Source organism: Periplaneta americana, chromosome 8, assembly GCF_040183065.1.
Source record: "Periplaneta americana isolate PAMFEO1 chromosome 8, P.americana_PAMFEO1_priV1, whole genome shotgun sequence".
Lineage (NCBI taxonomy): Eukaryota > Metazoa > Arthropoda > Insecta > Blattodea > Blattidae > Periplaneta > Periplaneta americana.
Window position 1 is genome coordinate 61,216,949 of NC_091124.1, and position 72,089 is coordinate 61,289,037.

Genomic DNA, 72,089 nt, shown 5'->3' on the forward strand with positions numbered 1-72,089 from the left:
AGCGCTCTTAATGCAAGGGCATTTGCGATGTCTTCTGTCACATTTGAATCTTTTATTTTCATTGAAATACAACAAACCTGCCCCGACGTGAAACATTTCGAAAGGACTTTATCAACTTTCTTCCTAACATCATCTCGTTTTACCTTCAGCAGTGACGATTGTCTTTTTATAGACTCGACATACCGTGGACCCCTAATTTTTTTTAAGAGCTGCATTTTTTCTTTTGCTGCTGGCAAAGTAACTGCATTTTTATTTTGTAATACTTTAATTTGATTTTTTAGATTTTATTATTATTATTATTATTTTGTTATCTAGAATTGAATCCGTACTAGTTGACTGAAACAGTTTTCTTTTCTTGGGTGATAATCTAGTCAGAGTAGATACTGCTTATTTTCTCATGTTTCTGGCTGCATGTCTTAGGTACATCTAGTTCAGTAGAGACAATGAGCCAGAACGTTAATAGTTTTGTAATATATTCAAATACTTTTAGGTCCTACTTGAACTCTAGAGAATATTAAGTACTTAAAGCGTTATTTATAATTTATTGGAGAATTGATATGAAAGTAAGGGATGAATACATGTGGTGTGGTTTCACTTGTGCTTGTACTAGGACCCTCAGTAAACGTTTATCCATGCCAGTTCTTAATATCCTGCATAAGACACAGGATTTTGGTGCAGTGTTTTCTTGCTAGGCAAGCCTAAAAGTTAATTTTTCAAATCCCTTCCATAATCCCCAGAAAGGAAATGCTCGGAACATACGCGAAAATTGTCTGGATTAAACCTCTCAGTGCGCTTACAACGAGAAATTCTTCTGGAAACCTGTGATACATAACATTGGCACTTTTAAACCCATAATTACGGCACTGTGCTACAGCACAATAAATACGGCTTTTAACTCATTCTCAACCAGTAAGACATCTTAACATTTGAGAAAATCACAGAAAATTTAAGCTGTAATTCATCTGGAACCAAAATCTAATAATGTCCACTGTTTATATTCTAAAGGAATGGAGAAAGATGTCAACAGATGGGAGATAAGAAAACAGAGGATTAGGAAGAGAAAGGAAAGCTAAGCTAGCATAGGTAGATATTCATTCCGTGCTGCTCTTCATACCACATGACGTCATGCAGCAATCAGTCAGACAAAAAAACAAACGAGCGTGATGCGGGAAGAGACTCCTCTGAGTAAACTCAGCATGAAGTTCAACTGACAGGTTGTTAACCTTAGTTAGGACAATAGCATTTAAAAGCATAGAGATTAAGATCATAACACCACCTCCACTATGGACCTTACGACAAAAGTAACTTCCAACATAGTAATTACTCATATTGTACATTAATATATCTTTCTCACGTAACCAATGTTCACAAATAGAAAGCACTAGAAATTTATGTTAATCGAGGAAAAGTTCAATTTCATTTATTTTATTACGCACACTTTGCACATTTAAATGAAATAGTTCAAAGTTTTTACTTGCTTCAGCACCAGAATTTAGTCACACAGACTGTTCTGTCGTCTTATTGTCCATTTTAATAACCTTCTGTTCATTTCTTAGTTTACCATAAAACGGAGAAACAAAACAACTTTCTGGCCAATATTTGGCATTGAAAAATTCTTCAAATTTTTGTTCTTCAACTTCAATATGAAAAGAAACATATGAGTCGTATTTAGTTTTTAACTTAGTGATTTTAACTGGTTTCAAATTTTGTTTACCTAAGTAATTAATCCGTCATATGAGAAACTGTTACATCGGGAGCTAGCCTGCTTACAAAAATAGCCTTATTTCTAGGTTCTTTTTTAACTATTTTGATTATGCCAGTCGAATTAGTTTCACATTATACAGGCTATTCAGTCAACTTTTGTTTCCTTCTCTTAACTATTTCAACCCAATCTGATTTAGGCTTATCTATATGATTAGAAGTACAGGTGCCTCAAACTAGCAAGCTGCCTCGTTTGCACAGGCGCATAGAGCACTTCTCCCCTACCACTGTCCGCCTACTGCTGTGCACTGTGGACTAGAATGGTACAGCTCAGTTCTAATAACAGTTGAGAAGGCTGTATTCTGTATAAGAACGTGGCTATGTGTGACTGTCGTTTGTAATAAAATATTTCTTCTATTATGATGAGTAGTATATTATCGGGCAAAGTTCTACATAGTCAAACTCGCGAGATGATTTATAATGTGACGGAATTCAAGAAAAAAGAAAGCGAAGCCGGGATATTTCTCATGGATGTTAAGAAAATGCGGGAAAGAGTGGCAGCAGTAATAGGAATGTCTAAGATGACGTTAACTAGGATTGTTGCAAACAACACTACATTCAAAATGGATGACGTGACAGCACTGACAAGGAAAAAAAATAATGAAATCACGGAAGAGTCTTTGAAGAAGAAATGTGAAAAATTCATGAAATATGGAGAGGAATATGTGGAGCAGATTCCTCTAATAAAACAAGCCAAGGACAGTTGCATTAATCATTTTTGTGGGAAGTCTAGAGAAGAAGAAGAAGAAGAAGAAGAAGAAGAAGAAATTAAAAAAAATTGCATTGGATTTATAGTTGGGTTTAGATATTTAACACTTTTCAATCTAATTTATTCACTCTCAATTTTATTTTTATTTGTATTGGAATCCCCTCCTGAGCAGGAGTCTTACTCATTCAGGAGTGGGCTAGTTTATATTATATTGTATTAACTTGTATTCATTTGAAACTTACTAGCAATAAATAACTAAATAAGTAAATAAATAACTAAATAAATAAATAAATAAAAGAAGTGAGCAGCGATTCAGATGGAGATTTATCGGGAGTAAAGGAAATCCCTTTCGAATGGCTAAAGAGAAACTCAATTGTGTCTTCCTTTTGTTGATTTGTTCATATTGTGCAGATAAGTGATCTGTTTTCCTTGATTTAAAGTGAAAAATTGAAGTTTAATGACAACGCTATAATCTACAATTTGGGTACATATAACTAAAAGAATGATGGAACATTTAAGTCAATCATACAGGCCTACTGTATTATACTAATGAATATATCTTTGCAATTAGAAAATAAATCATAAACACCAATAACATTACACAAATTATTATGTATTAAAATACTGATCAATATATTATAGGGAGGATGCATCTTGAATACACTGTCAAGAGGTCAACTTTTCATGGGTATCAGAGCGTAGGTGGGCCCCCTTCGTTAGCTGTACTACTTCCCCTCTCCAGGCACCTTCCTAGTTTGAGGCATCTGTATTCACTCTGTCTAATGAAGAATTATTTACACTTTGTAACACTTTTACACTGCCTGTATCAAAGTTGGAATCAATAGAGTTTCGCACAACACAAGCACTTGATTTAACTGCAGTAGACTTATTTACACATTTCACAAGTCCAGCTGTTGATTCCGTTACACTATCACTATTTACCGGTATTTTCTTCTGTATATCAAGTTGTTTCGTGAGAAGTTTTATTCTCTCTTTCAGTTCTTCAATAACATGATCTTTCTGTTCAATTATAAGATCTTTTGTTTAATTATATACTTTGATATATGAACATCTATTTTACCAGTAGAATCTGCTAAATTACACATTGCATAAAGAACGTTTCGTCTTCATCTTTGTTACCATTTTCACACACATTGTCACAAAACTTTATATTACAGTCATCTATAAACTTTATATTATTTGTTAATTTTGCACAGCTACTCCAAAGACTTGCCATAAAGCTAGGTTATGTTGTGCACAGCAGTATACAGCAGAGTTGATCACGAAATATGTCCGCATCCAATGGCGTCACTAGCGAAGTACCATCAAGGCTATGCTAAAATTCCTAATTCTAACAACATATGTGCTCCTACCTGTGCAAACGGATGTTTCAAATGTATCTTTGGTCCAGGAAAAATACAGTACATCGTTGCAGAAAGTGGCAGGAGTGAGTCTTTCCATAAATGACGAGTATTTTCCATGGATCAAAAATACAGTATGGCTTTCCTAAGAAGTAGGGGTGATGTACTAAGCATTTACCAATTTGACGTTTTCGAAACATCAGCCAATGGAACCAATTTTACTTTCCTCAGACATACCTCTACCACCACTACTACAGGCTTGGTTTTAAGAACTGATGCATGTGAGGTGCAGGCCAGCACTGTATACCATTTTGCAATGACGTACGAGGCTTGTTTATTTATTTAAATTTAAATATACAGAATAAAGAATATAATTACAAACAAGAGAAACAGAAATAAAATAATACAATCAATATAAAAAGGTGATACAGTAATACGGTATTAACAAACTTTGAGACTGAATGAGCAGGGCTTGTGTTCGGTCGCAGTTCAGATATAATATTAATAGGCCTATAAGAGAACATAAAATAAAATAAAATAGGAAATAAAATTAAAATTACAGTTACAGAAATTATATAATACAATATTAATATAAGAGAAATATAGAAAAAAAATAAAATAAGAACTAAAATTTAAATTACAGTGGTTCCTCACACTGAGGATTTAGTGGATCAGTTGCTGAATGCATGTTGTGTCCAATGAATCTTTTTGCCTGTTTGCCACTTTAGGGAAAGGAAGTTAAGAATGAAGAGGAAATCATCCTACACACTTTCGTGGGAAAGAAAGTGATATCTTCAGTAGACTGTCAATACTCCAAGTATCTAATTGTTTTATTTTCCTATTTTATTATTAATTTTTATCACACATTTATTCCTTGGACCTGCATAATTATGAACTAACATCACTATCGATATAAAACATTAAGAAATCCTCCCACATAATTCATTTTTGACAGTTTGAGACAAAAATAGGTACAGTGATTCTAAAACAAGTTACAATGCCAGTTTTTTACACTATTTTCTACACATTTACAGTTCCCTGTCCAACAATATGAAAGAAGAACATAAGCATGGACTAGGGTGGTCCACGATACTATGGCAAAAACTGAAGTTGTTCTAATCTTAACTCTACATGCTTTGTTTTTGTCTCTTAATAGTCAAACTGCTGTTTTAAATTTTAAGTTAATGAAGTGATATCTAGAGGTCACCCCATTCTAATAATTTATGTCAGTTTTATCAGGTACAAGTAAATGAATATGTCTAATAGTTTGAGATCTCCTATGAACTGGCTCCTTGGGAAGCCAATCTCTAAATTATCGACAGCAAGATTACCACGTGGATTAGACGAGCTCCAATGTGTAGAGTTTCATCTCTTGGACAAAGACAAACCCCACCTACATAGTTACAGATTGGCCTAAGGGAGCATACAAGGATTCCAACCCTGTGAATAGATTTGTGTGTTAAACTTCCCAAACTACAGTATATGATAAATATTTGGATCTAAAAAAGAGCTAGACAGCGAGAAAGTGATATAATGAAACAAAACACATTAAAGAGATCTGAGAAAGTTGTCTGATGCTGCTACGACACATGCAGTGAAAGAGATTAGAAATGAGGAGGATCAAATATTTCTTAAAAAGCAAAGAGAAGAGATATTATGAAGAAGCATGAAAGGTGCTGATCTAAAAACAGCTGCAAAAGAAACCAAGAATGAATGAAGAGAGCTTGGTACGAAGAAGTGAATTGTGTGTATGTCTAATGCCTACCCACTTCACTTGCGTGATTCAAGTTCCGCATACTGCGGATAGATGGCAGGACTGTGACCCATTTTCAAGTTGCACATCACTTCAGCACACCACGTTATGCATGACATGTATCTGTGAAGAGTTATGTCGTGTATTAGGGTCAGTGTATGTGTAAGTGTTCGTGTAATGTAGTGTAGGAAATGGGTGAAGATTATGATGGTGAGGAAGAGAGAAGGGAAAAACCTGGTGTCAGCACTTAGCCTACTCCTGTCGAATAGTATCAAGGGGACTGCCAGCTTAATGTCCCCATCTGACGGATGAATCACTATCAACAGTGACATATGCCTTCTTTTATATGCACTGCAGAGAGATTTGGGATTTAACCCAGGCATATTGGTGCACAATTGAGTGATTAGAAGTTGTGCACCACCATCTCTCCTAGTCGTGAGGTAGAAATTTTACATGAAAATTTCTGAATTGAACCCGGGCCGGCTAGTCTGGAGGCAGACACTACCACAGGGCTATCTCGGTGGACACGAAGAAATGAATTTATATCCATGAAAGATACAGCAACTGATCTTCCTTCTACTTCATCATATTAATCACTTAGTGAATCTGATAGCAAGAATGAATATCGACTGTCCAAATCATTATCTACATCTTCAACATTATTACCTGCTTCAGATGTTCCCTCCTCACCATCTAGTGTCCCTAAAAACATATTCGATTCACCTAAAGTAGTCAGTGCCTTGGATAGAGTCAATCTTCCAGATTGTGCACCAGTATTTGTAGCTGGAGCCATTGCTGAGACACTAGATAACATTAGAGAGTGGAACAAAGCATCTATTGGTATTCAAAGTCCATATAATGATATCAAACTTCTTACTCTCCATAAGAATTATCCCAACCAAACTGTAGATAAGAAAGCACAATTATAGGCTATTACGGCATTTTGCCAACATCTTTGGTTTCTCTCTGAGCATCTGGTAGCTTTTTTGATGACCAAGTGACCACAGAGAAAAAGAAAAATCACCACGATCATCATCATCATCATCATCATCATCATCATCATCATCATTATTTACTAAACAAACTTTAGATAATGTCATCTGTTGTGGACTCAATTCATCGTTTAACAAGTGAAAAAAGGAAACTATAGTGACAAACTTAGAGCCTCCACAGAAATCTGATAGTCCTCGAAGACTACAGATTATGGATGAATCAGAAAACCTGAAATTGGAGAATCCTTTTACATTAAGAACCAGTTATTTATTTGAAGATTGAAAGAGGAAGAGTCAAACCGCAATCTTCCGCAATCTGCAGAGACCTCCTACAGAGTCATTTTCAAGGAACTTCGTGATTGCTCCTCTTAGACGAAGGTAGTAAATGACACGACAGAACGCACTATCAACCTGTTCCAAAAGTGCAATGAGACATTGACAAAGATGAATAGAAACAGTTTCTTCTACAACTATTACCCAAACACCGTTAGGAGTTCTTCACTCCTTCAAAAGATACTCTGACTTTTTTCTTTTACTATGTTACACATTATAAACCTCTCAGCTCTGGAGCGATTTGTAAATGGTAATATTTTAATGAAATTTTTTGTGCTTGCTTTATACTGTACATTAATGTAGGGGTTCACAACCTGTGTGTCGCGTAGCCCCACGAAGTGTGTCGCGAAATTTTGGAATTGAAAAATGAATTTTATGCCATACAGAAAGTTTCTTTACAACGCATTTTTTATTTATAACTAAGTCTTTGATATGGTAGATTTTATTTTGAGACAGACTTTACCAATGAAATGTGAACACCTACAACAATGCTGTTTAATTTTTCTGCCTGGCGATAATTTCAATGAAAGTGGAACACCTGCAACAATGCTTAGTAATTCCTTCCACTTACTAAGAAACAGAGTTTAGAATCGTCAGAACGTATTGGTCAGTTTCAGTATATAGCCTATGTATGAGCGGGTGATAGTGTGATTACTTTATCAAAAGTGCTTGATTTAGATTTTATCGTGGACAAATTTTTAATTCGAGAAAGACAATCTGAATCAAGTTCTGGGTTAGATTACAGCAATGCTAATTCAAATAATGTGAGCGAAAATTACCTTCAGGGTTTACAAAAATGTGCTGCATTTCGTAAATACAGTGATGAACACTTGCAATATAGTTTTACGTGGCGTGGAGATGAATATAAACAAAATCCCGAGTGTCTTATATGCGAAAATGTTTTGTCAAATCAGTCAATGGTGCCGAATAAACTAAAAATACATTTAGAACTGCCGTTCTCTATGTCATACTTTTGTGAATCAGCATTTTCTACCATGAAAATAGTGAAATCTAAACTAAAGAACAAACTGCTGCATCTTGAACATGATATACGTGTTGGCCTGTTAACCACAAGGCCATATATAGAGAAACTCTGTGCAACCCACCAAGCCCAGACTTCACATTAATTTAAATAGGTGAGTTTACAAAAACGACAATAAAAATCTTTTATCGGACATCCAGCATAGATAGGTTGGAATTTTTTACATATACTTTTGTTTTCTTTCTAATGCCACTCAAGTTGCTGCTTATTTTTTTTTCGATTGCGTGTTAACACCAACCCATCTACAACACTGAATATTCAACACTACATAGAAATTGTTACCAGTGCTTTTTTTTTTTCTGGGATGGCGATCCAGCATCCTTTTGTTGCATTTTTCATCACGGAACCGAAATATGTGTGAATAACTATGTTTTTAATACCTTAAAAGTCTATATAAAGGAGGTTAAAAACTACAAAATTCCCGTGCAGGAACATTAATTATCTCGCTGTCCTCTAGAAAATATTCTACACAGAGTTTCACCATCTTTTTCTCCAAAAGAAAAGTGCTGGTTATTATTATTATTATTATTATTATTATTATTATTATTATTATTATTATTATTATTATTATTATTATTATTATTGAAAATAAATAAGTGTGTCGTGATATCGTGGGCATTCAGTAAAGTGTGTCGTCAGTCAGAACACTGCATTAATGCATGATATTAGCCTTGTGCGAATTTGAATTTTTGAAAGTTCAGTGTTTTGGACCACACTACCATGTCAAGGCATTGGAAGAATCTTTTAGCTACCAGCAAACACATGTGATTTTTAAGTAAAGAGTTATCTTTTTTAGATCTTTTATGTCAGAGTCTAGGATCTTGACATAACTAAGTACTTGATTGAGGGTATCGAATGTATTTTGCATGTTTAATCTTACTGTTTCTAGTTGGACTGTGAGAGATTCGGTATCATGCATCTCTGGCAGACTCGGTGTTCTTTCAGGAGATAAAATTTTCTTGGTAGACGATCTGTTGCAGACTGCATCCTGTTGTTCTTTCACCAGTGATAGCGCAGTTGAAACATGATGTGAACTGTCACGAACTTTTGTACTGTCACCCCTTAACAGTCTTTCTGATGATAAACATTTCTTGCATGGAAAGATGAAGGATCCACCTGATGTAAAAGCCTCGTACTCAGGATTGGCGAATTTGAGACAATTAAGGTGGAAATGTGAGCCACAGGGGGCCAATGCACTTCAGACCGCGCACCTCTTAGCTTCACAAATCACTCACTATTGCTCGTGTAGTGTGGATTTGTACGAAACTGGTCTCTCATCTCGCATGTATCGGATCTTAAAAACAAGCCTTTTGAAGACTTGATTGCTATGTAGGATTTAGATTCAAACATGAGCGCAGCTTAAATGATATTGACTACTAACGACTCAGCAACCATAAAGCATTCTGAATTGATAGAGATTGGAATTTTTTGTTGAGTAAAGTGCAAAATGTGGGATTTTCAATGAGAAAATCAGTATTTTCAATTGAATTTTTCGGCATTTTCACATTGTTCTTTTCGAGCTTACAAATTGGTATGTTTGCTTTTATAAAGGTCTTTGCAACATGTTTTCCCAGTTATTCGCAAGTTTTCTTTTTGTTTTGCACATTGCAAAAACAAGTGGCAATAGATTTCAGCACAAGAGATTGTCTTCCTTGCGAAAATTAATTGCCAATACATGTTTACCGACTTCAAATCTTTCCCAACAGTATCTCTTCTTTCCCACGAGACCTAACAATTACAAAATTTACACATGACTGTACTTTTGTCTGTGCAATAAAACTCATGCTTTTTATACTGGAAAGCTCTGTCCCTTGCAGATATTTTATTATTAAGCATTCTGTAGCCTTACTTTTACAGGGACACAATAATGTTCTTTCACCTATGTGTGACACTATAAACAAGTAAAACACGCACACGCAATACGCTCCAAAATAATATGAACTAAGGATGCATTCAGCAAGCTAACAATGCTTACCACACTTATGATACGATTCTCACATGTCGCTACATCAATAACGTAGCGTCAATGTAAGCTTTTTAAGCTCAGCTTCCCCAGTTAATAATAATTTCATAATAAACCTGCAGTTTATGAACAAAATTATGTATTAATTTTAATACAATTTATATTTACACATGGCTGCAAAAGGGTATCTGTCGGATACAGGGGGGAGAGCCATTAATCCTTCCCATTGAAGACTTTAAGGAACCAACCTGGACAAATACCCAATGTCCCATCCCTACCTTCCTGTGGTGCAGCTGTTAGTAAGCATAATTTTACGAGCTGAACTAAAGGGAGGGGCTACTCATCCATTAGCACTGGTCAGCTTGATGAGTTAATGACTGAATTTGGTATAATTTTCCTCTATTCAATACCTAATTCCCTCTTTACCCTTTCCTATCCAGTCCTCTGACTGAACTCTTACTTTCTTCGACCGCAACGGCATTAGAGCATTCGAGGCCTAGGGGTTCATTTCCCTTTCCTTCCTCCTCTTTCTACTTTTCTGTTCCTAGTGCTGACCTGCTATGGCACTAAAATCGTCCTCCAGTGGCTTAAGGAGGGAAAGCTGGTGATCAACAAGATCTCCCAGCTAGGTCCAGTGGACCCGTCGACCAACAGCAGGTGTGGTCCTCCAGACATTCTGGGGGTTGTGTGTGAATGAAGTAGCCACCAAAATGTTAAAATATGGTGTTCACTTAAATCGGCTACAACTTGCCATTTGTATTGGAGTGCAAGAGGTCAAATGACTTTATTGTCAAATGCCTGGCATTAGAAAACAACATATTTACACATTAAATGTTGTGATGCAGCAGCTCAGGATGATTTGTGATGCAGCAGTAAACATATTATATTATCTAATATAATTAGTATATTTGACTTCCAATCAAAAAGTTTGTATAAACAAGATAAATAATTATATTAACAAGATATTCCATTATCATAATTATAACATTGTCAACAATTATTATAGTAATAGCGACAATGTTATCAAAAAAACAGATTGAAGACCTGCACACACCAGCTTCCAATCATCCCTCCATTGCACTACAAGCAGGCCAGTTTCTTTCACATAATAATAATAATAATAATAATAATAATAATAATAATAATAATAATAATAATAATAATAATAATAATAATAATAATAATAATAATAATAATGGTTTATTTTAACTGGCAGAGTTAAGGCCATTCGGCCTTCTCTTCCACTCAACCAGTGCGATACAAAAATACAAAATTACTATATTGCTAAGGAGCAAAACATAATTAATACAATACAATACAATACAATACAATACAATTCTTTTACCTTCCCAACACTCCAATGAAATAATTATGTACTAATAATAACATTAATAATAATAATCATACCTAAATATAATTAAATCATTAAACTCGATTATGATTATAATTACAACTTCAATTTGTCTGCGTCAGTAAGAAATTGTTTAGCTTTGTCTTGAAAGTAGTTATTGTCTGGCAGCCCCTTATCTTCTGAGGTAGAGAATTCCATTCACGAGGGACGAAGACAGTGAAAGAGGATGAATAATGGGATGTTCTATGGGGAGGAATTACTAGGATTTGGCTCTCTTGTGACCTGGTGTTTAGATTGTGATTGCAGGATAAGTAGTTAAACCGGGAACGAAGATAATTTGGAGTAGAAGTGTGGAGAACTCGAAACAGAAGAGAAAGCAAATGAAGTGATCTACGGTTATTGAGTCGCAGCCAGAATAAATATTTGAATGATGGTGTAATATGGTCAAATTTGCGAGCATTGCTGATGAATCAGACACATATATTGTGCATACACTGTAGCTTGTTCGAAAGTTCAGTTGTCAAATCTGTAAGTATTATGTCGCAATAGTCAAACAGTGGTAATACGAGGGTTTGCACTAAAGTCTGTTTTAATTTTGGCAGGAGGAAGTTTCTGAATGGGTTAAGAGAATGCATGATATAGCATACTCTCTTGGATATTTCCTTTATTTGGCATTCCCAATTTAAACTTTCGTCTAAGTAAACACCAAGGTTTCTGACGACAGAGTGGTACGGAATAGTGGCATTATTTACTGCAACGATTGGGATATGTCTGTTGTGCATTGTGTTCAGTAGTCACTTATGTCCAATTATTATAGCTTGTGACTTACTAGCATTTAACCTAAGTCCGAACTTATTCGTCCATGAAAAAATTTGATTCAAGGTCACGATTAAGTCTGCCAATAGTTGCATCAATTTCGTCTGGTCGGGAATGTATATAGAGTTGTAAGTCATCTGCGTAAATGTGATATTTGCAGTAGTGTAACTTTTTAGTCACGTCATTTATGTAAATGGAGAAAAGCAGTGGTCCAAGCACTGTACCTTGAGGTATTCCTACTTTCGTGTATCGCCAAGGGGAAAACCGATTTTGTACTGAGACACATTGTTGACTATCACGAAGATAAGAGTCCAGCCAATTAATGCAGCTGTCAGATAAATATAACGTTCTAAGTCTTGCAAGTAGTAGATCAAGATCAACTGAGTCAAATGCTTTACTGAAGTCAAGTAGAGTTAGTATGGTTGCCTCGCTTCTGTCCATTGCTTCTCGCATGTCTTCGGTCACTTTGAGTAGGGCAGTTGTTGTACTGTGTCCTGTTCTGAAACCAGATTGATGTTCGTTGATAAGTTTGTACATGTTTAAGTGGTCTGTCAGTTGTCGGTGTACGATGTGTTCCAGTGCTTTGGAGAGCACGGGGAGAATATTTATAGGCCTGTAGTCGTTTATAGGTGTTACTAGTGCCATTTTCCAAATTTTAGGAAAGGTATTAGTTATAAGAGATGCATTAAATATGTGGGTCACTGTCGGCACGATCACATCAATTATTTTATTTAACAGTGATATGCTGATACCATCTATGCCTTGTGCGTTAGATTTCAGTCGTCTTAGTGATTTTCTGACGTCAATTTCAGTAATGTATGTAAAGTAAAATAACGTGTCTATTGTAGTCTGAGCATTAGAGAGGATGTCTTCCTTTGTTTGGTCCTTTTGTAAAGGTGCGGGCGGGGGGGGTGGTGAAATGTTCATTCAGATCAGTAAGTAATATGTCAATGGTCTGCACCTGCTGCTTCTGTTCTCTTAATCCCATGGAGTTAATATTTTTCCAAAGCTCTTTCGTACCAACAGAAGGTTGGATGAGTGAGTAAGCATAATGAAGTCTTGCGTTTCTGATTGACTGCTTTGTCCAGTTGCGTAGGCGTCTATAGTTGTCGTAATCAAAAATACATTTTGTTCTTCGGTACTTTCGATATGCAAAGTCTCTTTCCACCATGAGTGTACGCAACGATTCGCACATCCAAGGAGCAGGTCTTCGAGTAGTGGTTCGTCTGGTTTTCAGTGGTGCGTGTTTGTCATATAGCTGGGTGACTAAATTATTAAATGTCTCAACTTTTTCGTCTACACTTCTTAGGGTCCAGATAGTCTGCCATGGTAGTTTAACTGCGTCATTAATTAGTTCGTCATGGTTAATGTGATTGAGGTCGCGATATGTTACAGTGTGAGCTTTACGTCTGTGGCATCGTGAAGAAAATTCAACATAGATAATATCATGTTTTGAGATTCCAGAAGCAGGCACTTGTCCATTTGTTATTACGTCATGAGGTTTGTTTGTTGCTATAATGTCTAGTAACATCTCTGAATAAGGAGTATGATGTGTAGGTTCGGAAGGGAGAATTGTCATATTGCAGGACTGGAACATGTTCTGTAATTGTATTGTTGTGTTGCTGGTAGCTGAAAGTAAATTTGTATTAAAGTAGCCGAGTACTACAGCATGTGAATAACTGGGAATCAGATTCAGCAGTGCCGCTTCAATATCACACAGGTGATTTAATTTCGGCGGTTTGTAAACCACCCCAAGGAGGCATTTTTGATATTTTATTTTCACCTCTACAAATAGAATTTCTGGCCATTCACTTTTTTTCATTTGAAGACTTATGAATGATTTTATATGGGATGTCTGATCTGACATATATAGCTATGCCACCACCTCTCTTGTTAATGCGGTCATTTCTAACGAGTGAGTAGTTGGGAATATTAATGACAGAAGAAGAGTGAAAAGATTTTAACCAGGATTCTGAAATTAGTACAGCATGCAGATCTAACGGTTCGAAAATAGTATGGAATTCGTTGAAATGTGACAACAGGCTCTGTGTATTGACATGGGCTACTTTAAAGGTCTCTGGATTTGGGCTGAAACAAGATTTTAATAATTTACAATTCATTTTATATATCAATATGCCTGGTAAATTATTAATAAGTATTTAATGAATTTCAATCTTAAGGCAACATTTGCAAGTTTATATGCCTTAAGATTGAAATTCATTAAATACTTATTAATAAGATTTTAATAAGTCGCAGGTAGAAGGTACAGTTACTCTGTCAGTTGGTAGACTGGGACTGGGAGAAAAAGTGTTTGCTGAGGATGTCGCAGAAAGTGAGTCATTGCCATGAGGGGCTACAGGCGATAGTACTTCCAAAGGGTCAATGTTGCCAACTTACTATTTATGTTACTATACTATTGTAGACTACTATAATTTGAAATGCTTTGTTAGGGATGCAAAAGAATTGCAGTTAAAACAAAAATAATACTAAATTAATTATATACTAATAAACAAATGTTAGGGGTGCAGAAAAATTGCAGTGAATATAATAATAACACTAAGTTAATTATGTACTAATAAACAAATTAATATGGCTGAAAAAGGGTATCTGTCGGATACAGGGGGGAGAGCCATTACTCCTTCCCATTGAAGGCTTTAAGGAACCAACCTGGACAAATACCCAATGTCCCATCCCTACCTTCCCGTGGTGCAGCTGTTAGTAAGCATAATTTTACAAGCTGAACTAAAGGGAGGGGCTACTCATCAATTAGCACTGGTCAGCTTGATGAGTTAATGACTGAATTTGATATAATTTTCCTCTAACCAATACCTAATACCCTCTTTACCCTTTCCCATCCAGTCCTCTGACTGAACTCTTACTTTCTTCGACCCTGACGGCATTAGAGCATTCGAGGCCTAGGGGTTCATTTCCCTTTCCTTCCTCCTCTTTCTACTTTTCTGTTCCTAGTGCTGACCTGCTATGGCACTAAAATCGTCCTCCAGTGGCTTAAGGAGGGAAAGCTGGTGATCAACAAGATCTCCCAGCTAGGTCCAGTGGACCCGTTGACCAACAGCAGGTGTGGACCTCCAGACATTCTGGGGGTTGTGTGTGAATGAAGTAGCCACCAAAACGTTAAAATATGGTGTTCACTTAAATCGGCTACAACTTGCCATTTTTCATTCCAATGTGAAATGAGTACCATTAAGGTAAAATTATCCGGAGGTAAAATAGTCCCCCAATCAGATCTCCGGGTGGGGACTACTTTGGTACAGAATCAACCAAACATCTTACAATGGAATGCTGGCGGTACAACATCAGCCAAGAAGACTGAACTAGCCAATATACTCTCAGATAATAATATAGATATCTTCTTACTTTATAGATCTCTTGGGTATGGAACAACAAGTTTTGATGGAGAAATCATTGCAATAAGTGAAAGTCTCAGGAATCTTCTATGCCACATCAGTAAATTTAAAAATGCAGTTATATTGTCAGACTCCAAAGCAGCTATTCTATCAATAGTCTCTAAACACACACCTTCATCTCAAACAGCAGAAATAACTCAAATGCTCTCTCAATTAATATCACTCAATAAAAGAATTGTATTCCAATGGATACCATCCCATTGTGGAATCCTGGGAAATGAGAATGCGGATGCTTTAGCAAAGAAGGGCAGCACTGCTACTTACAGACCTGTTACTAAATCTACGTATTACTCTGTAAAAATATTTATTAAATCTACATACTTAGACTTCAACAAACAAAATTTGATAACACAATCCCAAGGGAAAAAATGGAACTCTCTGCATCAAAATCCACAGTTAATTCCCGATTTACCACGAAAATCGTCTGTAGCTGCATTTAGATTGGCAACAGGCCATGATTGTTTGGCCAAACACCTGCATAGAATTGGAATATATCAGTCCCCTAACTGTCCATTGTGCAACTCAAACCAAGAAATGGATTCGGAACACCTCAAAATCTGTGCTTCAGTGGCTGGTCATGATAATATCTTTGAAAAATATTGGAGTGCAAGAGGTCAAATGACTTTATTGTCAAACGCCTGGCATTAGAAAACAACAACAACAACAACAAATTAATATGGAGAATAATCTGTGTAAACCCCCCCACCCCCAGATTTGCATCCCTTTTTAACTAAACAACCCTGGTCGCAAGGCTCACAAGAAGCTAGCTTTGACATTAAGAAGAATTTAGTTTCGGAGTTATCCATTTCGTGAGTTGTGTTCAGTTGATGTGTTAGTGTGCATTGTGGCTGATGTAATAAATTATGAGTGAAATAACAGTTCCTGACACTAATTTACTTCAATTTTTTAGGACAATTCCATTATAAAAACTGACTTACGAACAAAAGTGTGATTTAAAAAACAAACAACCGACTCCCTTGCTGTCAATAAAGGACACAACCAAAAGACAGATGTATACTTTTCAATCATTATGGTACCGGTACACAAGATACAAGTGGCTTACAGGGTGTGAAGTGAAGAACAAAATGTACTGTTATGTGTGTATTATGATGGGAAACATAATTATATTCTGCGGAGAATGGAGCTCATTTACAGAAAAGACATCTGATTTTGTGAAATTATATAGTTAAAAATAATCGTCTGATAAAGATTTTAACGTAAATTGACGTAATTATACTAATACTGTATCTATTGACCGTTAATATTGCAATTTCTCTAAATATGACAGGGAGTGAGCTAATGTTAAATTATATGTATAGGTGTCTATTTGTTTGAGAAATGTGTAAATCATGAAATCTTATTTTACTATTGCAGGGCCGCATTTAGTAGTGAACTGGACTCCATAGTATTGATTATGACGCAATCACGATAAGCGAGATGTATTCGCAACATTCTAAAATAGTTGGTACTAGACTAGATGGCAGTTCGGAAGGCGGTCAGCTGCTATATGCACCGTAGAATTTCTAGTATGTGACATCACAAGCTTGTATAGTAGAACCAATTAGAATCAGTCAATAACAAGTACTGCCCGAGTTCGTTTGTTTACGTATGAGTGTTTCAATACATTGAACAAGTAAAACTAACATTTACTGTGTGTATGTAAGATAAATAAATGGAAGAAGAAACTGTAAAAACACAAGTATTGCACAGGCAGGCGTGGAAAATATTGTTTAAGGTGTATAATTATTTTTAAAACGCTGACGAAGCAGAACGCTGCCGGCCAACTTGATGCTGGCTGCAACGTTGCCAACGTGCAAGAAACGACTGCAGAAGCATGTGGTGTAGGATTGAGAACTGTGCAAAGAATTTTGTTAGTGAAGGAAAGAGTTTATGTTTGATATCATGTTTGCAGTAATCAACGGCTAAGGTCATTATTGTCTTTGGATAATTTAAGTTTTCTCTTACACTATTTGTATTACACGTGCGCGTGAAGTACGATGTGGCAATGTTGTACGCTGTCTTTCTCTCTCTATCTGTCTCTCTCGACGCAAACGCTAGCAGACTACCGCCTTCCGAATTGCCGTCGACTCTAGCATACAAAAAGCATTTGCTCTATATCTGCAGCATAAGTATATTAGAATTCCGACAAGGAGAACAAGACTGCGCTTTATGGATATAGTGGCAAGTCTTTATTTATGATTATAAGCTCATTCCCAAGTGTTGTGCACACTTCCTTATGACGTTATTGAACTTTAAGCAATGTAAAATACAAATGTAGACATAGATTATCCAAGTTGAATATTGTGTGAATTAGCAGTTAAATACCATTTTTAAATTATATATATATTTCTGCTCAAGGTCAGGTCTTTCAATGCAAACCCACCAATCCCAAATCTTCACTACTTTCTGCCTTCCTCTTAGCCTCCGCATATGATCCATGTATCTTAATGTCGTCTATCATCTGATATCTTATTCTGCCTGGAATTTTTCTTCCGTTCACTATTCCTTCCAGTGCATCCTATAATACGCAGTTTCTTCTTAGTTTTTTTTTTATTTTAGTAGGTTATTTTACGACGCTTTATCAACATCTTAGGTTATTTAGCGTCTGAATGAGATGAAGGTGATAATGCCAGTGAAATGAGTCAAGGGTCCAGCACCGAAAGTTATACAGCATTTGCTAATATTGGGTTGAGGGAAAACCCCGGAAAAAACCTCAACCAGATAACTTGCCCCGACAGGGAATCGAACCCGGGCCACCTGGTTTCGCGGCCAGACGCGCTAACCGTTACTCCACAGGTGTGGACTTCTTCTTAGTCAGAGACCTAGCTAATTCCTTTTTCTTTTCCTGACCAGTTTCACCATTATTCTTTCTTCACCCAGTCTTTCCAGCACAGCTTCATTAATTTATTATTCTGTATGTCCAGTTCACACGCTCCATTGTTCTCCATATCCGTATTTCAAATGCTTCTAGTCTCTTCTCTTCACTTCGTCGCAATGTCCATGTTTCTGCCTCATACAATGCCACACTCCACACAAAGCACTTCAGTAGTCTCTTCTTTAGTACTTTTTCCAGAGATTCGCAGAAGATACTCATTTTTCTATTAAAAGCTTTTTTTTTTGCCATTGCTATCCTCCTCTTGACTTCCTGACAACAGGTCATATTACTTCTTATATTATTTCAAAAGTCAGTTCAAACATTAAACCGCTATAAATATTATAATATTTAAGATAGGGAAAAAACAAAAACATCACAGTGTTGGGCAAACAACGGGGTTTACAAAACATTGGGAAAATGTCCGCCGTTCTCTTGTTCAACGTACAGCATTCAGTCTGCAACACTATGCACAGTATTTTGTAGATAATGTCTTGGAATATTGGCAATTTCTTGCGAGATGGCATCTTTCAAATACAGTAGGGCTGTTGGATGTGTCAGGAAAACTCGTTCTTTAAGGTAACCCCACAACCAAAAGCCGGCCGCATTGAAATCTGGAGATCACAGAGGCCACATTGTTGGAAAGGCATAGCTAAGACAGAGTTACCACTAGCACTAGCACTTTCATTCCACTTTCACTAACACTTCCATCATCTCCACCTACTCGAATTATTTCGTCCATAGTAGAGTCGCACTGTTACAGAGGCACGTGGCAAGTTTGGAGTTACTCGCCCCCTCAACCATTTCTCGAAGCTGGTGGAGTTCATTTCTTGGTGGTAGTCACCAGTAGTTGACCCGCCTTTACAAATGAGAAGACCACCATCAATAAATTTAGTTTCGAAACCTATATCTACTATTATAAGCCTTTTGGACTTGTTTCCTTCTAACATCTTTTCTTTTCTGTTACCAATTTTGGAAAGTCAAATCAGTGTCTATCGAAGTCTCATAGAGATAATTTGTCTTTGTTCTGCTCTAAAGCGTTTAACTTTTATGATATTCCTGTAACGCCAATCTATAATGTTCGGTCGTTCTCGAATGAGTCTTCGATCCTGTAATATCTTCCATAGAAACCTCATGCTTTTTAGCATAATATTAAAAAACATTACAACATTTTGCTATTTCTCTTCCCTCTAAATGCAAACTGTGACATTGCACAGAGGCAGAGATTTAATAAAAGATCTATACAGACTATGGAGCGGTAATGTTTTTGAATGGATGATATGGAATGTTATCTCAGGTCGTCATATCGCACGCGTAAGTCGCGAAGTTAGCTTCCCCTAGCCCCACTTCTTTGCTCTCGGAAGTAGCTACTAAACATGGCCCTACAATACCATTTGAGGTGATGCCTTATTGGTGTTACTTATGAGGTTCTAACCAATCTTCGGACTGCTGACTTGACATTGACTACTATTTATTTTAAGACTATATTTTTGCAATACATTTCTTCAGACATGAAAGACAACTTGAGTTAGCGTCCCCTGTTTAAAATTTCATGCTATGCCACTGCGCTACATATGTCGGATATGACGTCACGAGTGTGCTTAGATCAGGTATTTGAACTAAAACTGATTCAGTACTACCGAATGTGCAATACTAGCGACCATAAATATCGACCTTATCTATGCTACAGTTATTGATTATCGATTGTAGTAAAAGAAAATTAAAAATTAAATATTCGCACACATAATTCACTGATTGCTTAAAAAATCGTATTCGCGACTTGATACGGATTTCACGATGTTTCACGAGTTCAAATCAGGCATAAATGAATTGAAGGATGTATATTTTCTGTCATTAGATGTTGAGAAATTTTTTTTCCAAAATTCGTGAAATTCGTGGTCGCAAAATATTCCATTCCCTGTGAACTGTCAATACTTTCAATGAAAAAAATAATATATTTCATTCAAATGGAATGACTAATTGTAGGAGCCATATTAAAAGAGGAAAATGAAATAGGGTAAAGGTTGTTAATACTGTGATAAGAGTAATATCGTGATAATGTGTTTGATAGATTATCACGGTTTTACAGAGCGAGAGAAGGACCAATTTTATGCAGCAACTTCTCCACGAACTTGTCCTTAATACGTTGTCACAAAAAACAGATTTTTGTCTCGATAAGTAAAATTGTAATAAATTCTCATACAAACTATCACGATATTACTCATATCACGATATTACCAACCTTTATCCTATCTTATTAATGTGCTTAATAATGTATTTTTTAGTTGAAAATCTATTTATTTATTTAAATTATGATTTTGAATAATAAACTATGGTTCATAATTGTGTATGCGGTATCAGCACTCAAAGGGAAAGGGATATTGATAGACGACTGCCAACGTAATTGCAGATCAGTTTCAAACCTGCAACACAGTGATATCGATGGGCCAGTTCAAAAGGAAAACAACTCAAAATTTGAAGTTTTGGGAAAACTGAAGTTTAAAGCTTCAAGCATAATTATATCAAACATGATTAATTGAATTTGGATTAAGTTAAATTATCAAGGGAAAAAATGGAACTCTCTGCATCATAATCCACAGTTGATTCCCGATTTACCATGCAAATCGTCTCTAGCTACATTTAGATTGGCAACAGGCCATGATTGTTTGGCCAAGCATCTGCATAGAATTGGAATATATCAGTCTCCTAACTGTCCATTGTGCAACTCAAATCAAGAAATGGATTCAAAACATCTCAAAATCTGTGCGTCAGTGGCTAACCATGACAATATCTTTGAAAAATATTGGAGTGCAAGAGGTCAAATGACTTTATTGTCAAATGCCTGGCATTAGAAAACAACAACAACAAATTATCCTTTGATTCTTCACAGCAACATAAAGTTTCAAAATGCAGGTTTCTCTAAACTTTAAATTTTGAGTTGTTTCCCTTTCAAGCTGGGCCGTCGATTTTGTATTCTTGTTTCGACTGCCTGCACACTTGGATAAGAAACAACAATTTAATAATATGATATGATTATGTTTACTGTTATATTAAAAAACTAGAGAATTTCGTGTTAAAATGTTAAATTAATGTACTTCCTTTCTGTCAAGATTCTAATTTGATTTAGCTTCAATTATTTAAGAACAGGTTCTATGAAATGCGACAAATTCAACAAGTGAATCCACTGGATAAATGCCCTATTTGCTACCAGTAAGAATTCAAGTCTCCTGAACTTGTTCACAGAGTCCGTGGATATCCAAAGTACAGCAATCCTTTGCGCTGGAAATGCCGATAAATCAGCCATTTTTATTACAGTGCTTGCTATTTGCCATATATATTTGTAAAAGAAATGAATGTAGCCTAAATCAGAATAAAATATATTTAATTTTAAGGGCCACGGCTTAAATTGAGTTATACTTTAAATGTTCCTATCCCAAGCATGTTGAAATGGAATAACAACACTGGCCGACCAGTTGATTGCACTACTCTGGGATTCTGCTTGTGCATAGCCAAAAGAACTTCTACTTCAGAATGTAAACAGTTACTGTACCTATGAACATAAAGGATTCGACAAGCAAATCCTCCAATCCTGCCAGATGCTGCAGCTCCTCCTGCCTGACTTCCTCCTCCCACTTGGCGTACCATCTGCCGGATTCCTCGAAGTGGTCACTGCTCGAGGTCTGGGTGGCAGCGTCTGGCATCATTGGCTTTGCCGACTTGGCAGTTGTATCATGTCGAGCTAAAAGGCAGTGTAATTCTGAATTGAAATCTTCGTAATACACTGATTGTTAACTATGAAGAGACTAAATAGGTACTGTCCAGCCGAATGGTTATGTCTCTTCCCGGTTTGTCCCACTCGTTTCTCCTGTCCTCTTTGTAAGGCTAGTGACTGAGCTGTTAGGTTCTTCTCTGCAAATATTTGCTGTACGGAATTGGAAATTTACGTAATAATCAACAACTGTTTAAAATAATTTAAAGAAAAGGGCCCCGTTAAGTAAGTAACTGTCATGTGATTTCCCCTGTTTTGACGACCGTGTGACATAATCACTTGGATGGACAGTAGCATGACAACAAGTACGTCACCAAATTAAACTATTAACAATAAGTGAATCATAAAAGTAAAATCTGAAAAGGAATCAAAAGATGAAGCATGTAGTAACGGCTACTTCTAATATAGGCATAACCTCTAAGAAAAATAAATTCAGAGAACTGAAATAAAGAAGTTTAGACTTTTATTAAAAAATTAAATTAATTCATCCATATTCTTTTATTTACAGATGGCTCCTAAATGTTATGTTTCTGTGTGTACCGACAATTACTAGAGTGCTTTAAGTGAAAGTGTTACATTAAAGTTCTCAAATTTCCAACTGAAAAGGATGAGTTATTTGGCTAGAAGCTACTCATATAGCATGAAATATTTTCACACCAATAAAGCATTCAGTTGTGTGTATTAAACACTTTGAAGTAAACAATTTGAATCTAGTGCATTTTTCTAGAGACAGAGATGGAAATGTGCAAGAATAGCCCCACAATAGATGTCTCTTAAAACTATTTCCAGGTTTACGGAAATGATTACATAATATTATTCCTCAACAGGAATGGATACAGCTAATAGGTGGCAGAAGTACTTTCTAAGACTGTATTGTGTCTGTGCTCACTTAGATTTTATTATTTATTAAGTGCCCCCATAATAAATATAATAAACAGTGAAGTTACTTTATCATGTAACAACCATTAAAAAGTTACTATTAAACTGTCATGAACATTATCATACAATGTTTCTAACACGTAATGCACAGATTAACTCAATGAATATTAGTAATATGTAAAGTGTTAAATTAAGCACCTTTATTATGGACAAAGAAAACTGGACCTATCACTTCACTGTTCAAGTATAGGCTACCCAGGAGAACGCAAGCCATCAGTTGAGAAACACCGTACTAAGGTAAGCAAATAGATCTGATATATTGTTGATATATTATCTTTCACTGTTCATTGGGTGGAAGCAAGGGACGGAGCATGTTATCAGACATATTTTTAGCACATCAAGATAAAATGCCGCCAAACAAAATGAAAGTTTTAATAGTTGGTAACATTAAGGAGTGCACATAATCTAAAATTATTCTAACAGAATTGCTTGACTATGAACAAATGGTCAGGGAAACATAGGAACACGCTAAGGGCGATCTATCTGGAAATGGCTCTTAGACATAAAATTTATAACTACTTACCCCAAAAAAGACGACGAAGCCAACAATATACAGATCTTATAAAGGGCCAGCGGCAACCCTTCGTTCTTCTTTCCTCATCTTCTTCTGCTGGTAGATGTTCTAATGATGGTGCCGGCATGGGATCTACTATGGTGGCTCGCATGAGATCTGGCATGGCTGCTAACATTGGAGCTGACATGGCAGCAGGGACAGGATCTGGCAAGGCATCTAACATGGGAACTGGCAAGGCAGGTAGAATGGGATCTGGCATGGCATTTAACATGGAGGCTGGCATGGCAGCTAGCACGGGATCAAACATGGGTAGTGGCACGGTAGCTAGCATGGTAGCTGGTAGGGGATCTAGCATGGCAGCTGGTACGGGATCTGCAATGGCAGCAGGGAAGGCATCTGCCATGGTAGCTGGCATAGGATCTAACATGGGATCTTGCTTGCCAGCTTCTATGGCAGCTGGCATAGGATCTAACATGGGATCTGGCATGAGATCATGCTTGCCAGCTTCTATGGCAGCTGGCATAGGATCTAACATGCGATCTGGCATGAGATCTTGCTTGCCAGCTTCTATGGCAGCTAGCATGGCAGCTGGCATATGATCTAACATGGGATCTGGCATGAGATCTTGCTTGCCAGATTCTATGGCAGCTAGAATGGCAGCTGGCATAGGATCTAACATGGGATCTGGCATGAGATCTTGCTTGCCAGCTTCTATGGCAGCTGCCATAGGATCTAACATAGGATCTGGCATGAGATCATGCTTGCCAGCTTCATTGGCATCTAGCATGGCAGCTGGCTTAGGATCTAACATGCGATCTGGCATGAGATCTTGCTTGCCAGCTTTTATGGCAGCTAGTATGGCAGCTGGCATAGGATCTAACATGGGATCTGTCATGAGATCTTGCTTGCCAGCTTCTATGGCAACTAGACGACGAAGCCTAAAAGATACATATCTTATAAAGGGCCAGCAGCAACCCTTCGTTCTTCTTTCCTCATCTTCTTCTGCTGGTAGATGTTCCAATGAAGATTCCGGCATGGGATCTACCATTGGAACTGGCATGGCAGCTAGCATAGGGTCTGGCATGGCAGCTAGCATGGGATCTAACATGGTTGGTGGCATGGCAGTTAACATGGTAGCTGGTATGGGATCTAGCACAGCAGCTGGTAGTGGATCTGGCTTGGCAGCAGGGACGGGATCTGCCGTGGTAGCTAGCATGGGAACTGGCATGGCAGCTGGCATAGGATCTAACATGGGATCTGGCATGAGATCATGCTTGCCAGCTTCTATGGCAGCTGGCATAGGATCTAACATGCGATCTGGCATAAGATCTTGCTTGCCAGCTTCTATGGCAGCTAGCATAGCAGCTGGTATATGATCTAACATGGGATCTGGCATGAGATCTTGCTTGCCAGCTTCTATGGCAGCTAGCATGGCAGCTGGCATAGGATCTAACATGGGATCTGCCATGAGATCTTGCTTGCCAGCTTCTATGGCAGCTGCCATAGGATCTAACATGGGATCTGGCATGAGATCATGCTTGCCAGCTTCAATGGCATCTAGCATGGCAGCTGGCTTAGGATCTAACATGCGATCTGGCATGAGATCTTGCTTGCCAGCTTTTATGGCAGCTAGTATGGCAGCTGGCATAGGATCTAACATGGGATCTGTCATGAGATCTTGCTTGCCAGCTTCTATGGCAGCTAGACGACGAAGCCTAAAAGATACATATCTTATAAAGGGCCAGCAGCAACCCTTCGTTCTTCTTTCCTCATCTTCTTCTGCTGGTAGATGTTCCAATGAAGATGCCGGCATGGGATCTACCATGGGAACTGGCATGGCAGCTAGCATAGGGTCTGGCATGGCAGCTAGAATGGGATCTAACATGGTTGGTGGCATGGCAGTTAACATGGTAGCTGGTATGTGATCTAGCACAGCAGCTGGTAGTGGATCTGGCTTGGCAGCAGGGACGGGATCTGCCGTGGTAGCTAGCATGGGAACTGGCATGGCAGCTGGCATAGGATCTAACATGGGATCTGGCATGAGATCATGCTTGCCAGCTTCTATGGCAGCTGGCATAGGATCTAACATGCGATCTGGCATAAGATCTTGCTTGCCAGCTTCTATGGCAGCTAGCATAGCAGCTGGCATATGATCTAACATGGGATCTGGCATGAGATCTTGCTTGCCAGCTTCTATGGCAGCTAGCATGGCAGCTGGCATAGGATCTAACATGGGATCTGGCATGAGATCTTGCTTGCCAGCTTCTATGGCAGCTGCCATAGGATCTAACATGGGATCTGGCATGAGATCATGCTTGCCAGCTTCAATGGCATCTATCATGGCAGCTGGCTTAGGATCTAACATGCGATCTGGCATGAGATCTTGCTTGCCAGCTTTTATGGCAGCTAGTATGGCAGCTGGCATGGGTTCTAACATGGGATCTGTCATGAGATCTTGCTTGCCAGCTTCTATGGCAGCTAGACGACGAAGCCTAAAAGATACATATCTTATAAAGGGCCAGCAGCAACCCTTCGTTCTTCTTTCCTCATCTTTTTCTGCTGGTAGATGTTCCAATGAAGATGCCGGCATGGGATCTACCATGGGAACTGGCATGGCAGCTAGCATAGGGTCTGGCATGGCATTTAACATTGGGGCTGGCATGGCAGCTAGCATGGGATCTAACATGGTTGGTGGCATGGCAGTTAACATGGTAGCTGGTATGGGATCTAGCATAGCAGCTGGTACTGGATTTGACTTGGCAGCAGGGACGGGATCTGCCGTGGTAGCTAGCATGGGAACTGGCATGGCAGCTGGCATAGGATCTAACATGGGATCTGGCATGAGATCATGCTTGCCAGCTTCTATGGCAGCTGGCATAGGATCTAACATGCGATCTGGCATAAGATCTTGCTTGCCAGCTTCTATGGCAGCTAGCATAGCAGCTGGCATATGGTCTAACATGGGATCTGGCATGAGATCTTGCTTGCCAGCTTCTATGGCAGCTAGCATGGCAGCTGGCATAGGATCTAACATGGGATCTGGCATGAGATCTTGCTTGCCAGCTTCAATGGCAGCTGGTATAGGATCTAACATGGGATCTGGCATGAAATCATGCTTGGCAGCTTCAATGGCAGCTAGCATGGCAGCTGGCATAGGATCTAACGTGCGATCTGGCATGAGATCTTGCTTGCCAGCTTTTATGGCAGCTAGTATGGCAGCTGGCATGGAATCTGTCATGAGATCTTGCTTGCCAGCTTCTATGGCAGCTAGACGACGAAGCCTAAAAGATACATATCTTATAAAGGGCCAGCAGCAACCCTTCGTTCTTCTTTCCACATCTTCTTCTGCTGGTAGATGTTCCAATGAAGATGCCGGCATGGAATCTACCATGGCGCCTCGCACGAGATCTGGCATGGCTGCTAACATGGCAGCAGGGACGGAAACTGGCATGGCATCTAACATGGGAACTGGAAAGGCAGCTAGCATGGAATCTGGCATGGCATTTAACATTGTGGCTGGCATGGCAGCTAGCATAGGATCTAACATGGGTGGTGGCATGGCAGCTAACATGGTAGCTGGTATGGGATCTTGCATGGCAGCTGGTACGGAATCTGGCATGGCAGCAGGGACAGAATCTGCCATGGTAGCTAGCATGTGAACTGGCACAGCAGCTAGCATGGCAGCTGGCATAGGATCTAACATGGGATCTGGCATGAGATTTTGCTTGCCAGCTTCTATGTCAGCTAGCATGGCAGCTGGAATACGATCTAACATAGGATCTGGGATGAGATCTTGCTTGCCAGCTTCTATGGCAGCTAGCATGGCAGCTGGCATAGGATCTAACATGCGATCTGGCATGAGATCATGCTTGCCAGCTTCTATGGCAGCTGGCATAGGATCTAGCATGGGATCTGGCATGAGATCTTGCTTGCCAGCTTCTATGGCAGCTAGAATGTCAGCTGGCTTAGGATCTAACATGGGATCTGGCACGAGATTTTGGTTCCTGGCTTCTATGGCAGCTGGCATGGCCTCTAGTCCGAATTCTGGCACTGGTATGCCAAGTGCGATCTCATCTGCAAGAAACAAAATAAACATGGTGGTCAAGCATGAGTCATTGCATTCACTCGCTTTCAGTGTATGGCATATTAATAGGGTGAGGATTCGTATGGAACTGCATATTTTTACTGTCCATTTGCAAGTCATAGAAAATTATTTTATACGTGATTTGAATGGATGCAAGAACGAATATTCAAAATTAATTGTACATATTTTCGCATATTTCAGGCTTTCTCGTATATAAGGGTCTACTGAGCATGTAATGTAGCATATTTTCAGTATTTTGTGGCATAAAGCCCCAAATTAGCATATTTTGTAAAAATAATAATATTCAGAATTTATTATTTGTCAGCACATAATAATTTTCCCTTAATTGTACTCGATGGCGGGAAATTCCTTGCATATGCAGTATGGGTGTGGGAAAACCAAACAACCACACCATACTTTTGTTCCATTTTGCTACTGCGCAACAAGAAGTATTCCCAAACACCTCTACCTACCTGACTTCATCTTCATCATCTTCATCATCATCATCATCATCATCATCATCATTATCAACATCTATACAAGTATTAGGCCATGTGGACTATTACAATCTCATAATAAAGAGAAATTTTCTCCCCAACTCTTTTTCAGACGTCCCAGATATCTTTTCCCCTGGGGTTGATAGTGAAGCATAGCTTTTGGAATTATGTGGGATCTCATACATTGGGAATGGCTCATCCAGTTCTGATATTTCTATATGAAATAGAATGATTCCAGACTGAATTCTTCCATTATGTCGTATTTGCGTTTATGGTCCCATTTTGTATCTTATGCTGTTCTTCACATAAATCTCATGCTTTCATCCATCCAACTTAATGTCCATGCCTCACTACCATAACAGGGTATAAGGTTTGTTAAAGGCGTATTCTAGTGCTTTTCTGTATCAGGGAAGGTTTCATTATCCTGTTTATTATTTCCATAGTGTTGGTGTATTTTACAATTTTGATTATGATTATTATAGACTATCCAAATCATTATCAAATATTAATTTGTAGCCAAGATAATATAAAATCATTTACTCATTCTAAAATTTTGCCATCCAAACATATTTTACTAGGGAGAGGGTATTTTCACCAGAAGGGCATAACTTTGGTTTTTTTTTCCTGTAATTATTTCCATGTTATATTTTTTGCAATGATGTTTAAATTATGTACAGAGTATTGCAAATAATATTAAAAGTAGATTATCTGCAATATCAATGAACCTATTTTTAAATTTGTTTATCTGGAACTGATCATATCGCATTTGTCTCAATTGCTGAAGATTATTGCGTTCATGTGCATTATAAACAGAATGAGGGAGAGACTGCAATCCCGTTTTATTCCTGTGTTAATTTCGAGCCATTCTGAGGTCCACTGGTCAATGATTTTGTTAAATAAATAATTTCGGGTGTTTCTTATATATTGCCATCTGCTGATTCCAAATATGAAGTCAGAAATTTTCCATCACTCACAATTTCTTTTTTATTTTAAAAATAATTTTTTTCCCGTTTATTATCATTTGTGGTATATGACATGCTGATTAGAAGGACTATTTTACATTTATATTTCATTCCCTTGTGTCAACAATTGACTTATTGTTGGTGATTGTTGTCTGTCAATTCACGAATAACAATAATAGCATTTCCCTCAGAAAACTGTGATTATAAGGTAAAGTTCCCAGATGAATAGACACTTTCTTTAAAAAAAGAAGTTAATCCTGTGCTGTCTTCCGTTGTCAATTGAATTGTGATAGAAGTGTATATATCGTACCTAATAGTGCATTATAAAGTGTTTAGTGTATAAGAAACATGTCTCGAAAGTGTCTTAATGACAGAAACAATTTCTGTTACATGTGTGGTGAGCTCACTTTAAAAGCGGAGAGGTGAAATTTTACTCCTTTAGTTAGAAGAGCTAATGACTGTTATTTTAACAACAAAATAGACCAGAACAAGACATGGGCCCAGAAATCTGTTATGTCAAATGTGTAACACTATTAACTCGCCGTCATATGCCTTTTGCAGTCCCTATGATATGGCGCGAACCTAAGGATCATTTGACAGACTGCTACTTCTGCTTGACAAATATATTATCTGGAATAAATTCTAAGTCCAGGCACACTGTTAAATATCCATCTTTAGATTCAGCAATTCGACTAGTGTTTCATGGGCCAGGACTTCCCATACCAACTCCAACAGATGACATAACATTGACTGAAGTAATTCAAAGTGTTCCTGATGTTCAGAATGAATTACAGAAAGATCCAGATTTTGTGGAAGATGACACTATATATGAACCTCTCTTTTTAACACAGAAGGATTTAAATGATTTGATTCGGGATCTTGATTTAAGTAAAAGCAAGACAAAATTACTCACCTCAAGATTGAAAGGTTGGAAGCTGCTGCAAGGTGACACCAAAGTAAATTTATTCCGCCAATGCCAAAAGGAATTTGAGCATTTGTTTCCTAAAGAGAGGACCTAGTTTTCTGCATTGATGTTGAGAATTTGTTCGAGTCACTGGGTGTTGAGCATAAACCTGAGGATTGACATTTGTTCATAAACTCTCGAAAACAAGTTTTAAAGGAGTGTTACTACATAATGGAATCAAATATCCATCCATTCCTTTAGCCCATGTAATTGGTATGAAGCAAAATAGATGAGAATATGAAGCTCTTACAATCTACTACAATTTTTCTTGGCAGATATCTGGGGATTTGAAAGTAATAGCTATCTTATTTGGGTTACAGCTTGGCTATACTAAATTTTGTTGCTTTTTGTGCAAGTGGAATAGCAGAGATAAAAATAATCATTACATAAAAAAGAACTGGCCAAACAGGGAGTCACTTTATCAAGAACAAGAAAATGTTCTTAACCAACCACTTGTAAGTTCTGAAAAACTCTTATTGTCTCCACTGCATATCAAGCTAGACTTAATTAAGAATTTTGTGAAAGCAATGGTTCGTGATGGCAGTGCATTTATCTTTCTGAAAAATGAGTTCCCAAGAATCAGTGAAGCTAAATTAAAAGAAGGAATATTTGTTGGCCCTCAAATAAGAGAACTGATGAAAAATACGCAATTTGAAAACCAGTTAAATATGCAAGAAGCAGGTGCATGGCTGTCTTTCAAAAAAGTTATCACAAACTTTCTAGGAAACTTCAGGTCTGAGAACTACAGAGAACTTGTCAGTGAGATCATTGAGAACTACAAGATCAAGGGATGTAATATGTCTTTAAAAATACACTTTCTGCATTCCCATCTCGATTTCTTCCCTGAAAACCTAGGGGCTGTGAGCAAAGAACACAGGGAGATTTTCCACCAGGACATCGCAGAAATGGAAAGGCGCTACCAGGGTAAATGGTGTCCAAATATGTTGGCAGACTACTATTGGATACGAAGAGAGATGTTCCTCAACTGAAGTACAGCCGAAAATCTACTTCACATACATTTTAGGTCAGTAAATAAATGTAATTTCAGCTAAGATATCATAATACTATAATCAGAGCATTTAGAATAGAAAGTGTGGTAGCTCGACAATGGTCTAATGGGACTTTTAAACCCCCTAGTGTCGCCACGGCAACTGAGCGAAACATTGGCATGGCGATCATTCTAAGATTGCAGTTTTCTTCTTAATACTCTGGACAGAGCAGGTAGAACTCGTTCTGCTATGGAATTAAGGAGATATTTCCTGTGGTGTTCGAGTGATTTTTATTGTGCCGTTTATGTGAGCGAGTAGTAATAAGCTAATTGTTTTGTTCTTGATGTAAATCCGCTTATATAATCTGTAAGGAAGAGACGAATCCTTTATCCACCCAAAGACTAGACTATTTTTCAGAAGTGGTGTAGAGCAATTCCACGAAGACAGAAAACTGTATGCTCGTTTTTATATCTGTGATATCCATTTTTCTGCGGTTTTGATTGTAAAAGCCGATAAATTTATTATTGCCGGTAAAGAGGTAGAACTTTCATGCAAGAACTGGCGACCAAAACCATATGGCATAACACATATTTTCCCAAACTTGTCTCGATATCTTAAAAAAAGAAAAGAAGAGAAATATCCAACCAAGAGGACATTAATTCTTTCTCATAACAATGTACCCTTACCAAATACCATCTGGCTATGACCAATTCCATTGACGCTAAATAATCCAGTAGTTGATATAACATCATTAAATATCCGAGTAAAAATTAATTGGATGTGACACCCGAAAATCAGAAGAACACTTTAGCTAATCTTGCGCTTGTGTGCATTTATGTGCCATTACTCCATACCTGAATGCCCAAAATTATGTCTAGGTATATTGACCATAATTCCTTCCAGCAAATGAACCCCAGACCAGCATTTCAGCTGTTTAGTGTGAGTTTTTCAAAATCGATACTTTTTTAGAGTCAAAACTGTGATGGTTTTGAGGGAAGTGAAAATACAAAAGAATTCAGAAGGTGAATGAACGACCTTGCAGTTACGCTGAACTCAAAGACTCCCCCTTCTGCCCTGTATAAAGGTTCCTAGCATTACACGATTTTAGAAAATATATTACATGTAATTGTCAATACAAAGAATATGTTTGCCTAAGAAAGAACCCTTGAATTATTTAGAGTGACAATTCAGAGCACTCACGAAATATATTAATTCTTGTGGGATTGCAGATTTAAATATATTCTGACAGAAAAAATTTAACAAGGATTCTCTAGATGTTTAATTATTAATTATTTTATTTTTAATAATAGTACTTTAGTCATAATTAGCGTAAAAGTTATTTCGGTAACAAAAGTACAGTATAATTCTACTTTGCATCTATGCTAAATAATAATAATAATAATAATAATAATAATAATAATAATAATAATAATAATAATAATGGTTTATTTTAACTGGCAGGGTTAAGGCCATTTGGCCTTCTCTTCCACTCAACCAGTATGATACAAAATTACTACATTGCTATGAACAGAACATAATCTGGTTTACAATTTTATTATATTTGTTTATTACGTTTCCATACGATAAGAGGTTTCTAATCGAGCATATGAGAAAGTAACAGATCTCATGGAAAAGTCATTAATTTAATATTCTCCAATAAGCATACAACTAGTTAATATAGTACTACTAAATTGTTTTAATTTTACAAAACACAAAATAACCTAGGTATTTCAAAAGATCAAAGCTTACATTAGTATAGATATAATATCGAAGCTTAATTTATGAGTCTAAATTGCATGGAATATTTCTTGTTTCTCTGAATTATGTATAAACCAGATACAACTGCAACTAATGACTAAATAGTAGATAAAAACTATTGGTTAAAATAAAGTGTCTCCTTTATTTCATTACATTCTTTCTTATGTATAAAAAAAACTATAATTTCATCTCAATGCGTACTTTATAATGCCATAAAAATGTTCAGTTTTGCGAGGCTGTACTTTTTTTGCGTATTTCTGGCTGAAGCCAGCACAATATTCCATTTTTCGGTTAATTATTATATTTACTATTCAGGGTTGTGTTGTATAACTCACAATTTATTAATGCAGTAATATTACATTTTTAAACAAGTTAAATATTGTAACAAAGTACTCTACAATACATTCTTACCTAATGGGTTATTTTTAAAAACCTTTTGCATTCGCTCAAATAGCCATCCTGAAACTGGTAATGGAAAACAGAGCTAGCGCAACTCGGCGACCAACCACTGAACTAGAGGAAGTAACGTCACTTTCTCTTCTACCCATCTGCTATAATGTATAGACACGAAAAATGTTTTTCATGTGATTACTCTAAAACCCTGGATGATGGAAAAGGTCTGTAAATAGATTTCCAATCAGCATAAAAAATCACTTAGAATCACCCACTGTTTTAACAGAGAAAAGGTTAAATTTTGTTGACTAGTGATTAGTTTTAACTGAAATTAAATTTGTCCAGTCTGACCTAAAAATCCCGTAACCACCTTTTCTCTGTTTTACTTATTCCCAGTTGGCAATTTTTTTTGTGAAGTTTATTTATACACATTTTAACATCTGTGGTCATATCACGTGTGTAGAATCTTTGGCTATATCAGTAGGTCGTGTACTTTTGTTCTGACTCTGTTTTTATTGTCGTGTGTTATAGATGGCTTACGTTCATGTAACTGATTTAGATTTTGTTTTAATTTTTTATGATATTGGTGATTAAGGAGATCATGAATCATGGTATGTAAATTTCCAATCCAGCATGTGCCTTCGTGACTGAGGGAAACCAGAAAAAAACCTCAATCAGATTGGCTGACCAAGGGCCCAGGACCTTCCAAATACGAAGGCTCTAACACTACCATTTTGCCAAGTCGCTCGGTTTTTTTATTGCTTATCCAATTTTTGTAATTTTATTGTTTGTTAGTTGCAATTATAACAATACACGTTACACTACAGTAGACTACTAACACATGCTATGTTGCATGTGTTGTTCAGTTGTGCAATTAAAAGTTTTCCAGAGAAAATTTTGTCACTAACTCTTTCACCCAGTATTCACACAATGTAAACAATGCGAAAAATTCGGGACACTGTACTGGAATGTGACACTTTATAGATTGTAATAATGGTGAGGGCATGTCTTGCTCCAAAACATGACAGCCTTTCTTCCTAGAATTAGGAAACCCTCTTAAACTCCCATTTTCTCCTCAACTCTTATGCAAGTGGCAGAAATAAAATATGACAATGACTTCAAGAATTGGCAACTGAGCTAAGTGTTTATTCTTTGCTTGTTCCTACAGTTAAGTGGTGAAGAATGTGAGGGAAGGAATGTTTTGGAGCAAAGTTATAAGTGTAAAGGTGTCGTCTTTACATGCAATGAAGGCATTTTGGGGCCACCAAGGTAGAACTCCATGCCCGAGTTACCTCCCATATGCAGTGAGAAGAAAGTAACTAGAAGGGGATTGTAAATAGACATAATAATTAAATAACCTTATTTCATGATATGAATACTTCACTTGAGGTTGTTCCACGTTAATTTATCTACATAGATCTATTTCTAAATAAAGTCAGTCCCTCTCTCTTTTTTGCTTGCATAATGACCTGTATTGTATAAAATTCCTAATAAGAAGTGTGTATTATGATAACTTGAAATTATAATATTAAAGCTTTCGCTTATGGACATGCTTGTTCAGCTTCTTAGTCAACGTTGAAATCTCTGGTCATAAGGTTAAATCATCGCAACTCCAGTATCTCGCATCTGCAGATCCATTGATATATCCAGTGGTGTCATTCTAATTTTTTAACAATCAGTTCTCTCCGTTAATGACCGCAAATTTAAAAATATTAAATAACATAATAATAAACAGCTACAAATAAAGGAAAACTGCAATTCAACATGTTCTTGCATAATTTAAAAAGCTGACTCACGTCACAAAGAATGGGAGTAGATTTTTGACACTTCATCTGTGCGCTCAGTAGCTGAGGGTTGCCTCACTACAGATACATCATATCACATACATTGTCCTATCTACTATACTATTATATGCACAAATACAGTATAATATACAGCATTATACTATATACACAAATTAAATAAAAACAATAGAAGCAGGAAATACATGTGTTTAGGTATTCCTTATTCAGAAACGACTGATGTTTCCTGGAAATGCAGCATCGTGGGTCAAGTGCTGTTCTATGCATGCGCAGAATCTTTTTTACTTTCTCCCAACGTTCTTATCTCCAACACAATATCGGTAGATAAAGTGTAAGAAGTCCACAGAACAACACCAACTAACTAGCTTTCAATAGCTGCTCATATCGACATATTGTTTGAATTAACCCAAGATGCCCCAGCCAGAAATAGGAAAAAGTAGCGCTTGTTTGTTGTAGCCCTGTGCTCCACATAAGGACTTAAAAGAAATACTATACTATCCGAAGATGCATCTGCATACACACTTATACCACATACTGTTACATCATGTTAATATAACATGTTCAGCATATCACTACCACTTCTAGCAACGCCATATTGTATCTTTGATCCAGGGAAAATACAATATGTCATTGCAGAAAGTGGCAGGATTAAGTCTTTCCATAAATGACGAGTACTTTTCGTGGACCAAAAAAATTGTATGGCTTTTCTAAGAAGTAGGGGTGATGTACTAAGCATTTACCACTTTCGAAACATCAGTCAATGGAACCAATTTTACTTTTCTCACATATACCTCTACCACCACTAATACAGGCTTGGTTTTAAGAATCGATGCATGTGAGGTGCAAGCTGGCACTTGTACCATCTTCGCAATGATGTGCGAGGCTTGTGGTTTCTCACACTGAGGATTTAGTGGATCAGTTGCTGAACGCATGTTGTGTCCAATGAATCCCTTTGCCTGTTTGCAACTTTTGGGAAAGGAAGTTAAGAATGAAGTGGAAATTATCCTGCACACTATGGTGGGGAAGACAGTGATATCTTCAGTAGACTGTCAATACTCCAAGTATCTAATTGTTCTATTTTCCTATCTTATTATTCACTTCTATCACAGATTTGTTCCTTGGACCCGCATAGTTATGAACTTACATCGCTATTCATATAAAACTTTAAAAAATCTTCCCACATAATTCATTTTTGGCAGCCTGAGACAAAAATAGGTACAGTGATTCTAAAACAAGTTACAAATGAGTTTTTTTACACTATTTTCTACACATTTACGACATTTACTGTTCCCTGTCCAACAATATGAAAGAAGAAAATAAGCATGGACTGGGGCGGTCCATGATACTATGGCAAAAACTGAAGTTGTTCTGATCTTAGCTATACATGCTTTGTTTTTATCTCTTGACAGTCAAATTGCTGTTTTAAATTTTAAGTTAATGAAGTGATATCTAGAGGTCGTTCCACTCTAATAATTTATGTCAATTTTATCAGGTATGAGTAAATGACTATGTCTAATAGTTTGAGATCTTCCCCTATGAACTGGCTCCTTGGAGAGCCAATTTCTAAATTGTCGACAGCAAGATTACCACGTGGATTAGACATGCTCCAATGTGTACAGTTTCATCTCTTGGACAAAGACAAGCCCCTCCTATATAGTTACAGATTGGCCAAAGGGAGAATGCAAGGATTCCAACCCTGTGAATAGTTTTGTATGTTAAGAAACTTCCCAAACTATATGATAAATACCTGAATCTAAAAAAAAAAAAAAAAAAGAACTAGACAGCGAGGAAGTGATATAATAAAACAAAACACTTTAAAGAGATCTGGGCTAGTTGTTTGATACTGCTATGACACATGCAATGAAAGAGATTAGAAACGAAGAGGACCAGATATTTCTTGAAATGCAAAGAGAAGACTCATTTTGAAGTAGCATGGAAGGTGCTGATCTAAAAACAGTTGCAAAAGAAATCAAGAATGAATGAAGAGAGCTCGGTATGAAGAAGTGAATTGTGTGTATGTCTAATACCTATCCACTTCACTTGCGTGATTCGGGTTCTGCATACTGCAGATGGATGGATGGATGGATGGATGGATGGATGGATAGATAGATAGATGGACGGACGGACGGACAGACGGACAGACGGACAGACGGACAGACGGACAGACGGACAGACAGACAGACAGACAGACAGACAGACAGACAGACAGACAGACAGACAGACAGACAGACAGACAGACAGACAGACAGACAGATAGATAGATAGATGGATGGATGGATGGATGGATCGATGGATAGACAGACAGACAGATAGATAGATAGATTAGATTAGATTAGATTAGATTAGATTTAGATTAGATTTAGATTAGATTAAGATAGATAGATAGATAGATAGATAGATAGATAGATAGATAGATAGATAGATAGATAGATAGATAGATAGATAGATAGATAGATAGATAGATAGATAGATAGATAGATAGATAGATAGATAGATAGATAGATAGATAGATAGATAGATAGATAGATAGATAGATAGATAGATAGATAGATAGATAGATAGATAGATAGATAGATAGATAGATAGATAGATAGATAGATAGATAGATAGATAGATAGATAGATAGATAGATAGATAGATAGATAGATAGATAGATAGATAGATAGATAGATAGATAGATAGATAGATAGATAGATAGATAGATAGATAGATAGATAGATAGATAGATAGATAGATAGATAGATAGATAGATAGATAGATAGATAGATAGATAGATAGATAGATAGATAGATAGATAGATAGATAGATAGATAGATAGATAGATAGATAGATAGATAGATAGATAGATAGATAGATAGATAGATAGATAGATAGATAGATAGATAGATAGATAGATAGATAGATAGATAGATAGATAGATAGATAGATAGATAGATAGATAGATAGATAGATAGATAGATAGATAGATAGATAGATAGATAGATAGATAGATAGATAGATAGATAGATAGATAGATAGATAGATAGATAGATAGATAGATAGATAGATAGATAGATAGATAGATAGATAGATAGATAGATAGATAGATAGATAGATAGATAGATAGATAGATAGATAGATAGATAGATAGATAGATAGATAGATAGATAGATAGATAGATAGATAGATAGATAGATAGATAGATAGATAGATAGATAGATAGATAGATAGATAGATAGATAGATAGATAGATAGATAGATAGATAGATAGATAGATAGATAGATAGATAGATAGATAGATAGATAGATAGATAGATAGATAGATAGATAGATAGATAGATAGATAGATAGATAGATAGATAGATAGATAGATAGATAGATAGATAGATAGATAGATAGATAGATAGATAGATAGATAGATAGATACCTCTTCATCATGTTAATCACCTAGTGAATCTGATAGCGAGAATGAATATCGACTGTCTGAATCATTATCTTCATTTTCAACATTATTACCTGCTTTAGTTGTTCCCTCCTCACCACCTAGTGTCCCTAAAAACATATTCGAGTTATATAAAGTAGTCAGTGCCTTGGATAGAGTCAATCTTCCAGATTGTGCAGCAGTATTTGTAGCTGGAGCCATTGCTGAGACACTAGATAACATTAGAGAATGGAACAAAGCATCTATTGGTATTCAAAGTCCATATAATGATATCAAGCTTCTTACTCTCCATAAGAAATATCCCAACCAAATTGTAGATAAGAAAGCACAATTATAGGCTACTATTGCAATTTGCCAACATCTTTGGTTTCTCTCTGAGCATCTGGTTGCGTTTTTGATGACCAAGTGACCACAGAGAAAAAGAAAAATCATCATAATCATCATCATCATTTACTAAACAGGCTTTAGATAATGTGGTCTGTTGCGGACTCAATTCGTTTAACCAGCAAAAAAGGAAAATATAGTGACAAACTTGCAGCCTCCACAGAAACCTGATACTCCTCAACGACTACAGACCATGGCTAAATTAGAAAACCTGAAATTGGACAATCCTGTAACATTAAGAACCAGTTATTTATTTGAAGATTGAAATAGGAAGAGTCAAATCTCAATCTTTCCTGCACAGACTTTCTACAGAGTGGTTTTCAAGGAACTTCGTGACTGCTCCTCTTAGAAGAAAGTAGTACCGGTAAATGACACGACAGAACACACTATCAACCTGTTCCGAAAGTATAATGAGACATTGACGAAGATGAATAGAAACAGTTTCTTCTATAACTTTTATCCAAACACCGATAAGAGTTTTCTACTCCTTCAAAAGCTGCTCTGACTTTTTTCTTTTACTGTGTTACACATTATAAACTTCTCAGCTCTGGAGTGACTTGTAAATGGTAATATTTTAATGAAATTTTTTATGCTTGTTTTATACATTAATGCATGATATTAGCCTTGTGGGAATTTGAATTTTTGAAAGTTCGGTTTTTTGGACCACACTACCATGTCAACGCACTGGAAGAATTTCTGTTAGCTACTAGCAAACACATGTAATTTTTAAGTAAAGAGTTCTGTTTTAGATCTTTTATGTCAGATTCTAGAATATTGACATAACTAAATACTTGACTGAGGGTATTGAATGTATATTGCATGTTTAATCTTACTGTTTCTATCTCTGGCAGACTTAGTGTTCTCTCAGAAGATAAAATTTTCTTGGTAGGCGATTTGTTGCAGACTGCATCCTGTTGTTCTCTCACCAGTGATAGCTTGGTTGAAATATGATGTGAACTGACATGAACTTTTGTACTGTCACCCCTTGACAATCTTTCTGATGATAAACATTTCTTGCATGGAAAGATGAAGGACCCACCTCATGTAAAAGCCTCATACTCAGGATTGCCGAATTTGAGACAATCAAGGTGGAATGCACTTCTGACCGAGCACCTCTTAGCTTTACAAACCACTCACTATTGCTCGTGTAGTATGGTCTCTCACCTCGCATGCATCGGATCTTAAAAAACAAGCCTTTTGAAGACGTGATGGGTGTGTGGATTTAGATTCAAACATGAGCACAGCTTAAATGATATTGACTACTAACGACCCAGCAACCATAAAGCATTCTGAATCATTAGAGACTGGAATTTTTTGTTGAGTTCAAAGTGCAAAATGTGGGATTTTCAAATGGGAAAATCGGTGCTTTCAATTGAATTTTTCAGCATTTTCACATTGTTCGCTTTCGAGCTTGGAAATTAATATGTTCGTTTTTATAAAGTCTTTACAACACTTTTTCCCAGATATTCGCAAGTTTTCTTTTTGTTTTGCACATTGCAAAAACAAGTGGCAATAGAAGTCAGCACAAGAGATTGTTCATCTTCCTCGCGAAAATTAATTGCCGATACATGTTTTACCGACTTCAAATCTTTCTCAACAGTATCTCTTCTTTCCCACGAGACCTCACAATTACAAAATTTACACATGACTGTACTTTTGTCTGTGCAATAAAACCCATGCCTTTTATACTGGAAAGCTCTGAACCTTGGAGCTATTTTATTATTAAGCATTCTTGTAGCCTCACTTGCACGGGAACACAATAATGTTATTTCGCCTATGTGTGACACTATAAACAAATAAAACAAACACACTCAACACGCTCCAAAATAATATGAACTAAGGATGCATTCAGCAGGCTCACAACACTTACCATGCTTACAATACGATTCTCGCACATTGCTACATATATCAGATATGATGTCAGGAGTGTATTTAGACCAGGTATTTGAATTAAAACCTTCTAGCTCATTGACGTTGACTAAAACAGATTCAGTATCGATTGTGCAATACTAGCAAACATAAATATTGACCTTATCTGTGCGACAGCTATCGATTATCAATTGTAATAAAAAAAAATTAGAAATTGAAAATTCGCGCACATAATTCGCTAATTGCTTAAAAAATCGCATTTCCGACTTGATACGGATTTCGCGATGTTTCACGAATTCAAATCAGGCATAAATGAATTGAAGAATGTATATTTACTGTAATTAGACGTTGAGAAATATGTTTTTTTCCAAAATTCGAGAAATATTCCATTTCCTATGAATTGTCAATACTTTAAAAGAAGGAAATAATATATTTCATTCAAATGGAATAACAAATTGTAGGAGAGAGGAAAACGAAGTAGGGTAAATCTTGTTAATATTGTGATAAGAGTAATATCGTGATACTATGTTTGATAGTTTGATTCAAGGGATTAGGTTTATTCTGTTCAGCATGGGAATTATACTTACAACATATAAATGCATGTAAGATATTGCTTAAATCCAATAATTCCTTCCTACATGCTACAAGAAAATTATCCCAAGAAATTACATCCAGTCTCACAGCACTCAATATCACCGAATCAGCAAATATTTTGGACAAGTACGGCACTGTAGATACGCGAAAGGTAAGGCAAGTATTAAGAGAAAAAGCGTTTGAGAACTGGAGCCAAAAAAAACATAAAGGCAAAGGCGTGCTCTTATACCAACAATATACCCTGGACAATAAGTGGATCCAGAATCACAAGGGTCTTTCCTGTAGTGAGTGGAGGGATGCAATCAAGATGAATGCGAATGTGTCAGCTGTGTGTAGTGTACCTGGCAGGTCTTTGGGCAGTAACCTCTGTCGATGTTGCGACAGGGAGGTTGAAACCCTTGCCTATGTCCGGGGGGCCTGTCCACACAGTGAACTTCTACGAAATGCGCGGCATCATACAGTAAGATCTATAATAGCAACGGCCTTAAGGAACAAAGGTTATTCATTATATGAAGAAGTACACGGCATATCCAGTGAGGGCAGTAATCGAAGAATTGACATAATTGCATTTAAACCTCCCTCTCTTGAAGGTTACATCATAGATCCTACTGTGAGATTCGAATCGCACAAACACCAGCCAGAAGAAGTACACGAGGAAAAAAGGAATATATATGAACCTTCCATCAGTTTTTATAAGGACAAATACCATCTGGAATCCATCGTCATTATGGGACTAATGATAGGAGCCCGTGGGGCCCTTACCCCGGTTCCTAGTCGACTTCTGTAAATCTTTTGGCCTGCTTAAAAGTATTTTAAGAGATCTAACAATTGCAGCACTCAAAGGCTCAATAGCTATTTTCAGGCATCATACATATGGACCATGACTAATTCGCATCTCCTTGATGTTACTTCGTTTAATATCATGTGTTTCAATATAATTCAAATTGTTTATTTTTCACTCTAACAACAATTTATCACTAAGCCTCAAGGCATTTACTCTATTGTATCATGGTACTCTTTGTCAATGGCAACCTGTAGTGGTTACAGGAAGAAATTAAATCAAAATCAATGGTTTTAAAGAGCGAGAGAAGGACCGATTTTATGCAGCAATTTGTCCATGAACTTGTCCTTAATACATTGTCACAAAAAAACAGATTTTTGTCTCGATAAGTAAACTTGTAATAAATTCTCATACCAACTATCACGATATTACTCATATCACGATATTACCAATCTTTACCCTATCTTATTAATGTGGTTAATAATGTATTTTGTAGTTGAAAATCTATTTATTTATTTAAATTATGTTTTTGAATAATAAATTATGGTTCATAATTGTGTATGTGATATTAGCACTCAAAGAGAAAGGGATATTGGTAGATGACTGCCAAAGTAATTGCAGATCAGTTTCAAGCCTGCAAACATAGTAATATCGACAGGCCAGTTCTAAAGAGAAACAACTCAAAATTTAAAGTTTTGAGAAAACTGAAGCTAAAGCTTCAAGCATATGTAAAACATGATTAATTGAATTTGGATTAAGTAAAATGATCCTTTGATTATGCAAATCTGGCTTCCAGCTCCCTGTGAAGCAGGCTGAATAATTTCAAGGGAAAAATTGTTCCAGGGCTGGGTATCGATCCTGGGACCCTTCACTTAGCACACAAATACTCTACCGACTGAGCTACCCCAGGAACCATACACGACACCGACAATGCCAGAACCCAACTTTGAGTGCACACAATTCTGTGTGACTTAAATTGTGGGGTAGCTCAGCCTGTAGAGCATTGGTGCACTAAGCAAAGGGTCCCAGGATCGATACCCAGCCCCAGAACAATTTTTCCCTTGAAATAATTCAAGTCTGCTTCACAAGGAGCTTCTACCTGAAAGCCAGATTTGCATAATATATATTCGTTACTGTAGATATGTTAACAGAAAGCCACAATCTAAGTCACACAGAATTGTGTGTATTCAAAGGTGGGTTCTGGCATCTTCTCAGCCCATTGAATTGTGCGGATATAAAGGGAAGAATTGTGACGGTGTCGTGTATGGTTCCTGGGATAGCTCAGTCGGTGGAGCATTTGAGCACTAAGCGAAGGGTCCCACGATCGATACCTGGCCCCGGAACAATTTTTCCCTTGAAATTATTCGATCCTTTGATTCTTCACAGCAACATAAAGCTTCAAAATGCAGGTTTCTCTAAACTTTAAATTTTGAGTTGTTTCACTTTCAAGCTGGGCCTCAATTTTGTTTTCCTGTTTTGACTGCCAGCACACTTGGGTAAGAAACAACAATTTAATAATGTGATTATGTTTACTGTTATATTAAAAAAACTAGAGAATTTCGTGTTAAAATGTTAAATTAATGTTCTTCCTTTCTGTCAAGAACCTAATTTGTTTTAATTTCAAACATTTAAGAACAGGTTCTACGAACTGCGACAAATTCAACAAGTGAATCCACTGGATAAATGCCCTATTTGCTACCAGTAAGAATTCAAGTCTCCTGAACTTGTTCACAGAGTCCGTGGATATCCAGAGTACTGCAATCCTTTGCACTGGAAATGCCGACAAATCAGCTATTTTTATTACAGCACTTGCTATTTGCAATATATATTTGTGAAGGGAATGAATGTAGCCTAAATCAGAATAAAATATTTTTAATTTTAAGGGCCATGGCTTAAATTGAGTTATACTTTAAATGTTCCTATCCCAAGCATGTTGAAATGGAATAACAACAGTGGCCGACTAGTTGATTGCACTACTCTGGGATTCTGCTTGTGCATAGCCGAAAGAGCTTCTACTTCAGAATGTAAACAGTTACTGTACCTATGAACAAAGAGGAGTGGAAAAGACGATTCTCCAATTTCTGCAGATGCCGCAGCTCCTCCTGCCCAACTTTCTTCTCCCACTTGGCGTACCGTCTGCTGGATTCCTTGAAGTGGTCGCTGCTCGAGCTCTGGGTGGCAGCGTCTGGCATCATCGGCTTTGCCGGCTTGCCAGTTGTATCATGTCGAGCTAAAAGGCAGTGTAATTCTGAACTGAAATCTTCGTAATACACTGATTGCTAACTATGAAGAGAATAAATAGGTACTGTCCAGCCGAATGGTTATATCTCTTCCCTGTTTGTCCCATTCGTTTCTCCTGTCCTCTTTGTAAGGGCTAGTGGCTGAGCTGTTAGGTTCTTTTCTGCAAATATTTGCTGTACAGAATTGGAAGTTTACATAATATTATACAACTATTTAAAATAATTTAAAGAAAAGGGTCCCATTAAGTAAGTAACTGTCATGTGATTTCCCCTGTTTTGACAACCATGTGACATAACCACTTGGATGGACAGTACCATGACAACATGTACGTCACCAAATTAAACTATTAACAATAAGTGAATCATAGAAGTAAAATCTGAAAAGGAATCAAAAGATGAAGCATGTAGTAACAGCTACTCCTAATATAGGCATAACCTCTAAGAAAAATAAATTCAGAGAACTGAAATAAAGAAGTTTAGGCTTTTATTAAAAAATTCATCCATATTCTTTTATTTACAGATGGATCCTAAATGTTATGTTTCTGTGTGTACCAACAATTACTAGAGTGCTTTACGTGAGTGTGTTACATTACAGTTCTCAAATTTCCAACTGAAAAGATAAGTTATGTGGCTGGAAGCTACTCGTATACTATGAAATATTTTCACGCCAACAAAGCATTCAGTTGCGTATATTAAACACTTTGAAGTAAAGATTTGTATCTAGTACATGTTTCTTGAGACAGAGAATGAAATGTGCAAGAATAGCCCTAAAACAGATGTCTCTTAAAACTATTTCCAGGTTTACGGGAACAATTAGATAATCTTATTCCTCAACAAGAATGGACCCTGCTAACAAGTGGCAAAGTACATTCGGAGATTTGAACAGCAACAAATTAAGTGTTGCAAATGGACAAAATTAATTCGTTTGATGAACTGTGTAACACAGATACTTTAAAAAAGATAGCAGGTGGATCATTAATCTCAATGCAATGTTTCTGTATTTTTTGTTGATTAATTTTGAGGGTGTATCACAAATATATTGATGTATTAAAATATATGAAAATTCATCATCATCATCATCATCATCATCATCATCATCATCATCATCCTTCACGAATTAGGCCTCTGTAGACCTGTTTCGGCCCCATCTAGCAGTCTTCTTAAAGGTCTTCCTGGTCGAAGGGGTGAAGAAGGGATAGTGACGCGAAACATACAGCCTCTCCTATCCAAATGCCAACCTCACCTTCCCGTGGTCCACCCTGTTTCTACCAACGAGGAAATGGCGACCAAGTCACAGCGGTATAACTGTTTCATCAAATGCAGAGGAAATGCTGCATTACAAGCCTGTCCAGAGGCTAAAAGTGGCAGCCCCACTACTGGACTACCTAACGATAAGGCTAGTAACCTATCTTAGGGAAAATTACATTACTTTCAAGCCTCAAACAAGCAGTATATGAAAATTTATCAGTGACATTGTGTGTAAATAAGTAAATGAAATTAGAAATGTGGTCCCAATTATTGGAGAGCATTCTTCTGAATTATGTAAATTGTTTCATAATAATTATTACGGTATAATGATGTTTGATGCTAATATTGACAGCATGTTGGCCATGTTTGTATGTTTACTTAAGTATAATGCTTTGTTGGAGGAAGTATTCGAAAGACGCTTGTTATGTTTTTTGGAACAAATTTCAAACACATTAAATATAATGCCAAAATACTTATGTGATGTATTATAACTGCATCTTTGTTGTACAAACAGTCATCTTCCTCCTACAATGTTATTAGAAACTGTCCATTTTATACGCTAATAGAATACTGAAATCTTTTAACAAATGCAGTAAATCAATAATAATGAAGTAATTTTTTACTTTTTTTGAACCCGTGTGCTAGTAATCTTTTCTCATGCGTTAATTTACTACTCTTTATCAAATGCTATTATTATCTGGCATCTGAATAAAATAAATAAGTGCAAGAACAAGCACGATAAAGACACATTTGCTCTATATGGGTTAGGAAAAACTGCGGAGAAAACCTCAACATTGACATCCCTTAATTTGAGGATCAGCCAGAAAGCCTTGAGAAACTGCTATAGAAGCAGCACTTTCTCTATCAATACTGTCTTTACTTGTACAATACAATATGCTAACTGCGAGCACTGTGGCTGCAGTAAGTATTTGTTCTGTTGGATTGAATGGGGGACAATCACATCACACACGTGATCAGAAGTTAAGGTTGTTGCAACCATAAGGCAAATTTCTGCATGACGCAATCTGCAGTAGGTTCTGAAATGTAGACTATGATTACACCGTAAAAAAGGTCCGTTCAAAAGAATAGGGCAATAATGCAACAAAAAGTAGAACATTCCTAAAAACAGTAAAAGACAAAATAATGCAAATAAATGTAAAATAAAAGTAGATTGTATTGGTTCACATTGAAGTGTAAAGAGTTTATATTGTATCCTGCATTATCTCTGATGTATAAGAAAAAATATGATATTTCATCAACTTCCGAGCCCTATTCATCACTCATCAACTCATCACTTTTTCCCACCTCACTTCTGACATTCCCATCACTTCCACTCTGTTTCTTCTCATTGCTTCTTTCATGTTTTCTAACTTACCTGGTAACTGTGGAGTCTTCACATCCCGCGCTGTACTCTCCAATCTTCTTTTCTTCTCTTCACTGTATTGCCTCATGATTTGCCCTTCCCCAGTATCCCCCACCCGGACATCCGATTGGGGGGATAGTTTACGTCCGGAGTTTTTTACCAGGGAAAGACTCATCATGCCATTTTTTATCATATTCTTCTTGGGATGTAGATTAATGCGGTAGCTTCCCATTGCTATCCGCACACCACTCTCTCTTTCGCATCTTGAAAGATCCCAGGGGGCCCCAGCGTGGAGGTGAGGAGAGTGGATTTGACTAATTAGGCCCTCCAGACTTCACCGAAATTTACCACAAGGGTTAAATATCAGTTCCATTAGGGTTTTTGACCCAATCAGAGACTGGGAAATCCCAATTAGTCTTTGCCCCCCGTTATTGAGTCTAAAGCATTACAAAGGTTATCAATGTGAAAAGATAACTAAGATACTTATCGAACATGACACCAAGAAAGTTGGTCTTCCATGATGATTTAAAATTAAAGTTATGTCATTGAAATATAGATATGTAAAATTAACATTATTACTAAGAAATAAACATGAAGTTCTGTGTACATTACTAATAAGATTATTAGAATGACACCATTTTTAAATTCACAAATACTAATCATTAAAGTGCATGAGGGTTAAGTTGGCGTGATTTCTAATGTCCTTGTCTGCGGTCCTTGTCTATCGACTGTCAACAGATGTAAGGGGGAAAAGGTTTTCTTTTGTAGAATTCTTGGAATTCCCTTCCCTCCTTCTCCCTTGGCCCTTCTAGAACACACTTTTGCAAACCCAATTAGTGGGTCTCTCAGTGGCATCTTGGCGTTGTTGGAGTTCATTTATTCAGTAGTATTTTGTGAATAGTGAATAGTGAAGTAAGTGTGTGTCTTGTTGTGTCAATTTAATATAATATACAGTAATTCACAATTTAAACAAAATGTTTTCGGAATTGCATGGTTTCCCTGTTATCTTAAACATTGTAATGAGTGTTGTGCTCTTGTTTTTAATAATCATGGTAGGCAATATGTGAAAACGTGGGAAAGCCTTGAAGTCGGACAGTATGAACATGGTTATTAATGTACACAAATTCTTTACTGAAGAATATGAGGCACTGAAATGCGGAAAGCAAACAATATTTGCGTCGGGTGTTATCGAAATAACTGCTGCAGCGACAGATATATCGTCTTGTAGTGTTAGCAGGATTTAAAAAAAAACAAAGGGAGGCACTAGAAAGTGGAAGTGTTCTGCGAACTCCAGGAAAGAAACGCCCAAACAGGACCCATCAGAAAACTGCAATTGACTCATTTTCTGCCGTCGCTATAAGACGAGTAATTTATTCCTTGTATCGGACTGATTTTTTGCCTAGTTTGAAGGATATAAATGACGCATTAATTAAGGAAAGCTTATTCACTGGAAGCATATGGAGTTTGAGAGAAATTCTTAAAAAAATGAAATTTAGGTATGTTAAAAATACTCAAGGCAGAAAATTTTTAATGGAAAGGTCAGATGTTATTTTAAAGAGATTTAAATTCTTAAGAAAAATGAAAGAATTACGCGCCACTGGACGCGCCGTTATTTATCTAGACGAAACTTGGGTTAATGTGAACCATACGAAAAGCAAAGTTTGGAAAAGCGATGATCACGAAATTGACTTCCCACTTCAAACCCCAATAGGAAAAGGTCAACGGTTTATTATTTTACACGCCAGATGTTCGACAGGTATCATTCCAAATGCGCTTCTAACTTTCAAATCTAAGTCAACTAAGGACTACCACGAGGAGATGGACAGCACTGTATTTAAGAACTGGTTCATTAATCAATTATTACCAAACATTCCTCTCAATAGCATCATTGTAATGGACAATGCCCCCTATCATTAAACAAAACTCAATAAGGCACCAATTTCATCAACACCGAAATCTGAAATGCAGTCCTGGCTTCGTAACAGTAACATTGAATTTGATTTACGATCCATGAAACCTGTATTATATGAGCTTGTAAAAACTAAAAAAGATAATTTCAAAACATACGAAATAGACCAAATTGCGACAATGCACTCCCATACTGTAGTGAGACAGCCACCATACCATTGTGATTTAAACGCGATCGAATTAATATGAGGGCAGGTTAAAAATGACGTTGCGAAGCGTAATATTTCGTTCAGTAGTAAAGATGTGAAATTGTTGTTTGAGAGCGCTCTTGCAAAAGTGACAGAAGATAATTGGAGAAAGGCCTGTGAACACGTGGAAAAAGTTGAACAATTTTATTGGGAGGACGGACGGACTAGTAGACGAAATTAGCAATCGATTCGTAATAAATTTGGACGACACGGACACGGACACGGACGAGGAACTTTCTGGCGGAGAGGAGTCAGAATTTGAAGAGGAAGAGAGTGCTGCCGCTGCTAACTCCTGGTCGATGGAAGGAGTGTCGACCATACCGCTGTCACCATAAATGAGCGTAGAGAGAGATGGTGAGTATTCTTTCTCTTTCTAAAAGCGACTAGACAAGTAAATCCTCATGGACTGTAATTTTTAGTTTGTGCAATACCTAGATGCAAAACAGGAACAAGATGAAGTTAAACTTCTATGAAGATTAAACAAACTAACACTTCAATATTATTAATTTATGCAGTGATAAGAGAAGTTGTAAAACAAACACAAAGGAAAAATCGTGAAATGAATAAAATTTATAAAAGTAATAATTATATGATTGATAGAATTCTGAAAAAAAAAAAAGTTTTAACTTCAATCTTTATATTTTTGTGGAGTGGAGGGCACACAGGTATGCATGAGGTAATTTTCATTGTGCTACTAAATCCCCTTGAGTCTTGGTGTCTCTGAGTGAAAATATGTCTACCAGAGTTCACATTTGACTTGAACGAAAAATTGCGTGTGAAGATTTTATGCGCTATGCACTTATCTTTGGACTGATACTAAAGACAGGTAGGCCTACATATTGCAAGTCTGCATGATGGTCAGCACAGCACACAATACTGCTCAAACAACACTTTCCACAGGCTATGGTTTGCAGAATTGCCCAGTGTTAGTATTCATTATTATTAATATTGTAAATTTGTGTATCTTACACTATTTAACAGAATGTTGGAAAAATCTTACTCTCGCCTTTTTGTATTTGTTGTACACACAAGAAAAAGGGTAGTTAAAGTTGCAGCAGTTTTCATTTCCAGGACTGAGCCATTAAAGTTACACAAAAATGCACTACAAAGAGCTCATATCAACAAAATCGTAATAAAAAAGAAATGCTATGCATTCTCATATGCACCGAGTACCTACTCTTATCGAAATTCTTTCATCGAGCGAGTCTTGATGGGAATCATCTGTATGTAGGCAACAATTTCGCACGACTGTCTACAAGTAGCATATATACAGGGGCTCTTGTTTACTGCACATGCGTAATGTGTTGTAAGCAAAACATACAATAAGGGAGCTCCAATTTTTTTTCCGTATCTGTACATACTCGTAGATCTGTAGTTGATAATTTTGTACGTGGTTTGTAACAGCTGGTGTTGCCTAAACCCCAAAAGACATAAAACTCTATATGGAAGAACATACTATTTTGTCGTCGTTAAAAGCTACATATTTCCACACATTCAAACATGCAAGCTATCAAAAAACTCTACAAATTAATTTAAAGAATTAAGGAGAATTGCCCATTCAAGATATTATGAAAATGCAATAATTTAACCATGAATATTTCTCAAAGCAAAAGCCTTATATTTCTGAAGGTAAATAATCTTAATCCCTTAGTTTCCTGCTACTGCAATGCAGACCTGGAATATTGCTGGAGTATTAGTCCATGCTAATTCAATAATTATTTGACCTAATAAAGAAGATGAAAGCTGCAATGTCTTACCTTGTTGGCGAAAAGTTTAGTCCACCATCATTAATTCTATTGGGTATCCACTTCATTATCTGATATCCTGATGTAGCCAGATGTTTGACTGGGTTAGTTACAGGGTCCCACTCCATGGGCTGCATGTCATTCTTGGCATTGATGCCTTCCCACTGCATGGGCTCCTTTACTTTTAGAAAAAAATTCAGAAATATGGAATAATAAATGATAAAATTTTAATCGATAATGGTGAAGTTTTAAGGTCTACAATGCCGTAAATTGACTCACTTTAGAACAAAAATAAAGTGGGCATCCCATGATGTAGATCGACGCAATTAAATTAATGTTATTCCTGAATGAGTGGATTCTATGAAACATTTAGAATTCACTTTTTTTGAAAATTTTCTCTGTCGCAGGTAGATTTCTCTATAAACCTACAATACTGCAAGAAACTTCGATAATCGAATTAGTGAATTACATGCAGATTCCTGGAATTGTTTTGAAAGTTCTGAAAGACTTGTAAAAACTGCCTAAAATTTCTTAACACAGCTAGTGATAAGTAGGGAGTACATTTTTATCTGCTAAACATTTTTAATATATTTATTTCTTATGTGCAAAAAAAAATACGAAAAATATTTGCTAAAAAAATATATTTCTTTTAATATGACAAAAATATCTTACTTAGCTTGAAAAAATTGTTACTAGGTACTCACCAATCACACTTGAGTATCAGTTGCTAGTAGCTGGCCGAGAATTGCAGTGGACAACAAAGGTCATCTCCAAATTCTCCATCACAAATGCATGCCGATTATCTCTGAACAACGACTTATACTGTGAAAACGATCTTTCCACAACACAGGATGTCAGACATGAATATTTAAAGGGAGGAATGTCACAAACACATACAGTACACAATCAATTTCACCTACAGGCACACCCTCCAATACTTGAGTAACTTCACACATTTTTTTATATCCACTGTTTTTTCCCAAACACATTCTGGAATTTGTCACTTAGTAGGCTTACTTGTACTTCTGAACCTGGTAGCGAGTCTAGTTTAATCCATGGATGTTTCAAGTTTTTTATGGTGTCACACAAAAAGCTTAAATTTGCTGATAGGAAAGCCAAATAGTTTTTTAAACAACCATTTTTCAGTAAATCTTGAAGGATATCAATTGACGAAGCATCGTTTTTGTCCAGCTCATTCACAACAGACGCAAAACTTTCAAAATTGCTTGCATAATATACAACAGCACTTAGCCATGTACCCCAGCATGTGACACAGGCAAAGGAGGAAGTGTAAGATCTGGATATTTCTGTTTGAACACATCAATTTTTGAGGGTGATTTAACAAATACCTTTTTTTCCATATGACACTAACTTATCTACTTTGGGGTACAGAGACACATAGTTTCATATAGTGTAGAGCATGGACCACACACGTTACATTTATCATTTTTGGAAAGCTCACTATAAAGCCTTCAGCTGTTTTTTTTCATATACGCTGCACCATCTGTAAGTAGGAGTAACACAATGTCATACACTTCACCCCATTTGGCCATAGTAAATGCATAGCTTCGTTAAATAATCTAGCTACTGTGACATGGTTTGCTGTAGGCATTTCTTTAAACGCTAACAAAAACAAATGTTCACAAGCTGTTTTGTCATTCTTTAACACAACAACAACAACAACAACAACAACACCACCACCAACGTTTCCTACTTTTCTACCACTTGAATTGGTTGTTTCGTCAATGCTCACCCACAGTTTTTCACTTTCACACACTGACCGAATTTTCTGTGAAGTTTTCTTGTAACATTTTGGGAGGTAATGTTTCCTTAATGTCGATTCCTCAGAAGGATCGATGTTGATGTATTTAGTCAGGATAATTTAAGTTCCACATTATTTAATTTATGGAGTGGAATATTGGCTGCAACAAATGCTCTGCATAAACCTAAATAATATTGGGAACACTTTGACGGTCCTACGTTGGAAGAAGCTGATCCACCTATTAGCACTTGTCGTAAATGCACACGTGAAGCAGCGGCAGTCTGCTTGTTTCCAGACAAATGTTGGGTTACCTGAGAGCGCTGATCTTCATTTGCTGATTTATCATATGGTTGGTAAAATAACACTTTTCTGTTGGTAGTAAAAATGTTTTTAAATTCATTTACGTATTGCTGAAGACGCGATCTTAAACTCGATTTGATTTTAGGCATCTCAAGGGACTAATAGACACATGTCTTAACGTAAACATTTCCAGCTACTGACTGACAATTTCGGAGAAAAGCTTCCTATAGTGAAGCCACTACACCTACACTACGCAGCTTATGCTTATGGTCCAATAACAGGGAATCACAACAAGATGTATTGCCTCACTTGATAGCCATGGGTGACAGGCGAGAGATTTGTTTAAATAAAATAATGTTTATACTCGAGCTCTTATCTGTTGTGTTTGTGTTTCACAAAGCCAGCTCTTATCTGTTGTGTTTGTGTATCAAAAACAAAGCGGGGAATAAAGTCATCTTCAGCAACAATAAACATTCCTAATTATATGTTGCAAGATCTCTCCTTCTTGTCCATGTTAATTTATTCTCTAATAATAATATTGATATGCTGCCTAGCAGTTCTAAAACTTGAGGCGATACTATTACAAAAATGAATCAAGGATATGCCACAAAGAGCATAGAAACACGAAGCAAGAATTCTTAAAAAGATAACGTACTTTTGAGTGATATAATTGATTTAGTTTTAAAATATTTGAAAGTTCTTTGAAACTTCACATTCGGGATTTTTAACTTTGTTAATTGTGTTTTTTTAATCACACGCAAAAAAAAATATATACATATTTAATTAGGCTACATAGGAATCTGCTCCTCAGTGATAACCGGTATAGATGGAGTAGGGAAAGGGATTCGTGTGCTGGGAATGTGAGTTTGATTACACTCCAGTTGATACATTATATGTGCATGTATCTTTTCTCTCCATGCTCTTGGAGGCAATGTCGACAATGCAGTACACACAATGCAGCTTTCCACATTCGAATGTGGAAAGATAAAATGTATGCACTTTTTTTTCCTTTCTGGCAACTTGTAAGTCTGTTATTTAATGCAATCACTCAGCGTCAAATGAATTGGTGAAATGGAGATGATATTAAGGCAAAATTAATCGATGATGAGCTACGGGACCCAAACAAGTGATCAGATCAAGTCAGATACAAGCAATTATGGGATTCAATATATTTCAATTTCTGTCAACACTGAGACCGCTTCGATAAAAGGAGCAGCAAAAAAGAAAGATGAGTTCATGTCAATTTGGCCGTTATTCGAGGAACCTGTAAGACCTCTGATATTGTGAGTTAGTAAAGTGACTGAAAAATTACAAACATTTCGAAGCAATTTTTCATTCGTACAATATATTCCTGTTAAATTACAGATATATTAAGATTTTCGTAACAGTTATTTGAATTTGAATTAGATTTAAGGCACTCTGGCACGCCCTATTTACCTACCAATGTTAAATTACTGATTTGAAGTGTATGTTTTCTCAGGATTTGCTTGGAGTAGAACTATGAAATTTTGTGGACTTGTTCTTGGGACACTTGTGAGCAATTTAACATGGGCTTTTCAAATTATGTCATATACAATCTGATCCATTTGGATATGAATAATATTAATTTATCATTATAAAGCTATTATGATGGTAGGAAAAATTTCTTGCTGGTTATATTATGATTAAAAGATGGGAGTTTCCATATATGACAATCAACAATGCATAATCTGAAAGGACAAATGAAAATCGTAGATGATTAAAATGGCTACTAAGAATCAACAGGGGGCACAATGTGTTCTTTGGTATGCTAAATTTGAGTGTGTTAAAAGAGGTCAAAGGGAATTTCGACGTGAGTATGGTGTGCATAATGTTCCTAAATATGATTCCATAATGTTGTCATATCGAATATTTGTAGAAAGAGGTTCTGTGTTAAAAAAAAACATGCAGGAGATCGCAGGCGAAACCCAGTAAGAGAACCAGCTACCTCTTGGCTTGGTCTCCAAATTCCCCAGATCTAACCCCTCTTGACTTCTTCGTGTGGGGTTTTGTTAAAGATATTGTCTATTCACAGAAACCCAGGAACATTAATGATCTGAAAGTAAAAATTACTCAAGCTTTTCAACAAATCACCCCCTCTTATGTTACAACGGACATGGGCTGAATTGCATCACCGTTACGAGTTGTGCAGAGTGAGCAATGGGGGTCATGTTGAGCTCTGAGGAATCTCCCATCTTTCAGTGTTGTGTGCACAAAGTTTCAACAAATAAAGTTCAGTAGTAAATGTTTTACGGTTGTTTTATTTTAACCATACCCAAACGAATCACCTTGTAGTATACTGATTAACTATTTTCTCTCTTTGGGCCGCATGTCAACAACATTTTTCATCATATTTTTTAGCTATAACTCATATAAAAAAAATTGAAAATCACAAAAAGCTCGTGTTAAATTACTGACTTGTTCATGATTAATAAGTCCTCAAAATTTGGACTAATTTTTACCAGTAGAACCTGAAAAAGGTACAATTTATAGAAAAAAAAAACAACTTACAGGAAATGGCCGCTTAAGTTTCTCAATACATTCCTGGTCCATATGATGGATTGTCAGCTTCCTTTTCCAGATCCTCCACTAGTTCTCTTTATGCAGATCTTCTGTGCAGTCTAGTCTTCATATCAATGTCCCTTGCATACTTATCACCAGCTCCGAGTCTTTCTTTGTCCATATTGTACATGGCTTTCACTGTACAGAGTCTGATGGTTTTCAACAAGCTCTGTAATACTTTACATCTACACATGCTGACATCACTGAATGTAATCACATTATCATACACTCCGAAGTGAAGTGCACTGATTGAAACAAACACTGTCTTTGGTAGTTGTGCCCATATGATAGTGTTGACGCACTCATTTGGATTCTGTATCTGATCGTGGAGGCATTTTTTCAAAAGCTCAGTATTTGTAAGATCTTTGAATATTGACTTGATTTCTTCTACTATTGAATAAAGAAAACTGTTTTTGTGACTGAAAGGTTGGCTAGATTCTTTGGCTTTTTGTTTTTACATCAAGAGTCACCTCCTTTTATTTATTTACTTATTTATTTATTTATTTATTTATTTATTTATTTATTTATTTATCCTGGTAAAGATAAGGCTATCAGGCCTTCTCTTCCCCTCTACCAGGGGATTACAACTACAATATTAAGAATACAATTACAATTATAATAATTACACTTAATATTAAATTTACAAATACAATAAAAATCAAAGTACTAAAATATTAACTGATTAATAAGAGCTAGACAGTTTATTGTAAAAGTTAGGAAGAGAGAAACATTTTTTTTTATTAATGAAGTAAAAATTAAACCTACTCTACGCAATAAGAAAATGCTTAATAAGTTTGCGTTTGAATGCTACTAAATTCAGACAGTCTCTGATGTCACTGGGTAGGGTATTCCACAAGCGCAAGAGCGAGATTGTGTATGATGATGAATACGATGATGTCTTATGTGTTAGTATGGCTAGTATGTGGCTATTTTGCGGGCATAGTTCATGATTTGGACTTTTGTCATTCGAAGACATGTGAAATAATATACACCACACTGCAGTTTTCATTGCCTCAACACTATGGGTATTCTGCCTTATAGCCAAACCATAGTAATTTTGTATTTGAGACAAGAGGCACCAGTAAAGCATTCAAAGTGGGCGTACCTCTCGAAGAGAGACACACTATATTCGATCCTTTTGCATGGGAAGAAGGAATACTGGTAGAAAGAAAACGATCAGACAGACCCCCACAGAAACAACAGAAAGGACTTCTAGACTATGCTCTTATGGAATGTGGAAGGGTTAAAAAGCATACTGAACTTAGCACTGGATAACCTGCTGGAGACACACGACGTAAACATACTCACAGAAACCTTCACCACAGAACCTGCCGAAATACCAGGTTACTTTAGTACACATGCCTTGGCTACACAAGGAACAGGAAGACCCACGGGCAGTGTATCATGTTATTATAAACCAAACATTGGTAGAATAGTAAATACACACACAAGAAAACCTGATCTTCCTAGAGACGAGTTTATACATAGCAGGAATGTATTGCAGGTCCCAAGAAGACCCAGCAGACATCATAGCAAAATTACTAACTGTAATATCACAAATGCACCATGACAAGCCTGTGCTGATAGTGGGCAATTTAAACTGCAGACTTGACCAACTGAAACTCAAAACAAAAGAAGTCTTGAAATGCCTTGAAGAAGAAGGTTTCATACTTATAAACGAGGCAAAAACGAAAACCTACTTTGCACCAAATGGATATAGCACAATCGACCTCATTTTCTACCAAGGAAACATCAGTCATGGAAAGCAGACAGGGAAGTGGAAATCTGGAACAACCCCACTCAGGAAACACCTTCCCATTACCACGGAATTCCCCTTCAATGAAGACAGGGATACAACAGGAAAGACGAGCAAAAGACCACCAACTCGATAAAAATAGACCCGCAAAAGCTTCCTACCAAAAGGATGGAAACACCCGAAACTCTAATACAAGATGGTAACATAAACGAGGCAGTAGAAATATTAATAAACGTCATCAAAGAAGTAATTGTGCCATCAAACATCAAACAGGGGAAGATGTGGTTCAACCACGATTGCTACCAGAAGCGCAAGAGAGTACTAGAACTTCTCCACGCCATGAAGACAAGTCAAACATCTGAACACATGAAAGAATATTCCAAGGTTCGAAAGGAATACAAGAATATGATCAAGGCGAGAAAAAATGAATACTTAGAAAGAGAAGGAAGAAAAGAAGCCGAGGAGACAAAGGTGGACCCATTTAAACAAAAGAAAAGATACTGAATATAATACCAATGGAAAAATGGGAAGAGCACTTTGAAAGCATCCTCAACAGAACTGGACGAATCCCACCCCTAAAAAGAGCCTTAAACAAGTCGAGTAAAGAGTATAATAGAATCTCAGAAGAGGTAGTAACAAAAACGATAACAGCTTTAAAGAAACGCAAGGCTGCCGACAAATTATTCAATGAACACATACAGGACACCAACATGTTAATGACGAATCTATGGTCAAAAATCTTCAACAAATGCCTAGAAATGGAAAACATCTCCGACCAGTGGAAGATCTCGCAAATACAAGGGAAAAGGACCCACCGATAGTGTCGATTCATATGGAGACATTGCCCTAGAGAACACCATCTTCAAGGTCTTCACAAAGATTCTAATGGAAAGACTGACAGAACAAATCGACCATCAAATTCCAGACCAGCAACTCGGCTTCCACAAAGGCAGGTCGACTTTACACGCAATCGGGAACCTTATAGACAATATAACAAGTGCCATAAGGAGACCAAAACAAAAACTATACGCTGTGTTCATAGCTTACAAGAAGGCATTCGATTTTGTCGACAGGAAAATCCTTGTAAGGAAACTCGAAAAATTCACAGGAAATGACGAACCCAGTATGATCCTAATCAGAAATATTCTGACAGAAAACAAAGTCCATATAAGTGATTCTATAACAACATCAAGAGAAATAACTCAGATGAACGGTGTTCCCCTCAGCCCTCTCCTGTTCAACATACTCACATCTGATATCGCCAAAGCACTACAAGAAACACCAGCCTCACTGTACATGTACCTACGCCGACAACATGATACTAGGATCAAGAGATAAAAACGAACTACAAGCGGCACTGCACACCCTGAGTGAATGGGCACACATCAACAGCCTGGAAGTCAACGAAACAAAGACCGTGCAGATGGTGTTCAGAAAAGGGGGGCAAATACCAGGAAGTGAATCTATTATACTCAATGGGAAAAAATTGCAGATTGTGAACAGCTTCAAATACTTTGGGGAAACTTTCCAGACAAGTGGAACATGCTTCAACATACATGCAAAGGAAAGGGCAACAACAGCAACGAAAGCTATTTACGAGGTAAGACAGCTACAAAAACTGTCGCTGGATACTGCAATGACTTTTTCAGAGCAAAAATATCCCCGATTCTCAATACGGCATAAATCTAATTTGGCCATATTCATCCAAAAAAGCCCTGGAAAACTTGGAAGCAGTTAAAGCCAGATTTCTAAAGACAGCTCTGGAAATATAAATATATACACCACCACGACTAGCTTACGACCTTGCCCGGGAAACCGTCTTCATCGAGGATGTTCGAACACAACTGCTGCTGCCACCTTCAGAATGAGCGGAAGAGCTCTTACTCGAACGAAGGAAGAAAAGAGAAAAGAGATCTCGTAGGAGTTCTTCGCAAGGATGCCATGATAAATAGAAATTGGACTGGACCAAACTGCGAGCTGCGCAGTGCCCTGATAAGACTAGCAGTCCACGGATTCCACCACAAGCTATGCATAAAGAAGCCAAGATTCCAAGAGCCAACAGAACAGTGTGTGTGCAATCTGTGCGAGAAACATTGTAGCTGCTATCATTTCACTGTATGTCCCAACAGTACAAGGTCTCTGAAAGACTACAGCAAAGAATAACCGCACAATAACTATACAATCTGCACATTTGTGCGCATTCTACGTTATTACTATAAAAATTCTAAAGAAATCCTTGCATAAGCGGACTATTCAAATATGTAACAGTTCAAATCTGTGAAATGTCAAAAACCAGACAGGCACGTCCATGTAATGTTCTGTTTAAACGATTATTAAAACTATTTAGAATGGGAAAACACACATACAGCATATACCATTCAAAAGAGGAGTTTTAAGAACATGAATCCATAAAATAAAATTAAAAAAAAAATTAAAAATTTCACCATTTTCAGCTGTCCGGAGAAATGGCGTTATATAATGGGCCGGAGTGCCTTAATAATAACTAGTATAAACTTAATGTAATACATTATGCTAGTGTTTATCAAACTTTTTCCATTGCAGTTCTACAAACTTGGAATTCTGAAGACTTAGTCCATTTTTATTTTGCTTTTTATTATTATTATTATTATTATTATTATTATTATTAAATTATGGTTTATTTAACGACGCTCGCAAATGCCGAGATTATATCAGCATCGCTGGTGTGCTGGAATTTTGTCCTGCAGGAGTTCTTTTACATGCCAGTAAATCTGACATGAGCATGCCGCATTTAAGCACACTTAAATGCCACCGACCTGGACCAGAATCGAACTCGCAACCTCGAGCACAGAAGGCCAGTGCTATACTGACTGTGCTACCCAGGTCTACTTTATTATTATTATTATTATTATTATTATTATTATTATTATTATTATTATTATTATTATTATGCATAATTGGTTCAACACAAAAAATTATCTTAATAGGTTACACAATCCATGCTATTGAAATTGGTTTGGAGTGATTTATTAAGGATAGTATCCAAGTCTGATTTAGAAACATGTTAAAGGAATATGCTCCATTGACTAAAATTATCATATTTTATTATTTAGATACAATTTCAATTCAGAAACATCTTGAAGGATTTATTCTTGTAAAAAAACCTGGACCGAATGATTATATTTTTATTATGTAGTTACTTTATAAAGTTTGTTCTAGCATGGTCCAAATATTGATTTGCAAAGAAAGGAACTTAGAACCTTTCTCTGTATCTCTAACATGAAGTTGATATTTAGGCCTATAGTACGGGACTGGTACACTCGTATTTAGCCTATTCATGAAAATAAGTTTCTTTGCTCTCCTGAAAAATAGCAAATTTTGACTTAGTTCCTTTCTAAAGTGTGCCATTCATTTGTAATATTAATACATTTCTCACTTTCATTTGATCATGAATTAACGCAATGCAAATCTGATAACCAGGGAACGGATTTATATGGACTAAAAATATATGAAATATGTAAATATATATGTAGTTATTTTTACCAAAATATGGAATTAAATATGGATTTTTACCAAAATATGGAATTAAATATGGACTTAAAATTATAAAAAAATGACTATGTACGTTAAATATTGGTACATTTTAATCAAACTAAACAAAAAATATAATGGACGTACCTTATCTTCCAATGTAGTTTCAACAAAACACAATTTTTATTGTCTGTTACCATAACAATAGGTTACAAACATTTCTTTCAAGTGCTGAAAAGTGAATCTTCTTCTATTGTCTCTGAGGATAGATTTATACTGACTAAAAGAGCGTTCGACGTCACAAGAAGTAACTGGTACATAATTCAATTTCACAATGTCTGCTGGGGATAAGTCCAAGTTAATCTTCACTGTTGATTCACCACTCATCACAGCAACAACCTTTTGTAGTTCTTCATATCCAGGATTTTTTGAAAGTACAGTGTCCACCTTAGCTCTTACTGCATCTGCAACTTTACCTCTACCACGATTCAGTTGTTCCACAGTACTATTTATAATTTCAAAACTTTCAGATAGTGAAAGGTGCCTATTTTGGAGACTTTTGAGCGTTTTTATGATGCATGAAAATGTATGCTGAATGTGAGCTAAGTCATTCTTCACACTTATGTCACAGGTAACTGTTTTCGCAGTATCAATTGAGACTGCATCTTCAGAGTCCAATGCAAGGAGAACATTGTTAATAGAGTCTATATGTTCGGCATAATATTCAACTGCTTCTAGCCATGTACCCCATCTAGTTAAAATTGGCTTTGGTGGCAATGGAATTTCAGGGTACATTTCTTTCAACACGTTAACTCTACTGGGAGCTTTGAGAAATACTTTTTTCACTGATGAAATCAACAAATCTACTTTAGGGAAATTGTCTCTGACCACTTCTGCCACACGATGAAATGCATGCGCCACACAAGTAAAATGAGTCAATTTAGGATATACAACAGATAATGCTTGTCCAGCTTTGACCATATAAGGGGCAGCATCGCTAATAAAGAATAACACATTATCGTACATAATATCCTTTGGCCACAGGATACCCATAGCTTCGTTGAACAGTTTAACTATAGTTTTGTTATTGCACTTTTCTAGAACATCACAATGTAAAAGAATTCGTTCAGAATATTGTTCACTTAACAAACCGATAACTACATTACCAACAAGTCTACCTTCTTTGTCGGGAGTCTCATCAATGGAAACCCAAATTGAACTATCTTTAATTTCATCTCTTATCTTCTGTATTGTCTCATCGTAGATGGATGGAGCATACGTCTTCCTAAGTGTTGACTCATCCGGGATTGTATGTTGAGTATATTTTTCAAGGAATTCCCTGAAGACCTTATTCTTTAGTTTGTAGAGAGGAATATCAGCAGAGATGAGAGAACGGCACAGGTCGATGTTAAACTCAGATCTTACATTCGATGTTGTTGGTTGTGTTAAAAACAATTGTCTCTGCTTGGAATTTAGTTGTTTGTTGGCCTGATGTTTACTAGTTGTAATGTGTTGTTGCACCAGGAACTTTTGTGTAGATGATACTGCACACTGACACAAATTACAAAATAATATTTTATTGTCAGTTGATAAACCATCTTCTTTAAATTCTGAAATGTAACTTGTTAGTTTTGATTTTAAATTGACTGAATGACGTACTTTTGGCATATTTACCGTCTTTATAGTATGATTTACAAAACTGAACCTATGTGTACTCTGACTGGCATTTAACTGTTGAGCTGCACAACTGAAGTCTGTTAAAAATTTTAAATTAAATTAATACAGTTTTGTAACTTACTTTCCCATTGTTGATAGGACTGCTAATTTTCAAATAACTCTGATGTTAAAGGGATTACTGAACATGTGTTTAAATCTCTATTGTTGAAATGTATTTTTAAAAGTTAATGGAATTTTGTTTTGTTTTATTGTTAAACCTAATATAATATGGACTGTTTTATATGAAATATGGAAAATATATGGAAATTAACGAAAATATGTACTAAACTCTAAAATATGGAAAAATATGGAAAATAAAAGTAGGATTTTTCAACCCTACACATTGTGAAACATAAAGATAATGCAAAATATAAATTATATTAGCTTTATAAGTAAATATGTATTTACATATAAATCCTTTCCCTGCTGATAACAGTCTCATGTATGGTATGAGAGGATTTTCAAGTTTCATTATTGTTAGAATTATTATTTTCTGCATTTTATGTAAATATTAAGATATACACGTAGTCTACACTAAATTGAAAATGCAAGTTTTTGACAATATATGTGCATTATTAACATCGTTTCAATTCTACAGTTAAACCCACTTCAATAAATGTATAGCAGCAGCAGCAGCAGTAGTAGTAGTAATAATGTAATTTGTTTTCATAGACAAATACGCACAGAATTCAGATATGAAACTGATAAATGTTATTATTTTTTTTTTAGATCTTTAATAGTATTAATAATAATGAAATATAATAATTAATATTTATTTTGTAATATTACGATTATATCATAATAATTATTATTGGTGATGTTTCATATTTTTATTGATTCGTATTTTCGTGACTTTTGTACATATTTTTCAGTATTCTCCAAATTTAAAATACCATTTAAATACAATTTATGATTCACAGAATTCCAAACTTTCAGAAGTGCTGCATTATACTATTTCTGTTGTATTTATTGGTAAGGAAGGATAGTCATAAAAAAGTTCAATGTATCAAAACCACAAAACTTCATTGTCTACAGTAATTTTTTAATTGCTTCGCACGTTCGGTAGTGTATTTAAATGTGTCTGTCCAATTGAGGCATAATTATCAGCCCACAATACACACATTTATCCCTAGAATCGCCATTGACGCTACAAAACGTATTTTTTTTTTTTATTCCCTACTTATTGTTGCAGTTTTAAGCAAGAATCATAAAATAACTTAAAAAGCTCACCTCAGTGGGAAGAGATTCATCCTGGTTGTCCCATGGGTATCGAACCGAGCTCCTCAATACACATACTCTCCATAAAACGTTATCTTTGCTTGCTTTAATGGAAATCAAAAATCATGATGGCGGTTCAATATGTCATCTGCATTGTTGAAGACTGCATTGTTATGTGTTGAGCAATAAAAGTGAATTCCATAGAGAATTAAAAAATGGATCAAGCATTAGTGGGTAGAAGCTGTAGCCACAGTCTAGTATATACAGTCACGAAGCTATACTAGACTGTGCTGTAGTAGTCGCTGTAGATAAGAAAATTGATAGTACTTTGGTTGAGAACTTTCGATCTTATTTTAAAATGTAGTCAACAGACTGCAAGGAAATTTAAATATTGTCGTTTTCATATTTCATATTTAAAACGTATTTTTGTTTTCTGACGAAATTGATATAACGTACATTTTATGAAGCAGTTATGTATTACATTACTGTTAGGCTACTTGATTTTTATCAACAGTAATCTCACTAGATAATGTCCGACTTTGTGTCAAGAAGAGATTAAAAAAATTCAATATTACCACTCAAGTTGGGCTCATAGAATAATAATACGATACCTATTTGCCACTGAGATACTTAAATTCAGAAATCTTGCAGAAATATTATACACACTATTCGAAAGAGACTGTCCGTGTGGTGACCGGACAAGAATAGTCCCACCATGAGTTTCATATGGTTCGTAAAAGGCGAACGAATGAACACCCGGTGCCTGGGGGTATAACTGGGCCACCCTGTCAGTGGGGGATATAAATACACTGAACCGGCCCTCCAGGTTGGGGGTTTGGCGTGGGGTCGACAACCCCACCCAGTAAAAATCTCACCATCACGAAACCCAAAGTGACGGATCTTATGGCAACGGAAAATGGCAAACGAACAAGGATGAAGAGTAAACATGACATAAAGATTAGCACATGGAATGTGCGCTCACTTTATAGAGCAGGCGCTTTAAAAGCTCTTGTTGAACAACTTAATTTATACCAACCAGGGGTAGTGGCCATACAGGAAATACGATGGGCGGGTAGTGGAATATTGGAAAGGAAGGATTATACAATATGTTATAGCTGTGAACCTAAACAACATGTCCTGGGCACCGGATTTCTAATTCATAATAAATTTAAGTCTGCTATCATAGATTTTAAACCTGTCAATTCCAGAGTTTGTGTCTTAAGATTGAAAGGAATCTTTTTTAATTACAGCATTATTAACGTACATGCACCAACAGAAGTATCGGATGATATAGAAAAAGAACAGTTTTATGATTCCTTAAGGTGCAATTCCTATGACGCGGCTGACGGATTGCGTCTGACGCACTACACTGCTACAATGGAATGTTAGGGAAATGATTCCTATGCTGCGTCAGCTGCTTGCGTCGACCGCAGTGAAAGTTGAGCCGCGCGGCTGTACCCCTTCGAGAGCAGTACAGACGCAGCCGCAGCGCGTCTAGCATAAAAGAGTCTATACTTCCCTTGCTGTATGTCTGATGCAGTAGATTTATTTACCGTTTTGGAAGATGAAAAACTCGTTGAAAGCTTTTTTTCGTTCTCATAATTTTTTGCAAAGCCTCACCACATGTACACTTATTTAAATTGCCCTGGGTTTCCGTGTAGATTGATTAGTTAAGCTTCTATAATTTTTTTAAATATCGTATAATATTTTCTTAAATAAAAAAAGTTAAGAAACTGAAAAAAAATTCTGAACTGAACTTTCAACTGTCTATCGCAAAATCTGCGTCGTAAGGAGCATTTTATAGGAATGAAAATGCTGAGAATTGAAAGTGTGAGAAAACAACGCAAAACTGAGCGTGTCGCAGCTGGAATTTATAGCACCATGGGACTTTTAAAATTGGCGCATGGACTTAAAAAATAAAATTGTGATTTTTGAGAGAATTTCTTCAAAATTCACTCATGGTTACCTTTGGAAACAAATGGGAGAATTTGTCGAGAGATCAGGTAAGAAAAATATAATCTATCCTAAATTTATATAGTTTATTAGCATTATGTGACACATTTGTATTTTTGTAAACATGTTGTACAATGTGTAAATAACTAGCTTAGTGAGTTCTAGTATACGATTATTTTGCCAGTATACTGTCCCTGCGTGACTACAGAAATATTTCGTAAATGAATCTCGCACATAAAATCCATCAATATTCGCAAAACCAACACCCCCAGCAAGTGGTATAAGATTTTTAGATGGTGGTGGTTCATTAGGGTATAGTTCATAATAAATTCTAAACCACGATAAACTGTGAAGTGTAGTAACTTAATTAACAATTAAATTGTTATTTTTAATGTCACAGAAGCATATCCAATATTCAGTGTGACAATACAAGCATTCAAGAAGACGACGTACTAATTATGGAAGACACTGCAGCGGAGGACGCTGGTGCACCATAAACTTCTCAAATCACAAATGATACTTCAACACAGAATGTGGACAGAACGGTGAATTCACTACGACCACCAAGTAAATGCCAAAGACACCTCGAAAAAACGATGGACTTGCTGGAGGATAGGCGTATCGACAGAAAAAATATCATTGACAGTTTGTATCCGAATCACGATGATGACATTGATTAAAGTATTGCGATATCCGTAAAAAAACTGAGATCAAATTTGATTCATGAGGTGGAAATGAGATCACTGCAGATGGTTTTTGATTGGAAAGTCGCTACACAAGTCCCTTCATTTTTCCACTGGAACCTTCAGCATCAACAAGCACTAGTAGCTGGATGACATGATCAACTTTGAATATCAGCAATCATTCAATCGTCTGTGACTCGTATGACTACACGGGATTTAAACCCGGCAACTTTCCAATCACTGTGATTGTTTTTCAGTGTTAAAATATAAAAATTGATTAAATTACTACAGTTTATATCGATAAAGTATTTTTACTTTACAGTTTTTTCATTGTTACATTTCATTGTTGCAAGAAAAAATTGTTTAAATATATTACTACAATACTACTATAAAGCATTTATACTTTACATATCTCAGTGTTATGGCTAACTTTTATTCATGAGTTATAGGGTACAGATATCTACTTGAAGAATCTTTCTTGAGATCGTCTTTGATCAGATCGAGAACATAGTTGAACTGAGCAATGTTTAGCCTAAAAATTCCCGAAGTATCTTGCCATCATGTAACATGTGCCGATTAATTAATATTGTAAAAAACCTTCCTCACGCCTTCTTCTAAATATGGGATATACTTCAGCGTTTTCCTCATTTATTTGTTGGAGCAGAATTTCTTCCCCTTCATTTTCTTCCAATAGCAATTGAGGACCTAACATTCTAAACGTGTTAAGTGCAAAAAAAAAAAAAAAAACTTTCTGAGATATTGATGAAAAACACACTGCGCAATGCATGTTGAGATACCTACAACATCTTCTTTTGGCACACGAATGAGTCACTTAAAGTTGAGCTACAACAAAGACAATTTAATATCATATTCTCATATGGATGTTCCTTCCTTAGATTGAATAAAATGAAATTTTAAAAATTGGAACTTCGCATATTTAGAATGTCAGGTCTTCAAATATAACAATAAATCGCATTCACTCATTGTGCAAGTGTCCGCTCACTACCAAAAGACCGCACGCGTCTGACGTTTCATAGGAATCGCCTACTAATGTGTCAGCCGTGAACGTCAGACGCATTACGTCAGCCGCGTGCGTCAGCCGCATCATAGGAATTACACCTTTAGAAAGGATCTATGACAACTGCCCTAAACACGATATTAAAATAGTGATAGGGGACTTCAATGCTCAAGTAGGCCAGGAAGAAGTGTACTGTCCAACTATTGGTTGTCATAGCCTTCATAAACTAACAAATGACAACGGGTCTAGATTAATACAATTTGTGGCATCTCGGGACATGGTTGTAGGAACAACACTCTTTCCACACAAGAATATTCACAAAGCAACATGGAGATCACCAGACAATTCAACATTCAACCAGATTGATCATCTTTTACTAGATAAAAGACATAGATCTAATCTTTTGGATGTTAGGACATACCGTGGTGCGAATGTAGACTCCGACCACTTTCTGGTCACTGCACGCCTAAGAGCACGAATATCTAATGCAAAGCAAATAAATGGTAGTAGAGCTAAAAAATATAATATAATGAAAATGAATGAGCCAGAAGTGGTACAAAAGTACAAATCTAAATTGGAACAGGTATTAAAACAGATCATATCAACACAAGATAATATTGAAGAGCAATGGGAAAAAGGAAAAGCAGTAATACATGCAGCTGCAGAACAGGAATTTGGGGAAATGGAATCCCAGCGCCCTAAGACATGGTTTGACGAGGAGTGTCAAAACGCCACTGAAAACAAATATATAGCATATCGGAAATTACAACAGGGACATGGAACAAGAAGTTTACTTGAAGAGTATAGGAATAAAAGGAGAGTAGAAAAGACAATTCATAAGAGGAAAAAGAAAGAATGGATGAATGCTGAATTAGAGAAATTAGAACTTTTACGAGACCAGAAAGATACCAGAAATTTCTACAAAGGCATTAACATGGCTAGGAAACAGTTCAAACCAAGATTAACCTTATGCAGGCATGAGGATGGATCTCTCATTAGTAACAACAATGATATTCTTGAGCGCTGGGTAAGACATTTTGACTGTTTATTAAACAGGGGCAGTGTCGGCCAAGCAAGCACAACCACAGTAATAAACCAATCTGCTTTGAATGTAGTAAATAATGAAATAGAACCAATAACAATGGAAGAAATTGAGACAGCATTAAACAAACTTTACAATAATAAAGCATGTGGATCAGATAATCTAGCAGCTGAATTGTTAAAGAATGGTGGAAGAGGACTAAATCAATATCTGGAGCACATTTTCAACTTAGTATGGAATACTGAAATAATCCCAAAAGACTGGCTCATAGGAATTATATGCCCACTACATAAAAGTGGAGATCAATTAGTATGTGCAAATTTTAGAGGCATTACTTTGTTAAATACAGTGTACAAAACGTTGTCTAATATCTTATACTACAGGCTTCGTCCTTACGTAGAGAACTTATTGGGGGACTATCAAACAGGGTTTCGCACCGGAAAATCTACAATTAACCAGATTTTTATTTTACGACAAATTTTAGAAAAAATGAAGGAATTTTGTATCCCAATTCATCTGCTTTTTATCGATTTTAAGTGTGCCTATGATAGTATTAACAGGGAAAGGCTCTACGTGGCAATGGAAGAATTGAATATCCCAACTAAATTAATTAGAATGGTTAAATTGCTAATGAGTAACACATACAACCAAGTTAAAATACAGAACCTAACATCGAAACCATTCCAAATACACAATGGAGTTCGTCAAGGAGATGCATTAGCATGCCTCCTATTCAATATTGCATTGGAAAGTGTCGTCAGGAAGTCTGAAGTGCAAATACGGGGCAACATTTTTTATAAATCCACACAAATATTGGCATTTGCGGATGACATTGTCATTATTGGCAGATCCGTGAAATATGTAAAGGAAGTGTTCCTTTCCTTGGAACAGGCTGGAAAAGAAATAGGCCTCATTATCAACGAGAGGAAAACAAAATATATGTTGGCAGATAATGGAAAGATAGTTGACAAAATAGACAGCCTGCAGATATCAGATTATAATTTTGAGAAAGTTGACAACTTTACATATTTAGGATCAGTGGTCACTAGCGATAATAACATGTCCAAAGAAATCTCTAATCGATTAATGAAAGCAAACAGAGCATATTTCGGCTTGAAATATCACTTTAGTTCGCATGCTCTATCCAGGAAAGTAAAAGTTATTCTTTACAAAACATTAGTGAGACCAGTTTTGACATATGCAGCAGAAACGTGGTCAATCTCCAAAAATGATGAAAAAAGACTGGAGATTTTCGAAAGAAAGATTCTGCGAAGGATCTATGGCCCAACATTTGAGGAAGGTCTCTGGAGGAGGAGATGCAACTATGAATTATATAGACTTCTAGGAGAGCCAAATATAATCAATACAGTTAAAACTAGCAGATTGAGGTGGGCAGGACATGTAATACGCATGGACCCAAGTGAACCTTGCAAAAAAATTGTAATAACAAATCTGGGAGGTCAGAGAAGACGAGGTCGACCGCACTTGAGATGGATTGATGGAGTGGAAGAGAATGCCAGAAAGTTGGGGTGCAAGAATTGGAAGGCTGCTACACAAGATAGAGACGGATGGTGACAATTACTAAGGGAGGCCCAGGCCCACCAAGGGTTGTAGCGCCAATGATGATGATGATGATGATTCGAAAGAGACTTGAAATTCTCACAAAGGCAACAGAAATCCATACAAAATATTAATATTTTTTATCACAGATCATGAACTATGTATTCCATTTTAAAAATAAATAGACCAAAGTATGCAAATAATTATATTTAGTCTCATAATTTGTCCACATCTGTAGTTATGTATAATTGTTGTTGTTGTTTTCTAATACCAGGCGTTTGACAATAAAGTCATTTGACCTCTTGCACTCCAATATTTTTGAAAGATATTATCATGACCAGCCAATGAAGCACAGATTTTGAGGTGTTCCGAATCCATTTCTTGGTTTGAGTTCCACAATGGGCAGTTAGTTCACTATTTTATGTATAATTGTGAGGGCAGGCTAGAGCAAACAACTCCACTTTGAATTTTGTTTTTAGAAATACACGGAGGTACAAATTGAACAGTATTTAAAAATCTGAATCTGCTGTCAGTGGTACCATCAAATGTTTAACATTCACACCATATCACCATAAATTCCCATAATAAATAGACGATAAAAATCAATTATGGTTATTACACAACTTCTAATCTAGTTTAAACCTATGAAGGTAAGCTTGTTTTTCCGTGCTCTGTAACAAGTGCTGTGAACTCTGGTGATATGGAGATTTTGAGTTAATCGTTGTTCTATTGTTGGAAAGAATAATTTGCATGTGGCACCTTTCTGTGTTTTTCCATTGACTCTGCCACTTTTCAAGACATTTTTTCCCCAGGTCAGTGACAACTGATGTTACAGGTTTCCTGTTATAGATTATAGCTAGTTCACTATTTTTGGCTGCTTCTTTGGCAAGTCTGTCTGCCAAATCATTGCCTTCTATACCAATATGTGCCTTTACCCATCCAAAGTGAATTGTCCAGTTGAGATCCTTAAGTTGGCGAATCTTCTTTAAAATTACTTCTATTATTGGGCTATGTATAACAATGTTTTTCAGTGAGGTGTCACTTTGCTATCAGTGTGAATGGCTGCTCTTTTGTTGTTGTTAGTACAGTTGAGGAGAGATTGTAGTTGTTCCAGGGACTTCAAAATGGCTATAGTCTCGGCTTGATTGTTTAAGCAATTTTGATATAGTCTGTACTTAAATTTCTTTGTCAGAGTTCTATTTACACATATTGTTACTCCTGCACAACTTCGTCTTCGATTTTGCTGCCGTCCCTGAAGATATCTACCTGGTATGATGTTGAGCCATTTATTTCATATATTTTCGTTCGTTGTGCTGGGTGTGGCCAGTCAACAGGTAGTGGGAGATCATAATCAGATCTTCTCTCTATGTGGTGTTTTTCTTTGTAGAGCTGCACTTTTTCTTCTATTACCATTCACTCCTATCAGTGGCACACCAACCATCACACAGGAGGCTTCAAAGAGATAGTTCTATAGGCCTTAGCCATCTTTATATTAATTATAAGCCTTTGTACCCTCTGCAACTTCCGGAGGTTTGCTTGTTTATATATAGAATCTCGGTATGTGTGAGTGTGAGTGAGTGTGTGTGTGTGTGTGTGTGTGTGTGTGTGTGCGCGCGCACGCACGCGTGTGTTAGAGATCCTATTATGAATGATAAGGGCAAAGAAAATGGAATTTTTCTTTTTCGTCGCTTTTATCATCCTATCTTTGCTTTTATCATTACTCCAGTATGCACATCTCAATGACAATGCATGGTTCAGTTCTCTCTGATATAGCATCACTGCTTCATTTATAATTTATTGTCGCTCCAACATGTACCTTAAGATCTATCGTTTGTCTGAGCTTAAACCAAATGCGTGATATAGTATACTAGCATGGATAAATTGAACCGAAATATCGAGAAACCCCACATGTCTAGAAAACTAAACTTTTCGTTGAGAGACATCCAACTCTTCCTATTCCTTATTAAATTAAAAATATTTTCATTACCTTACTTTAAATGTATAGAATCTTTATAACTTACGAATAACTCATGTGCTTCTGAGGACCTCGGAAAAATCATGTATTTATCTCCAAGAAAAAAGCGGGTTATATCCCACTTCTGAAAACCAAATTTGTCGTGCTCTCCTTGTCTATTATTTCA

At 36.5% G+C, this 72,089-nt stretch overlaps 1 protein-coding gene across 1 annotated transcript; it reads right to left on the minus strand.

Moving 5' to 3' along the window:
* Positions 1 to 21,718: 21,718 nt before the first annotated feature.
* On the minus strand, positions 21,719 to 47,354 carry LOC138704746 (proline-rich protein 36-like). The gene is made up of 4 exons (XM_069832920.1): positions 46,962 to 47,354; positions 44,140 to 44,328; positions 23,610 to 27,674; positions 21,719 to 22,117 (listed from the first exon to the last, which is right to left on the minus strand). Exons 1-4 carry the CDS (start codon positions 47,179 to 47,181, stop codon positions 21,900 to 21,902), a joined length of 4,692 nt encoding a protein of 1,563 aa, XP_069689021.1. The 5' UTR covers positions 47,182 to 47,354; the 3' UTR covers positions 21,719 to 21,899.
* Between the last annotated feature and the right edge of the window lie 24,735 nt (positions 47,355 to 72,089).

Bases quoted from the DNA above. Each gene is read 5' to 3' on its own strand.
- LOC138704746 (XM_069832920.1), bottom strand. From the start codon at position 47,181: ATGGGAAGCTACCGCATTAATCTACATCCCAAGAAGAATATGATAAAA. The intron at 44,329-46,961 runs GTAAGTTAGAAA...ACTGCCTTTTAG, and splicing joins GAAGACTCCACAGTTACCAG to CTCGACATGATACAACTGGC. The intron at 27,675-44,139 runs GTACAGTAACTG...TGTTTCTTGCAG, and splicing joins CCACTCCTCTTTGTTCATAG to ATGAGATCGCACTTGGCATA.